Consider the following 60,948-nt stretch of genomic DNA (forward strand, 5'->3'; position numbering starts at 1 on the left):
CAAAATATTGTACTCTAGTTGACACTTTTATTAAAATCGTTGTAATTTATTAGCTTCTTGAATATTTGGGATTTACTGAGTCTTTTTCTACTAATTTTTATTATAATAACAAAAATGTTATTCTGATTGTTAATAATGATATTTTTATAAGCATCTCAAATACATTAAGAATGACTGTCATTTTTTATTATAATAATTTTTTATTAATATTATTCGTCTAATCATTATTGGAATTATGGATCAGACATATAATTGATATTTTTACCAAGGCTCATTTTATTTGTTTTCGAAATTTAATTTTTAAATTTAAGATAATATTTTTTGTTCTCATTTAAATTTGAGGTGGATATTAGACTATAATATTGGTGAATTAATTTAATTAGAATTAGGTTAAATATAGTTGGTATAATAAAAGGTTGACACAATAGAGATATATTTAGTGAAGTTGTTAGTGATTATTATAGTAATAATTATCAATATATATGTATCAATTATTATATTAGAACAAGAATAATTTATAACACATTTTTCCTTAAATATCTATGTTTATAACATTTAGCATATCATAGGTCCACATCCGTCCTTTTTATACAAGAAGAATGTTAGAAGGATAATGATTTTGTTAAACAATATGAATAATTACTAATCAAATTAAAATATATTATATTTTTAAATTAATTTTCTAAATTTTAATATTAAAATAATTATTCGTACACTAGTAAAATAAACATCTAATATATCTATTATTTATATTATTTAATATTTTTATTGTTACCTATACTTTTTTTTTACACAATTAGACACTTTAACTAACAGCTGTAAATTTTTATTATTATTATTTTTTTTTGGCTAATAATGATTGGTTAATTGTAACTTCTGAATTTTTATCGTTAAACTAGCATTGAATTAACTTATCATCTATACTTTAACTATGAATAATGTTAAGAAGACAAAAAAATTAGTCAAAATTTATTTTATTTAATATTTATTAATTATTATAATAATTAATTAATATTAAATAAAATAAATTTTAATTATTTTTGACTAATATTTTTTAATTATCAAACATTTTCATTAATTACAAACTTTTCAATAGATTCGATCGACTGTACAACTATTTTAGAAGTTATATAAATATTCTTTAATCATATATATAACTATTAATTAACCAGCAATCATTGCAATTAAAAGTAAATGCAGAGGTGAAAAAACATCGGCATTAATCAACGATAATACCAAGAAGACAATAACTAAATTTATCTTATTTAATTTAATATTTATAATTTTATTTATATAATATTTATAATTATATATTGATATTATATTTAAAATTATATAATTATTTAAATTAATCTTTTATTATCTCCGAATTATTATTGTTAGTCGAAAATCGAAACCATGCTTATACGGTTATACCTTTTCTACTTAATAACTTACGATCATCTTTCAAACTCAATTGTCATGTTCTAAGTTTCAATAATTTCAGTAATGATATTTTCATCCAAAAATGTTGGACTTAAAATTATAACATATATACACCACATTTTTAATATTAATCTTGTGTGAATTTACTCAAATTTTCTCCGACAAAATTTCTTGTAGTGTGACTAAAATTATGGTATTTACACGAAAACCAAACTCTAGGGTTATATACATAATATACCAAAAAAAATTACATAACTTTTTAGTACACTTTTCAATATATTCTTTTAATTGTACACTCTAGTCATGTACTTCTCTTTATACATACTTTTAATTACTAAAAATATAAAATATACACAAAATTAATTGATACAACGTTACTCTTTTACCAAACCCAACTCCTTTCAACTTTAGTACACACAATTATACAATGATCATTGAAACATGGCCCAATTTATAAGACCACTGTATTTCTACACATAAGGTTTCCCATGGAATATGTCTAATTAAAAATATACCCAAAATAAAAAATATAGATGATATATATAGAGTTAATTAAAAACGGTAATACTGAAGAAAAAAATAACTAAAACTTATCTTATTTAATATTTATCGATTATTGTAATAATTAATAAATATTAAATAAGATAAATTTTAACTTTTACTTTTTGTTAATTTTTTTTGTTACCAAGCATTTCTAAATTAAAAATATACCAAATATTAAAGTGACAAATGATGAAGAATTGGTGACATATTATAAAGAATAATAGTAGAGAGATAAATGTTATCTTGAAATTCAGCGGCAAGTCTTGTGAACGATGAAGGTGTTCCTACAAGAGGAAGATCTTCTGTCAATAGAAGGGGTAGTAGTACAAACCTTCTCAGGGAAGGCCTCTTCACATATCTGATTGAAGGCCTTAACGATGATATGATGGTAATGAGGTGCATTCAGCTGAAGAAAACACTGAAGAAGATCCTGAAGATCATCCTTAGATTCAATCTCTTTCTCGAAGATCATTTGGAGCATGGAATGCCGGAAATCATGATATGGGTCCGAAGAGTCCTTCTCAACTGCAAGTGTATCCATGAGTGGGCTTCGTTTGGGGATAATAAGGTTATTGCTGATATGCTCATGGGTGGTTTCGGATTCAGAGATTGTGGTGGAGGAATCTTCGTCCTCAGCGCCGGAGAAGGCACCGTTGTGCGAAGTAGTGGTGAATGAAGAAGCCATGCTGCTAGGGTTGTTAATTGTTGTATTTGTGTTGTTCTGGTGAATGGAGATTTTGGGTTTTGGGGTTGGTTCGTGTACCTCTAAGGCCTTTGTTTTGCCGCAGCCACAGCTACCGTTTATTGTGAATACAGTTTTGAAAAGAGCTTGTTTGTTGTTGGAAGACATTAAGATCTCAGTCGCTTGCTATATCTCTCTCTCACACTATGTATATACAGAGAGAAAAGTAACCCTTAACGGCAATCATTTAAACGTTGGACTCTTTGCTATCTTGTTCATCTCTTTCTCATAAAAAAGCAAATGCTGCAAGTGATAGTAATAAGGATGATGAGAAAATAATATTATGGTTTTATACTGAATTGGAAGGGATGGGCATTAATTAAAGAGATTAATTAGAAGTAATGTATAGAAGAGATTGATGCCTATATGGGTTTACTTTTCCTTCTTTTATTTTCTTTACTTTACTTCACATAAATTACACCAATGGATATGTAGAGGTAGATGGTGTTGTTGGTGAGATTCCTTTTCAAATTTATTACTTTGTGTGTGAGATTTGAGAAAGATAAGTGAAGATTTAATGTAACATATGTAAAGTCTCTTTCGGATGTTTGGTAGGAGAAAATGGTTGAAGTTTAAGGTATATATATATATATATATATATATATATATATATATATATATATATATATAAAGAAGGTAAATTCAACTTGTTCTAGGAGTACATTTACGGGATTAATCATTTGATCAAATCTTAGGGAAGAATGGTGTGTTCTTCTTTTGAATTTTTTTTTGTTCTTCGTAATTACTGTTGTTTGATCTTCAAATGACTATGATATTTTTTTAAAGTGGTAATGTTAGGGATATAAAAGAAAAACAGTTAGAACTTGCCTGATTTAGTATTCGTTAATTATCGCAATAATTAATGAATACTAAATAAGATAAATTATAGTTACTTTTATCTAAATTTTTTTAGTTATCAAATATTTTTATTGTTAGAGCAACAGTTAAAAGATAACCCACCATTTTCTAATAATATCTATGATTTTTTAGTTTACAAGTAAAAAGATATGTCTTTGATCATGATTGCACATGGATCGGATAATATCCGCATATACGCAGTAATTATCCGCATCCGATTTAAATTTTGCGGATATTATCCGATCTGCATAACCATCGGATCGGATCGGATTGCGGATTTGACAGTGATATTCGCGGATTCGATCCGCAAATCCGCATATCCGCATATCACATATAAATAGCATAGTTTAAGAAAATAAATCCTAATGTGATATGAATTTTAGTGTATTATTTTATAAATTTTATGATATCTTATTTTTTATTTTTTATGTTGTACTTCGACTTAAAATAATTAAACTTAAATCTTGTGTTATTATTTTTTTTTTTTGTTATTCAATAGAACTTTTATTGATAATATTTTAAAATTAAATATACTTAAACAGGTGAAAAATGAATTTTTTTTATAAAAATAGCCAAATGGAATTTAAAAACTTTTTTTTTAATTATGCGGATATACTCGATATCCGATCCGACCTGAAAAATTGCGGATATCGTATCCGATTCGATCCGATCCGTGTGCAGTCCTATCCTTAATAATAATTTATGAGCATATAATTTTTTTTGTCATTATGTAATTAATAATTTGATTTTTTTAAAAAGGTTGTTTAGTTATAATTTTTTATTTTCCTAACGATGGTAAAATTAACTGAAACTATTAAGAAGAACAAAGTTAAAGAAAATTTCTTTTAGCTAATGGAATTGAGTTACAGGAAAATATATAGACTTCTTTTAAGAGTTAAGGCTAACATCAATAGAATTTTGGGTTAATAATCAAATTCATCTATGAAAAATTTACACATATTTACTCATTATATCACTATCATCCCTATTTAATTTGGCTATTTATAATAAATTCTACTACTAACAAAAAATATATAATTAGACTATTAGATCCATTTTTACTTATTATATTCATATAGTCAATTTTGACAATATTAAAGATTTTGATCCGCATAGAAAAAAAAAAGTTGAATCTAGGACTTCTTTATATTGACATATCGAAATCTGTTTAAAAGAAAGTTGCTGTATGTTTTGGCTAAAAAATGAAAAATTATGAAACTTTTTTGTTTTGTCTCGTGGTGACATAATGCAGAACTAATAAAAGAAGAAAAGTTTGTATCACTATGTATTTTGGTTCAATCACTTAGACTGTGTTTGATTCTGGGATGAAGACACAAAAAATATAAACACAAAAAATAATATTTTTATATTTTGTTTGGTGATAAATTAAATATAAGAAAGAACAAATTATGAAAGTTCAATTTACTCTTTTTTTTTCACACAAAAAATTAGAAAATAATAATAATAATAAATATATTTATAAAAAATTAATAGGAATAATAAAAGAAAAAAATAACTTGTGTTTTTTAATAGTGTCTCTAACACAAAAGAGGCTAATTTAGTGTCTTTGGACACAATATTTATGACTCTATGTTCATGTCTCATTTGCCAAACATGGTTTTGCGCTTTTGTGTCCTTGTTTTAGTGTACCATACCTGTAAACAAACACAACTTCAATATAATGTGACTAACATTCAATCTCCACCACAATAATAGTAAAATTTTTCACTATAATTTTAAAAAAATTACAATCACTAATTCCAAAGATTACAACCTAATTCCATCGAAGAATCACCTAAACTTTTGACTAAACTCACCTAACCTAGTTTTACACTAAGTGTTATCATAACTTAATAAGGAGAACTAAGGGTGACAAACGGACCGAAATTTGCAGGCCTAACCTGTGCAATCTGTCAAAAAGGCAGATCAAACTAAAAATTTAAAACTGCTATAATTAAAAAGTCTGTCTAACCTGCACGGCTGCATCACCTAATTCATGGGTTTTGGCGGGGTGGGGCGGGCTTCCCCGATAGGCCATCGTTTTTTTTTTTAATAATAATTGAAAATGTTCTAAGTTATAATTTGGATTATGTTCTATGTTTGATTGATTAGAGACTTGAAGATATTTAATTATATGTTTTGAACAATGTTTATTTTACTTTGGATAACGTTGATTTTATTATTGTTTCAAAAATTTGGTTGATGATTATGTATTTATGTTTATACATATTTAGAATTATAAAGACTTTTATGTTTGTGAATTTAGAAATTATAATTTTTTTATATCTTTAAAAATTATAAATTTATTGAAATTGTTGTGAAATTATGTATATTGTTTAATATTTAATGATTTATTATAAAAAAAAAGAAAGAAACTTGATAGCCTAAGCCTGCCAACCCGCTAACTTGCCGTTAGAGGAGCGGAAGAAGAATTTAAGACTGTCACACTAGGCGACGCAGAACGGACTAACCTATTTGTCACCCGTATGAAAAACCAACTAAATTCATCAACTTAAAAAACAAATTACATCAAAATGATATAAATAGTTTTTTTTTTTAAGAAATGCCTCAAATATTTGTCTTTTCAATATTACAAAAAGATAGAATCAGATAAACATGGTAAATAATGAATAAAAGTAAAGGAAAATTAAAGATAAATGAGAGAATGTCAAAAGATGGCTCAGAGCGTATTTTCTTTCCTTAATCAAAATCTGGTTGATATGCCATTATATACGAAAGACAATACCCTCAAAGATTGAATCTTTGCAATATGAAAAAATCAAAATGTTGAGCAAAACTTTGAAGAAAATGGCTTTGATTGTCCTTGATAATTTTTTTTTTCTTTTTCCTCCTTGCTTATATACTGATGTATTCTCTTTTTCATTTGTGTTGAACTATACCTGAATGCAATGCTAATTCGATATAGGAGTAGTTATATTTCAATGTTTGTCCAAAAATTGATTTGCTTACTTGGTATTGACTACACAAATAATAAAACACACATTAAATAAAAAATGAAATTTTAAATTCAAACAAATATTTGTCATCATAATTAAAAATTAAATTATTTGCTAAGCTCACCAAATATTTTAGAGAAAATTCAGCTTCTTTAATTCAAAATAACCAAATAATCTACTGTATTGTTAGGATTTGGTTGAATTAGTCCCATATTGCTTAGGATAGCAAATGGAGTGGGTGGCCTAGGCTATAAATATGAGGCTAAATTCTCCATTTGTTTTTGCACCAGTCGGAAACACTTTAAGCTTGTATCTGATTTTTCTTTTCCTCTGTACTCTTTTATTAGAGAGTCTTGTGAGGTGTAGTTAGATATTTGCTTTGAGAGAGTGTGGGTGTACTGGGGTGCCGGTGAGAGAAAGAAGTCTATGTGTTGTAACAATTTTCACATAGTGATATTCTCTGGTTGTTATTTGACAACGGCCGTGGTTTTTTCTCCGGTAATTAGAGTTTCCACGTTAAATTCTTGTGTTGTGATTGTGTCTATTTTATTTCTCTGTCAAAGGTGTTTTCTCAAGGGGGAATGGTGTCTTATTCCAAACAAGTGGTATCAGAGCTTCGGTTCGGTGGGATTTATTCTTAGTATGCTTTGTGGTTGCAGCCTAGTCTGACCTTCCACATCAGAAAAGAATTTTGTCCTGTGGCTTGAGGTTGACCTTTAGTTGCTATTGTTGTTGCTGGAAGGTAGTGTGACACTGTGAGAGTGCAGTTTGGAAAAGGTTCTGGCTAAGGAAAGACTTGGTATTTAAGTGTGTCCATTGTGACCCACCTCTCTTTCCTGGGGACCCTTCCTAGTACACGGTCTACAGTTGAGTTATACTATTCCAGTATACGGTTGCAACAATGTCAGGATATTCAAGTGCTGTGAAGCTTGAAATAGAGAAATTTGATGGAAGAATCAATTTTGGCTTGTGGCAAATACAAGTCAAGGATGTGTTGATACAATCAGGTTTGCACAAGGCGTTGAAGGAGAAGATCTCTGGTATGAAAGATGATGTTCTCTAGAAGACAAGAAGAATCCTCATGGTATTACCGCACTGCCATGGATAAGGATAAGTTGTGGCAATCGGGTCCACAATTGCACACGGGCATTGGTTGGCGTTGAGATGCAAGGTGTGTGGCGGAGTTAGGTCGATGGCTGAAGAACTTTCAGGAAAAGCCAATTTGGAAGTTGCACCATGAATTTTCAACAAGGTTTCGATCTGTACCAAGGCGAAATGCTTGGAGTAGTCTAATTCCAAGTGAGTATACTTTCATGGTGGAGTATGATAGTTCTCTGAACTATGATTGTCGGTATAAACAATGGCAGCAAAGAATTGTTAGTGTTGACAATGGAAGCTGAAGATGTGTGACTATTTCAATCAAGGTGGAGATTGTTAGGATTTAGTTGAATTAGTCCCACATTGCTTAGGATAGCAAATGGAGTGGGTGGCCTAGGCTATAAATATGAGGCTAAGTTCTCCATTTGTTTTTGCACCAGTCGGAAACACTTTAAGCTTGTATCTGATTTTTCTTTTCCTCTGTACTCTTTTATTAGAGAGTCTTGTGAGGTGTAGTTAGATATTTGCTTTGAGAGAGTGTGGGTGTACTGGGGTGCCGGTGAGAGAAAGAAGTCTATGTGTTGTAACAATTTTCACATAGTAATATTCTCTGGTTGTCATTTGACAACGGCCGTGGTTTTTTCTCCGGTAATTGGAGTTTCCACGTTAAATTCTTGTGTTGTGATTGTGTCTATTTTATTTCTCTGTCAAAGGTGTTTTCTCAAGAGAAAATGGTGTCTTATTCCCAACATGTATAAACCAGCTTACCTAATTAATTCAGCCAACTACGTGACAACTACCAGAAGTTTCATTGAACTATATACATCTAAACAAATAAATAATGTAGTTAGACCATCCTCTACGACGTATGCACGCACGTTTTGGTATATTTTAATTCGTTGTATAAAGTTTTGAGGGTAATATTACTGCATGATTTTTAGTCTTGGCACCGATCTTTAAAGTTATGGTGAGTTTGATAGTAGTTATTATTAATTACAGTGGATATATTAGTTATGAAATTTTGATAATATTTAAAAAAGTATAGTTGTGAAATTAAGATTGTATATTTTTTATTATTTGATAAAACCTTTTAATTTAAAAAGAAAAAAGTGATTAAATTGAAAATATTATCAAATAATAAAAAATTTTATATTAACTTTAATTATTATATTTTTAAATATTGTAAAAATTTCGTATTTATCGTAATAATTAATAAGGTGAAAACTCAGGTGAAGTCAACTTTACATGAAGTTGATATTCGTTAGATGAAAATTTAGTCAAATAAGTTAAATCATCTAACGGCTCTCAAGTATCAACTTCACGTGAAGTCGACTGCACGTGAGTTTTCACCGATTAATAACGGTCACCGTATATGCGTATATCTCCTAAAACATTTTCCTTCTTTTTTTTTTAATTTTTTATTTAGTATTATAACATAGGATATATAATCTATATTCTATAGTATCAGACAATAGATTGAGTCACCAAGAAAAAAGACAATAGATTTTATTATATTTTAGAAAAAAAAGTATCTTATTATTTTTTATATGACTTTACATAATTAGATATAAGTATAAAACTCTTTTATGCTAATAAAATATCAAAATCAAATTCTATATACATTTGGTTATTTTGTCATATTTTTAATTTTTTTGCATTCTTTTAAAACAAATTCTGTCACTCAAAAAATAATTTACTTGAATGAAATTACCAAGTTTTAAAAATAAAAAAGTATCATTTATTCTAATTATATTTTAAAAAATGCATTTAAATTTGATAATTTTATTTTTAAAATATATATTTAATATTTAGGATAAAGTATATTTTTTTGAAATTTGACAAAAAATTTAAAAATATCTATAAATTTTATTTTGTTTTAATGTTGTTCTATAAATTTTCGATTTGCATCAAATATATTCTTAATGGCTAATTTTTTAAAAAAATTAGAAAAAATTCAACAACAATTTCATAACAACCTTCAATACAAACAAATTAAACATAATTGTTATGCATTGTTGTTGGATTGTTTTTGAATTTTTTGAGAATTTATTAGCTGTCGGGAATATATTTGATGCAAATTGAAATTTTTAGAACAAAATTAAAACAAAATAAAATTTATAAGTATTTTTTAAATTTTTGCCAAACTTTATAGACAAATTAAAAAAATATACTTTACTCTAATATTTAACTTTTTCAAGTATTTAATTTTTTAAATTCTATTTGTTAAATAAATAATTATTTCTGACAACAAAAAATTATTTAACTATTGATAAAACTGATCATAAAAAATTTAAATATATTTGATAACCATCAAAATCTATTTTAGTCTAACAAAAGTAACAAAATATTAACTCCATTAATATTATTTCACAAATACCTTCTATTTTCTTCTTTCTTCTTCGTATTTATTTTATAACATTTTCTATTTTTATCACCGTTATTATATCCCACAATGCTATTCAAGTAATTTTAAAATTGAATCAAAACAAAAAATCAAGAAGTAAACGAATAAGCTTCAACTTCATCATCTTAATGTAGGCTTATAAAATAATGGGGTAAGAAAAATCTCACAATTCTTAATGCCACCAACATCAATCTTATTTCGAATGGCACTTCACCTTCTTGTAACCCAATTTTTCAAATAATGGCACATAAACTTTTTTATGATCCACCCTTTGCTAGAGAATTTGTCAAGCAACAAGTATTCTTCACCTCACATAACCCTATCCATATCAAACAATAAGAATTCCATTATCGTCACTAGAATCTACCAGTTCGCAGCACAGTTGCACCACACAAGGTCCACACAAGCAATCACAGTTGTTATGGCACGTGAAGCGGCACAATCGCCTTGTAGTACGGTGCATCTATTACTACAAGAAAAATGTTAAACACCGTCAGATTTAGCGTCGGACGTTAGCATTAAGTTTACCAATGAAATTATTAAAAAATTTGACAATAAATTCGTTGGATAAAAAAATTACCGTCAAATTTGTCTTTTCGACGATAAATTCATCGGTAATAAATGAAGGAAAAAAAAAAGAAAAATTGGTGCGATTATTACCGTTGAATTTATTGGTGGATAAATCTAACGGTAATCCGAATTCGTGGAACACTGTATTTTGGTCATTCGCAAAGCGTTATTGTCAGATTTAGATTTATCCATTGGTAAATTCGACGGTAATACATGTTGTCCTAAATTTGGATCGTGAACTCTCTCCTCCTCAATTTTGAACTACATTTCTTTCTCTCTAACCTTCTCCTTTCTCTTTGTCCCTCCCTCTCACTCCCACACAAACAACCTCCGGCAATTCCTCCACCATTGTCGGCCACCACCAACAACATTCAAAGGCTGCATGAACTCCTTACGTTGTGTTGGTTGCTCTATCATTGCCGTTTTTGTCACTTCGCCACTGCTGCCATTGTTGTTGCTGCTACTCCGATTCTTGTGTTGCCGGAGCTATCTCCTTCCTTCCTCCAGATATGTTATCCTTCTCTTTATTCCTACTATTTTTTAATTTATTTAAAAAAATTCTAAATCCTAATTTATCTAATTTTAATTTGTTATGTATTAGAAAATTTACAATTAGAGTGTTTGTATTAGAGATTTAACTGTTTTTTAGATTTAGTTCATGTATTAGTTTAGATTTAGAGTTTTTAATTATGTTTTTATTTAAGATTTTTTAAAATTCTATTTTGATTATGTGTGTTTTGAGTTTGAATGTGAATGGTGTTGAGAATTATGATGGCGAATGCTTGCTAGGTTGTGCAAGGGATTATCAGTGAGCTTGAGTCACAGGGCGCTCTTCCTCGGAGCAATTCTAGAGTTTCTTCACTTGCTACTTGTTGTGGACCTAGGTTGGTACCCAAATAGTTGCACATTGTTCGTTGTTGATTCCATATGTGTGTTGATTTGTGTTGTGTGTTGTTACTTGTTTTTTATCCCAACATTAGATGAAACCTTGTGGTGGTAGCTTGTTTTATAGTTTAAATTTGATCCCGGATTAGTGTAAGTGTCAAGTGTGAAATGTAAACTGTTATTTAACGATACATCGACATTTTACACATTCCTTTAATGGTTGGAAATACATGATTGGATGAGCCATGCATGAAAACTAAATCTCTTAATGACAAGAAGAGGAAGTTCTTTTGTAGTTAGTGAACCTTAAACATACATCGACTATATATAAACTATAAGTGAAATCCTTTGGTAAAACTTTAACCTTAAAAAATATTGTTAAGTGACTGGATTCCTTCCTCCCTCACCCGAGCCAAAAAGATGCCATTACAAAAAGAGAATACCTTGTGATGCATTTCAAATTATAGTTCTGCTTATACTTTCTGTTTCGTTGAATTGTACACTTCGTTTTGACATTGTTCTATGTTATATAATCCATATCTTGGCTTTTTTTATTTTCTTTTATGTTCTTATAACATCACATGGTATTGAGTAACTCAATTGAATCTTTTATCTTACTCAGGCAAGAATACCCCTTGAAAGAAGGAAGTTTTTAAAGAATACTGAAATGGCTGCTGTACAACATTAGGCTATGTGGTCAAGTTTGGCTCATGAAATGACTACTGAATTTCGTGGCTTATGTGCTGAAGAGGTATATCAATAACTGAACACTACCTGAAACAATGTACAGTTGTTTTTATTTATATTATAACTTTAATTATTGATTTAGGTTATGTTTTTGGTTTAAATTATATTTCTGGATTAAGATATATAGTTGAATGTCAATTAGTGCTTGATATAGTTGATTGATTGATTTTGTATATGATTGTATTTGGCTGATGTTGTAGATTTTAGATTTGGTGAATAGATCTGCAAAGATTTTATGGTGTTTGCTTAATTTTGGTTCATGTATAGTTTGTGAACTTATAACGGAATGTTAATGGTGACTCTTAGATGATTAATATTAATAATAATTGATAATAAATTTTTTATTGGTTATAAATTGGTGTTTGATTTATCTATTGTATTAGCTTAATTTATGACAATGTATGGTTGATCTTGTAGACGATAAATTAGTTAATTGTTAAAATCATAAATAGTTTGGTATGATTGATTTTTTATCTAACATAGTATTAATATAGCTTAATGCCCTAATATCTAATGCTTAATACTTATCAGCATTGCTCTTTCAATTTCTAATTTAATATTGTTCTATTTTTATAATCGATTTTGCTACGTTACCAATAGCATATCTGCCAACTTCTGCCAACTCTTATTTATAATTGTGTTTCATGGAAGTGTGTTCGTGGATGTGTCTAATAAAAATGTCTTTTTTATAACTGTGTTTAATAGAAGTATCTTTATAGATATATTTTCTGGATGTGTCTCTTTATATATGTATTTAAAATATATTAATTATTAGACACATCTACGAATACACTTCCATGAAACACAAATATAAATAAGAGTTGGCAGAAATTGACACATAACATGTTGGTACCCTATACTTTTCCTTTTATAATTGAGAATTTCTTATCTTTTAAATCTGATTTTCCTACTTAATTGAATTTTTTTAATAATAAATTTTGATATTTAAACTTGTTTGTGTTTCAACTAAAAATGATTAAATTGTTAGTTTAGAAATTATTAGATTTAAATCTCTGAAATTATATATTAAATTTTTAAATAAATTTTAAAAAAATTAAGTTTACCGTAAGATTATCGTTGGTTAAATCTGCCAGTAACTCTTAATTTAATTATTAATAATAAACAATATATTACTGTCAGATTTATCGAGAAAAAATGCAACCATAACGAACTCTAGAATTTCGCAATTAAAAGTTTATATTTGTCCGTAATTAACAATAGACGAAAAATTCCAACAATAAATAGTTATCAGTGAAGTTTATACCGTCAAATTTATTTTGCCACTAAATTTATAGGCGAATTTTTTTAAAAAATTTAAGTGTACTCAACATTTTCTTGTAATGTACGCTCATCGTCGTAGTCACAATCGTCATGTTGTGAAGCTTCATCGTCGCAGCGAATCATCCCATGCTACCACCGACAAGCCAAATCATTGACTTGGCGGACTTCACAATCTAAAAGAGCTGTGAAATCGGGAGATCGAGGTTAGTCTTGTAGAGTGTGAACTTGTATAATGCAGATGAAGGGTTGAACAGTAGGCTAGAATTTTAACAATGGAGCAAATAAAGGATTTGCAAATAAAAAAAGGAAAAGGGGATTAAACGAGAGGGGATGAGAGTTTGTGCAGCGAGTTCTAGAAAAGCAACAATGGCGGGAAAGAATGACAGTCGCAGAAAGATCAGGAATTCGAGTAAAATGGTAGACATTGCAATGGAGGTAAGATTGATTGTGTGGACGGAATATTAGAGATAATATTAATGAAAATAATGATAAAAAATGTAGAACAAATTAATGGAAAAAAGATAAAAAATATTTTTAAAATAATTTTAATAGAGTTAATATTTTATTAATTTTGTCAAATAAAGACAAATTTGATAATTATCAAATGTATTTAGATCAGTTATGATCAACTTTGTCAATATCTAAATTTTTTAAAATTAAAAATAATTATTTACTCTTTATTTATTATTCATCAACAATAAGTTAAGCTATTTGGGAACCATAAGTTTCTAAACCGATTTGTGGATTCATCAACAATCTGATTAAGCGATTAACTCTATATGCACCATGCACGGACCACAATGAGCTGGATGGCAGATCAATTAATTAATAAACCATGCATCTGAAGCTAAGGTACAGGCCTACAGGGAACTTTAAAAAAAAACCTAGTAACGCCCTACCCAACTAGTAACTTAGTAAGCCACCAACAAGCTGTCACACTTTAAGCCTTGCATTAATATTAAAAGAGCCACTAGATAAAGATGTTAATAATTAAAATTTAATATATATAATTAATTAAATTATGTTATTTTTATTAAAATTAGGCTAGATAAATAAATTTGATAAAAAAATTGTTAATCAAATCTTGAACTAGTCTAAATTAATATTATTTTTTATATAAAATAACTACAATATCATATTATAAAAAATGACTAAAATATTTTTATTATATATATATATATTTATTGAGAATCCTAAATTTTAGTCCTTTATTTTTCTATGGTAGGGTTAGAATTTATAATTTTTAAAATTAATATATATATATATATATATATATATATATAAAATAAGAGTATTTTAATCATTCTCTATAATAAAAATATTGTAATTTATAAAAAAATAATATTAATTTAGACCAGTTCAAAATTTGATTAACCATTTTTTCGGTTAAATCAATTTGTCTACCCTAATTTTGATAAAAATAACATGATTTAATCGATTATATATATTAAATTTTAATAATTAAACAATATTTAAAAAAAACGTTTTAGACGTCTTTATCTAAATGACTCCCTAATATTAATAAATTGATTAACAGTTATTTCGTGGCAAACGCAACAAACATATTTTGAGGAACCAACGTTTTTCGCTTTTCAGATTTTTCCGCAATAGACTTGCGCAATCTTCTTTTTTTTTTTGTCCTTTTTTTAAAAATAAAAGTGCGACGCAATAAGGTAGAGCAATACTTAGAAAAAAATAAAAAAAATAAAAAAATTATTTTTTATTAGTTTAATGTTGATGATAATTAATTATATTATAAATATATAAAGAGTACTGAAAATTTTCACTTTTTTATTTTTTATTTATTAAAATTTATCAAAATAAAAAAAATCAATTTTTTCTTTTTCTCAACTTTAACTCTTTTTCTTTCTGTTTTCTCAAACTATTAACATTACACTTTAAATCTTTATATTTGATCATTTCTAACAAATAAAAAATTGTATGTATTTCTATTATAATTAAGAGTAAAGTATTGTTTTTGTCCCCAACGTTTGGGGTAAATCTCAAAATTATCCCTAACGTTTCAATCGTCCTATTTATGTCCCTAACGTTTTAAAATTGACTCAATGTTGTCCTGCCGTTAGGGATCCGTTAATAAAATTAACGGCGGGACAAAATTGAGACGATTTTGAAACGTTAGGTACGTAAATAAGACTAAAATGTTGGGGATAAAAACGATACATAGAAATAAATTTTAATTTTATTCTTCAATAATATCAATTTTTTATTGTACATAGTATTCAATTATTTTTAATCATATTTACACTTAAGCACCTTATTTTCATTTTAAATAAATTAATTTTTTTAATAATTTTACGCTTAAAGTAATATAATTTTTTTATAAATAAATAAATTTTATACTTTCATTCTAAATAAATAATGTAATTTTACTTTCATTACTTAATCACATTACTTATATTTTTTTATAGTTTTACACTTTCATTATAATCACATTACGTTATTTATTTAGAATAAAAGTGTAAAATTTATTTATTTATAAAAAAATACATTACTTTAAGTGTAAAATTAAAAAAATAAATTTATTTAGAATGAAAATAAAGTGATTAAGTGTAAATATGATTAAAAATAATTGAATACTATGTACAGTAAAAAATTGATATTATTGAAGAATAAAATTAAAATTTATTTCTATATATCATTTTTGTTCCCAACGTTTTAGTCCTATTTACGTCCCTGACGTTTCAAAATCGTCTCAATTTTGTCCCGCCGTTAATTTTATTAACGGATCCCTAACGGCAGGACAACATTGAGTCAATTTTAAAACGTTAGGGACGTAAATAGGACGATTGAAACGTTAGGAACAATTTTGAGATTTACCCCAAACGTTTGGGACAAAAATAATACTTTACTCTATAATTAATTATTATCAATATTAAACTAATAAAAAAATAATTTAGATAACAAAGTATTTTTTTATTTTGTCATTAATAATAAAAGAGATTAACACCTAAAAATTCTTTATTTCACTTGTAATTTTCTAAAGCAATACAGCTTGCTTTATTTTAAAAATATCCTTTTATTTTTTCTATCAAATATTTTAAATTAAAGAAAAAAAACTAATTAACCACTTCTTAATTCTTACACTCTTCTTTTTAGTTTTTACTAAATATTAATATATCTAACTCTTAAAATGTTGATTTATTGTACATAAAATATTCCAAAATCTACTAAAATCAACTATTCAAATACATTATATCTGTCAAATCAACTCATAATTAAAAAACAACTGTTAAACATTTTCAATGTCCTTCTTCTTACATAATAAATAATATTATATATTATTCTATTCAATAACATTTAAATATTTAATCTACTCAATTTGTTCTTTGTGTTAACCCCCTGCTAAAACAAATAATATAAATAGTTTAAATCGTGGTAATACTAAACTTCTCTATACAACTTTAGTGAAATTGTAACTTAATATATTTGCCAATAATATTGTTTCTTGCATATTTGTACAAAAGCGTTAGTCAAAAAATATATAATTTTTAAATTAAACTTTTATGCAATTTTTTTTCTTGTTGGTTATTTTTTTATCAGTTAAATATTTTATATACAGTAGTAATTGCGCATGAATAAATCATCTTTCTTTTGGAAATTCAAGTTAATTTATTTTTAAAGGGTTAAGTTACGAATTTAGTTTTTGTTCTAAAATGACTTTAGTATTAACAAAGAAGAAAATGAAAATAGACCGTTAAATTGGATGGATAGAGTGTTTGATTTGTTCGTGGATTGTGACTTGGAGTGATATATTTTTTTTTCGGATTTAAGTTGCAATTAAATGTGGGTAGAGTAGCATATACATACATAATACATCCCTATATATTTATTATTCATGATTATTATGGTAGGTTGAAACGTTACTTACCTATTGTCATCATTACTATGAATATTGATATTGAGTAATGGTCGTATTGGTCTTTAATATTTATTTTAATCAAATCAATTATTTTAATCTCCCTGTCAATCCTGTAAGAATTATAATACTCTTCGAACAACTTTATCTTCATTCTTCATATTAAACCACTCCAACTTCAATCCAAAGAAAGGTAATTTATATGCATCATATTAGGATTAGGGTTTATCATTTAGCGATTAATTTAATCAAATTTTATAAAGTCATTATGTTTGTTGTCATTATAAAACGTGTTACATTAACTTTTATTAATTTTATCAACAAAAAAAAAAGTGAGAGAATGACATGATTAACTTAAATTTTTTTAAGAATTAATTTGATTAAAAAAAAAATTTGAAGATCGATTTATCGCGTGATTTTTTAAGTAGGGTTTGTTTTGAAGTATTGAGACAGAGATTGAGAGACTGAGACTCAATATCATGTTTGTTGGTTTAGAGACATGTGCTAAAATTTCTGTCTCTATCTCCAAAATTTTAGTATTGCAGTACCTTCAAAAAGCGAAAATATAGGAGACTAAAATTTTTAGAGATCGAGACTGAAACTTTAATAACATTTTATACCTAAAATACCTTCATTTCAATTAATTAATTCTAATTTCACCATTTGTACAAATTAAATTAGAATTTCATTCTTGTTTCAATTTCTATCTCCCACTTTATACCAAATAGAATACTGAGATTTATTCTAATTTCTATCTCTTAGTTTTTGTCTTTTAGTCTCAGTCTTTCCATCTCTGTCTCTTCACCAAACATTATTTTAAAGACTAATTTGACTTCAATATATGTAATTTCTATATATGAAAAACATTGCTTGCAAATAATACATAAATTTAATGCAAGTGTTTTTCAATATATATATATATGTGTGTGTTTTTCAGGATATTATGTCAAATTTCATAAATTTTTATTTTATATTTATTTATTAAATACTACAAACAAGAGTCTACACAAGTCACCAAAAAAAAAAAAAAGAGGGTGTACTCTACTCATTTCTATTTCTAATCTGACATCAAGAATAACTCCAACAAAATCTTTTTTATCATTTCATATATTTGCAATTCCAAAATTAAACAAATAGTTTTACTTGCACCTCGGGAAATTATGGTAGTGATCAGGGCTTATTTACTATATTATAATATTACATTTTTTTAAGCAAATAAGGTATAAATCAATAGGGGGTTAATTTTCATACCTTCATATTGATAATTGTCCTTCTTAAATTCATCAATATTAATATACAAAAATATTTGAAAGATAATAAAAAATTAATTTAAAATCTGTCTAAAATTATTTTATTTTATATTTTTTAATTATCACTTACATTATTTTATATTTTTAATTTCTAATAAAATAATTGAGTAATATTAGATATAAAAACAGTATAATTATTTAAATATTACATATATAAAATTATAGATATTAAAATAAATTAAATAATTTTAGATTATCAACTTCCTAACATAACCGATTGATATATTACTATTTGTTAGATTTAGACCAGTGCATTGCGGGAAATTTAGATAGATATATAAATTAAAAAAATTTGAAATTGATATAATTAAAATATTTATAAAGCTCGGAGAAAAATTATGAAAATATTCAATTGAACTTTTTTATTTAATTTTATATAATCATTTTTATTTTTGCTTTTTCTTAAGTAGTTTTTTTTTTGTCTTTTTAGGTTAAAATTAAACACTCTAAAGCAAGAATAACACTATTAGATGCAATGCAAATGCATATATAATATTTCAATAACTAAAAATAAAATTTAATTTTCTAATTTTATTTTTTATCAATCACAACCCCATGCATTTTTAACATTATTATTATAATAAAATAATATTAGAAATATAAATTATTCTTGAAATGGTAAAAAAAGTAATATGTAGGTGACAAATACAATATATAATTAATGAACACAATTAGACAAAAGCAAAAAGAAATATTGTAAGAACGTATATTTTAGTGTTCTAAAAAATTCATCATCTAATACATGATGAGCCAATTGTTTAGCAAAACAAGAAAAAGAACTTTTAATATTAAAAATAATTTCACAAAATATTAGCAAAAATGAAAAGAGTAAAAGACCTCAGATTATGTAGAAAGAGATAAAAAAAAAAGTGTGGTGTAGATGTTGAAAAGATTTTTTAGGTATTTTCAATAACAACTATAAAAGTAGTCATCTTGATTTATTTAGATTTATATAGTAAATATGAACAGAAGTGATTATAAAAATGAAAGAATGGATTTGGTAATTATGATTTGAGAATTAGCTGCCGAAGGAGAATATATTGTGCGTAGATAACGAAGGTAATTAGTAAGAGTTAGTGAGTATAATTACTTAATTAGTGAAAAAAATGAATGCAATCATAACAGTTTCTAGAAACATTATAGATAAAAAAAATAAACTTAAATGGTAATATGAGAAAAAAATTAGACATTTATACTATACTACAATCAAATTATCAACATCGCATTGTCTCATAATATTGGTATTTTCTTTCATATTATATAAATATAAGATGCAAAACACATTATTTTTCATAAAATTTGAGCTGATTATTATTAATTTATTATACAATGCTCTACCCGTTTTCCCCCAAAAGGAAAGCTAACCACAAACTAAATTCAAGCTCGAAATTATCACTCAATTACTATTCTTTCGTTAGTATAATAACTATTACATTTTCATTTTATGCATGTTCTGCCATATTTAATATTTAAATTAAATTATATCATATTCAAATTTCTCGTTAATGATAATATAACTTTAACAACATTAGAAAAAGGGTTTGGTTAAAGAAACCATTCCTGTAGACACAAAAGTCATAAACCTTTTTTTTTTTTCCACGATATCAAGGGTTAATTTGTCGTAAATCTAAATTCCATTTAAAATTTTACTATTGGTCAATAAGTTGCTGCATGTATAAAATAATATTCAAACTCCTAATACTTATTTAAGCGGACTATTAAACTAAGCACTAAGCTAATTCAAGTTAGTTAAATTCATAAACCTTTTAAAAATATTAAAAAGTTGTCAAATTTCATTCGAAAGTAGCACAAACGCATTTCAACGCCTCTATTTTTTATATGGAAGTAAAAGTAGTGATATATCTTAATATTGTAATTTTTGGTATTTTAGAAAAGTGTGAAAGATATACAAATCGGAGGATCCGATTTCCATACTTCAAATGTTTTAATTTTTTAAAAAGAAATCTCTCGATCCGATTTCTGTACTCTCACAAATCCTTCGGTCCGATTTCACAAATCTCTCGGTCCGATTTCTATATCCTCACAAATCGGACGGTCCGATTTTTGTTTATCTAATTAAACGGTTCCACATTTGAGAATAGCACCCAATTAACCCATATTTTGATTTGTTTATCTAATTAAACGATTCCACATTTGAGAATAACACCCCATTAACCCACATTTTGAAAAAACACAGTTGCTACTCCAATATCAAAAACAAAATCTGCCATTTTGGCCCTCGTTTTGAGACTTTGATGATTGCTTTTCTTAATATTGCCTGACTATAGCATTTCAGTATAATTCACCATGACACCATCATTTCACTATGCTCATCACATCATTATTTTCAAACAGAATAAAAACTACATTTTTATTTTCCAACGCTTGTTGTAAAGGAGCCCAATCATGCTAAGCCGATCCCAGCCTCGGCTCCTCCCAACAGCAGCTGGCTAAGGGCAAAGTTTACAGCATAGGACAGCACCGAAATGTTGTCTCTCCTTTGGTGGATGAAGTTCACCATGCTTTGCAGACTAATAATCCTACCTACAAAATTTTCCTCTTAATCTCATCTTTCCATATATTTTATCATAAATCTCCATGTTTAGAAAATGAAACACCAACATTCCATTCAAGTACACTAGAACATTTTAACACCTTCCAAAAACATACATCATTATGTATATCTTTTAGAGACATAGGAGTGATAGACATTAATCAAGCACTAACCAATTAATCAAACTGCAAATAAAAAGGCCATAGCGTATACAAACTAAAATATAAAGTTAAAAGAATTTAAACCTGGATAAAAGATTACAATAATCCACATTTACAAATGGGTAGCTCACAATAATGGCATAGGACTTCATCAGGCTCCAGCTTGTATTTTTAATTTTTATAATACAGCAACGAGAAAAAACATATGCCAACAAATACGTAACTGTTTCTAGACTCTCAATTTTCCTGCTCAAGCTCAAATTCGAATTTGGAATACTCCGATTCATACATTGATAGGATTCATTTTGAGAACTGTGGAACTGTCAACTAGGATCTGCATGATGGTAGAGTGATGCCTCCACAACAAGCAGCGATAATAAGGTAGAGTAAGAGAACAATCAAGCAAGTCAATAGCGCCCTGTTGAAGACCAAAGACACATACAATCAAGACAAGAATCCCAGGAAAAGGAAAAGGTGCCCTCTACCTTAAGATTTACTGATTTTGGAATCCATATACTTTATAAATTACTATAATAGGAAGCATATGAAAGAAATTAAACTCACAGGAGTTTGAAATTTTTCATCCAAAGAGCTCTTCGAAGGCGCTTTGATTGTTTCCTAAAGTGAAATGCACTGTCTTGCATTGTAGCGGTCTTATCAACAAGAAGCTCAATCCGATCGCCTCTCTCCAATATTTTCTCAATATTGTCCACCATGATAGTGCGTATCTGTACCACAGATTGATAAGTTTAACGTCACCAACTAAATGAAGAGATTCAAAAACATAGATGCATGATAATCAAATATCAATGAAGTGAACCATATTACAGCATCTATACAACTCAGAAACAAAACCCAACGTGCCACACAGAAGCATGTTGGTATAGTGATTTTCAGTAAAAACCATATATAACTTGGCTAGTAATCTAGTATAGCCTCTTGGTCATCCTCCTAAAAGCACGTGAAGATTCCAAGGGGTATCTGCTTCTGCTTAGCATAACAACTTTCTATAAAAAAAAAAACACTAATAACTGATATCTCTGCCATCATTCTCCACGTCAAAGTACAAATTACTAAGTGAAAATAACCTACTTTGGTAGCTAAAATTCAGAACAATAAGGAGGAAGGGAAACTTAACAATGAAAGATAGGGTTACAAATTACATAAACCACAGCACAAGTGCACAACTTCACTTAGCATATCAAAACTTTATTAGCTTGTGTAGTCTTCCATTCTCATATTATACTAGATAAATAAAATGGTAAGGATAAAGACAAAACGGGGAGGGACAGAGTTTTCTTTAAAGTGCACTTGCCTCACCAACTTCACCCCTGACACGATTGAGGGTATCAGCACTAGGATTGCTAGAAAAGAATTCCATTTGCTGGTGAAGAACTCTTGAAAACTCATCATTCATAGCATAGGCTGGTGCAAATTGGGCCACTCTACCGTAGTTCTTCATAAACCTCATTTGGATATCTTCTAAGTATGAAAAAGGGATTCTCCCTGCACAAAGAGAAAATGGAACATAGTATTATAGTAAGCTGATTAAAACAACGTATAATTGCTCGGGCTATGGTTTTATATATAACTTCTACTTGTTATTTATTGCCCAGACAAATATGCTTATCTTTATCAACAGATTTTAGAATTCAAAGGTTTCGACAAAGAAAGTTGGAAAACAGCACAGCACGTAGCACTATAAAAGATTAAACTGAGGGTCCTGCATATCAAATGATTATTGGAAAACCACTAGTCTACACCACACTTTCTTTTAATGGTGCAAGTAGTTTTGTCTCTAACAAGTTATAAAGAGCAAAGCATTCTATATTATCTCAAAGATATTTAAACGAGTAAACTACCATTACTACCTACAAATGATTAAAATGCTGATAAATCTATCCACGAAAAAATGAAACAAACATTGTTATCCATGAAAGATGGGTTTCGTGTACAATAATACCTAAATACTAAGAAACTGGCCAAAACTCTCAAGCTACCCGTCCTAGCCCAACCTAACTTCAAATTTCCAATCACAACTCTAACCCACCCTAGCCCTGATCCCCAACCCTTCACCCCCACTCGGGATCTCATTCAGGATGAATTGTCCAACCATCAATCTGGTTGCCAAGGCTTGCCTCTTCATTTCCAGAGTTTCCATTTCTTACTCTTTTCTATGCTTCCACGGCCTCCCTCTAGATCTAGCAACAGGTGGGTCCACCACTTTTTCAAACGAAAACTAAAATTTTAGAAAAATCAAAACCCTAACCCTTTGATTTCCTTCAGAAACTTCTAATTCTCATCCATCATAGCTCTTAAAGGTACGATTTGTTCGGATCCAAAAGCAATGTGTCCAAACCGAAGGAGGAACTTGAAAATATTTCGAAGAGTCGATGGAAAATTCGAGAAAATGGAAGGGGGGATGGTTAGAAAAGAAAAAGTGTGTGTGCACGCGCGCATGTCTCTGTGTGTGTGTGTGTGTGTGTGTGTGTGTGTGAGAGAGAGAGAGAGAGAGAGAGAGAGAGAGAGAGGTGTAGGTGAGTTTGAAGACAAACACTTTTTGTTTGAGAAAGAGTCAGTGATTTTTTTTGTGAGACTGAGTAGTATTGTCCACTGAAACCTATCTTTCATGGGTACAATGTTTCTTTAGATTTATTAGCATTCTGAACAAAAGGTAATTTACTCTATTTAAAGCCTCACAAAGTTAAAAGGTCTCTCAAATATGGACATGTATCTTTCATCAATATGGTTTGTCAGCCTCACTACTTGCTAATACAATTTTTGCTTTCCCAATACATACTTGTTAATAAATTAAAACAGGCTGCTGATTACATAGTTGGAAAATATCTGGCCCCATTGAATGCAAGCAGAATTACAGAACTGAATAGGTTCTACAGCACAGAGTCAATAAAATTTAAGAAACACAATCTTGAAAACCTCAGTCGGAATGGTGGATCAGATGGGAATAACCTAGAGGCTAGGGATAGAGGGAGACCTAAAAAACCCTGGATGAGCTGATCAAAAGAGATTTAAGTAAAAACGGACTTAGTTTAAACATGATTTACAACAAGGTATAATAACATTGTCCGTGCAGCTGATTCCACTTAGGTTTGGTTTGGAAAAGTTTTTGAAGAGGTAAACCAAAAGCACAATCACCTCGTTTTGTATTTGGTAAATCAAAAGAATCATGTACTTGTGTTTTCAGCTTTTAGAAGTTAGCGGTGTTTTGAAAGCATCTAAAGAAGAACTTTTCAAAGTTGACTTGTACTTATCAAAATTAAAAAAGTCTAATATCATATCATATATTAAGAAATATTCAAATTTACTCTTATGTCAATTATGGTCTTTAAAAATTTGTAAAACTATTTTACCAAACACAATTTTTATTGCGTGTGCTTATTGAAAGACATTTTTAGTTTGATTTACCAAACATAGTTTCTATAACTTTTAGAAAGCCAAAAGATAGCTTTGATAAGCTACTTTTGAAAAATAAAAACTTTACCAAACCAAACTAGGATTTTGTTGTTGCTTTTTATGTAAACTATATAGGACTACAATAGGTAAGGAAAGACTACAAAATTTATCAGGTGGCAGTTATAAAACAAGCAAAGCATGTTGAGGTTCACACAAAGGATGTCCTTTTGTGCTTCAACACCACATACAACTTTTCAAGGAAAACTTGACATATTACAAGACTTGTATGTGGGAGATGGCACTAGGCCTCTGGCTGACTCTGGAAGCCTTATAAGAAATTGTGTGTGTTTGGCTATCTGGCTAGAGAACATCCTCTAATTTAAGAATCAGAAGTCAGCAGACACATACTATGAGGAGCTGTGTGGTCTAGCGATTCTAGTAAAAAAATTCTGGGACAGTCTAACAGTTTAAAGCAAGACTAGGTTTGGTAGAATTCATGCATCATGGCATTTTTTCGCGTCAAGTGTGGTATTTTAGTCCGTATCCGCAACCTCCTACAACATAGTGTTTAGAGCATATTCTAAAACTTCACACATCCCCTAAAGCTACAGACTTCACTCCTGAGTCCACACAGTTCCCTGATGGAAAAAGCCTTTCAAAAAGCACAGTTAGTTTAAGATATCATGCCAGTGCACACCACATTCGACCAATTTGAGCACAGTGGGAGATAAGGCTCAAATCAATCAAGCACAGCAAACCATGAACAATTGATAAACTCATACTGGCTATCAAAAAACATATCATCAGTGTTGTAAAAAATCTCGAGAATATCTCTCTCGATAACGATGAACAGATACAGAACAACATTTCAGAACTTGATTGACAGCCTTTACACAAATTTCAAGCCTCTCAGATAGATCCTAAGCTTATGCAGGAGAAGCAACACCATTAATCTCCCAAAACGAGTTCAAACTAGTGTAAATACTAATGAATTGGATAACACAACAAGAAGTATAAGAAGAAAAGAAAGAGTTCAGGGCTCACTTCCGAAGGTGTCGTTGGCCATACAGAGGTATGAGAGGCCATCGGAACGGAGTATGTGGAAGATGTATCGGTCCTGAGAAAAGCAGAGCCTGGACTCGGCCTCCGCCGGGAGCTTCTCCAGGATGCGGCGTGCCACGGCGCCAGTATTCCCGGTGACAGCGCTGAACTCCGCCAGCACCACTGTGCCCCTGGCCACCAAGGCATAGAGGATCGCCATCGCGCAAAACCGCCGGCTGTAGAACTTTGTAGAAGGTTCTTGGGTCCCTCTGCTATTCCTTCTTCTTCCTCTGATTCCCCTTTCTAGCTAGATCTTCGAGTTCTAGGTCCCAATCCCATGGATGGAACCACCAGGGTGCTATCAAAAAGAAAACGTTGAAATCGCTCCTATTATTTCCTGTTTTTCTCTTGTTTTGTTTTGCTTTTTTTTTTTTTTTTGGGGGGGGGGGGGGGGGGGGGGGGGGGGTGGGTTTGAAGGGTTTGGTTAATTTTTTATTTTCTACCGGGGTTGTGATAACTAGGGCCTAAACCACCACGGGTGATTCCAGGGTGGGGAAATATTAACTGATTAAGAGACAGATTACAGAGACAGCGAAGCCACCCGAGTGACCCGTTGTTGGCTCCGGCTCATTGATCGATCATCACTCTGTCTTGATTGAAAAGTTGTTGAGGTAATCTAATTTGTTTTAATTGAAAATTTTATTTAGTTTTTAATGTTGTGACATATTTGGCCAGTAGATTTTGGAGTAAATGATTAATTTTTTGGTGTCTAAATAATAAAAAAAATATAAAGTAAAACACCTATCTTAGATCAGATATAATAATTTGTTGAAGAGTTTTACAAGACTTATATCAAATAACATGATTGAGATTATTTCTAATTTCATATCTAAGGATGGCAACAACATAGGACATAAGCGGGGGTATCTTTCCACTCCTCATTCTCGCCCTTAGATTTTCTTCCCGTCCCTATCTTAATCCTACCATGAGAAAATATTGCTCCCATCTCTATTTTTCGTGGATCCTCATTTTTTGCGGGCCACATTCTCCATCTTTCTATATTGGTTATTTTTATAAAAGTTCTAATAAAAAATTTAAAATAATAAATAAAAAAATCAGAAAACATTACTACAACATACAAGGACATAGTCATGTAGTAGTAAAAAGGGAAAAGGATGCCGCGATCAGAGACAATGAGGCGGCGAGGGGGTGACGACACGATAAGCACTGAGCAGGAGTGGCTAGGGATATGGTTGTGACGCTATGGGAGATTGGAATTTGTCATCCCTATCCATATCTAGCCATCCAATCCGTAGTTTTATTTGCTTCTCTACATATCCAATCAAATTGTTCGTACCAGGGTCTTAATAACAGCTCCTGAATTTTCCTAACTAAATCAACAACTTCAAATTTAGACCCACCAGGAGAGTCATGCAAAAGATGAAGAATGTCTAGACAATCTGTTTTACACACTATGTCTCTCAATCCGCAATCCCAAGTTAAAACAAGGCCCCTCCAAACTGCAAAAAGCTCACATCAAATGATGGACCAGGGAGGAGAGCTACCAGAACAACCCGCAATCCAACCCCATTTGAATTTTTAATAAGAATGCCAAATCCAGCCAAGCTCAAATCAGTAAACAAACTAGCATTACAATTAACTTTAAAACTATTACCTATAGGAGGTTTTCAGGACAAACGGTTCTTGAAAGTACTAAAAGAAATACACATGTTCATATATAACCTTAGATCCATTACCGTGCTTATGATGAGAACAACCACCTTGTGATCTGTCCAATGATTTTCAGCATTGAAAATGTCATTGTACCTATGCCTCCAACCAAACAATAACCCGAGAATCTAGCATATGCCAAATAACTCTGGAATATACACAATCTCTAAGGCAATATTCTACTGTCTCCAGAGCCGCATTGCATCTTTGGCACATAACCAAACTAGCAAGATACCACCTGAAATGGAAGACATCCGTCGGGAGAGCATTATAAACCCCAAACCACATAGTCAATCTTTTCCAGAAGATAATGAAGATTCAAGTACCAAAGCCAGTTCCAGTTGCTATTTTCATTCCAATTCAAGTTATTCTTTAACAACCAATGATAACCCTCACTTGCATTATACCATTTTGTCTCTGCAGGTCACCAACTCCACCCCAGTTCCATGCTAGCCAAAGTCGAATAATGTAGGCAATGAATGAAATGCTTGACCTCAAGAGGAATTGTCGATGCAAGTCTCTCCACCTCCCAAGATCCATCATGCCACAAATCCACCAGACCACCATTACAAAATCAGACTCAGATATGTGAACATAGGGAACAATATCACAAAGCCTTCCAAAAAGAGTCCACTCATCTTACCACACAGATTGTTGCATATCCCCAACATTCCATCTGAACCCATTCTTGAGAGGATCAGATGCTTTGTGAATGTTCTTCCAAATGGATGAAGAATTCTGATTGTTATTGTTGTCAAGAAAAGTTGAATTCCGAAAATATTTTATGCATCATAACCTGAACCCACAACTTGTCTCTATTATTGAAGCAATCCCAAACTAATTTGTCAATAAATGCCATGTTAGCTTAGTAGGTATCCCTAACACCCAAACCACCCATCCTTTTAGGAGTTATAGCAACATCCCACTTAACCAACGACAACCGTCTCCCATTAGTTTGGCCTTTCCATAAAAATTGCCTTATCAAAGAATCTATCTTTTCATAAGCATACTTCGAAAGAAGAGCAAGCTGTGTTGTAAACCAGAATAAAAGCCATTACTGATTTAACCAAACAAAGTCTTCCTGCCTTATTTAGCAAACGCCCTTTCCAACTAGCAAGCTTCTTCTGAATCTTTTCAATAATATCCTGAGCCGTCCTCCTGGAAGACCTTTCATGCCCAATATTCACCCCTAAATATCTTTTGAAGTCTTGACAAAAACAAATAGTAGAAACTCTCAAGATACCTCTTTCCTTCTCTAAGAAATATTCTTTGACCACTGAACCTTAGATTTACTAAGATTCACCTTCAATCCTAATGCTTTGGAAAATAACTCCATAGTCCCCAAAACTTTCCCTACCTGATGAGCTTTCGTAGCTTTACAAAAAAATAGGAGATTGTCAGCAAACATCAAATGGAAGATTTTAGGGCCATGTCTAGAGACCGACACAAGTATCCACAACCCTTGAGAAACCCAATGAGTAATAAAATAAGCAAGAGCCTCCATACAAAGCACCAAAAGATATGAGAACATGAGATTAATAGCAGCTCCCAGGAAACCAAATCTGAACAACGAAGCTTCAAGGAATCTTCAATCCACCCTGTCATAAGCTTTCTCTAAATCAATCTTGAAAGCTATAGTCCCCTTTCTAGACTTAGTGTTCCTCATGAAATGCATAATTTCCTGTGCAAAAATGATGTTCTTCATAGTTCTTCTTCCCGGGATAAAATCACGTTGGAACGGGCCGATGATCTCCAAAAAAAATAATGACCCTGTTCACCAGCACTTTTGTAATAATTTTGTAAAGAACGTTACATAAACTAATGGGACGAAAATCTCTTAACAAAGAAGGAGCTTCCACTTTAGAAATCAGAACAATGAAGGTATCAAAAATAGCGGGATTTAAAATCTCGCCCTCAAAGGCTCTCTTGACTAACCCCCACATATCATAACTAAGAGAGTCCCAAAATTCTTTATAAAATAGAGCTTGAAAACCATTCGGCCTCGGAGCTTTGAAAGAATTCATGGTCATTATAGCTCTTTTCACCTCTTCTAACGCCACCGGTTTAACAAATCTTTGACAGACCTCATTGCTAAGAGATGGGCAGAGAAAATTGCCCATAATATTAAGGTAAATATTCTCCCTCATAGAAAATAGTTTTTGAAAGAGAATTTGTTTCCTGCTCAATCACCTACATCTCAGTGGCCCAAGTTCCATCATCTAACAATAACCCATAGATCTTATTCCTTTTTCGCCTAATAACCATCTGCAGGTAAAAAAAAAAGTATTTCTGTCACCACATCGAACCCACTGCTCTCTAGATTTTGCTTTTTGGTACCACAAAAGCTCTTCCTGAAGAAGGATAGAATTTAGCTCCTCCTGAATACCTTGCTCTTTCACCCTCAACTCCGGATCTTTTTCACTCTCGAGAGAAATCTGAACATCATTCTGCTGCCTCTCCAACTCCCTCTTTTTAACAAAAATATTTCCAAAAGTTTTTTTATTAAAAGTAAGCGCATCCCTCTGAACCTCTAGCAAACTCCTGACAACATCGAGGGCTCCTTTATTCCAAGCTGTATGAAAAACATGTCGAAAAAGCAAATGAGTCATCCAGGCAGTTTGAAATCTAAAGGGACGGGGACCCTTCTTAATTATCCTAGCTTTTGTACATCTGATGAGCAAGGGATAGTGATCAGAGTGAAAACACGCCAAAACCTCATTATAAGCCTCAAAAAACAGCAAACACCACTCCTGATTAATGACAGCTCTATCCAATATTTTCGCAACCTGTAACCCCCTCCGACCTTCCTATTCCAAGTGAAACTCCTTCTAATAGCTCCCATATCAAATAGTCGACAGTTTGTCAGAGTATCTCCAAAAAGCTCAGCTCTAACATTACTAAACGTTCCTCCTTTAACCTTATTCTGCAACAGAATATCGTTAAAATCCCCTAACATAATCCACGGACCTTGTATTGTATTAGATACCCTTATTAAATCATTCCACGGACCCATTCACCGATGGACATGGGGATTAGAATACACTACACTACAAAAAATAGAAACATTGCATATAGAGATTTCAAAACCGATACATTGATCAGCCATATCAACCATTCTCACAGTCATCAGAGAATTAGAACAAAGAAACCAAATACTCTTACTGTGACCTCTAGCCTCAACAATTCCAACATCCTGATAACCAAACTTACTCCAAAAGGATCTCATTCTATCGAAAGGAACATGAGTTTCAATAAGAATGAAAATCATTAGATGAAATTTACTAACTAATTCTTTATAATGCACCCGAGTCATTTTGTTAGAAACCCCTCTAATATTCCAAGATAAAAAAAATTATATCTACAAAATCCATAAAAATAAAATGGACATAAACAAAAACCAACCTCAGCAAAGGTCCCTTGATGAAGCAACGATAGACCTCCAACATTCCAACCACTTCCTTGCCTCTCCTCAACTCGTGGTTGCTCAGATACGCTCCCCATTGCAACGGTAGCCACCACTGACGGGTTCTAGTTCAGCTGGTTCGACGCACCATCATTGGCTTAGAATACCGGTGAGTTTTGCAATGAGGCAGGGCACAACCTCTTATGGCCATTTTAAGAGTAGGGGTAATCGATGGCGCAACCACAGCTGCACCCTTTATCTTCTCCTCATCCTTCGTTGATGCTTGACATGCTTGAGAGGAGTAAAATCCGCTACCCGACTCATCTGCTGCCCAAAAATGAGAGGTTTCTTATCTTTAGTAGCAGATTGGGCCTTTCCTATTTGGCCCACTTTCTCTCTTCCCTTGCCACAAACCTTAGTCCAACCCTCTTCTTCTCCCAACATAAGAATCCCTTCTTTCGTCCCATGCAGCGTGCTTGCCTTCATCTTCTCCGTAGAATTCACAACTAGCGCAGAATGAGTATAAATCCAAATTCAAAAACTTGTTGAACCTAATCCGACGGACGTTACTCATGATCCACCGCTGTGTCAACTGCGCCTACCTGGTCATCAACAGATGTCGAGGTAACCATGGTCACGCTACATTCACCTGCAAAAAGCAATTACACCTATCACATATCAATTGTAAATATTCCTATTCCATGTTACATTCATAGTCGTCCACAACCATTCTCCGAACAACCGGCAGTTCTGAATTCCCTTGAACACAAGCTCGATCAAATTTGCCTCTCTCTGCCGACTTTGTTGCAAGGTCTACCTTGACTGGTTTACCTATAGCGGAGGCAATATACATCATGGCCTTCTCATGGTAATACCATATACTTAATCCTGAAATTCTTATCCAAACCATGGTGTCTCCAAAGGAGGCCTCACATGGTTTAAAATCCAGAGACCATGGGTTAACCGCGATGTAATGACCTAACATCATTTATGGACCCCCTAATAAAACCTTCTCCCTGTCTTTCCTAAGATCACATTTGACAAGGAAGTAATCGAACCCATCATCCAAAACTTTATAGCCACCTTTAAACCTCCATGCCCCTTTCAGTTTATGCATCAAGGCCATATAACTGAAGTGTTTCCAAGAATCTTAATCGCTATGGCCTCCTTGTAAGGTTCTGATAGAGAGTGCCTAGCTTCTTTAGTAAAGCTATCCTTCGGGGGTGTTGGATCACCTTGTTTTCCCATGACTATTGCCATTGTATCACCATCCAAGACATCAACACTGCCAATCCCCAAGGTTTCAGAAGACCCGATCACCTTATCACAGAATGAAACCTTATGAGTCACCCTAGCACTACCCTTATGTAAGCCCTCCTTGTCACTTGGAGCAACCCTCCCCATACTCTCTCCCGTAATCTCCTTGATTGGTAAAGCCTCACCGTGTTCTTCCTTCAGGCACTCCACCCGTCTCTCACCAGTCACTCCTCCATCGCCTATGTTGTGTAAATGGTTAATTTGGTCCTTGAAAGATGACGCGATCTCTATTTTGGTCTTTGAAAGATTTTTTTAATCAAAATCATCCCTAAAATATTTTAAGTTAGTCACATTAGTCCTTCCGCCAATTCTATTGCTAACACCGTTCACGAAAACTGACATGGAACGTTAAGGGTATACCTCAGCTTATTAAACAACGCCATTTTATGTCTTTGAGAGTTGAAATCGAAATGATGTCGTATTCCTAGCAACAAAGGCAAAACAGAAAACGTCAATCCCTCCCTCTTCAACCACACTTCTCTTCACTCTTAGTAAAAAAAAAACCTATTCTTTGTGGTTCTCTAAACCCAACAACAACACTCCAGAGAAGACGACCAAAGTTCGAATCAGACGCACGATTATACAGCAGGTATGGCGTGCTTCTTCTCCAGCAAGAGTTGGTTCACAATTCACAAAGAAGACAAGAAAAAAGGTAGCATTTTCGGTGCTAGTTGAAGGTAAAAAATCATTTTTTTTGTAACCTATATCCTGTCTTTAATTGCAAAAGAAAGAATGAGATTCTGATGATTGTTTTAACTTAAATGAAATGTTATTCAATTTCGCCCTAAAGTTATTTGTGCCCTAATGATTCGGTTAGCAAAGGAGCATGTATCTCTATTTTTTTTTCTATTTTGAGAGTAATGTATTTATTGTGGTGAATGAACTCTTTTAATGTGTTTAGGATCAATGTTGAAGGTGAATTATAGTCTAGCTTGTTATTTTTGGAAATTGATTAAGATTTACGTAATGTGATCGGTGAAATTAAGCATGTATTAGGCTTAGTTTTAAAAATATAGTTGTTTGTTTTTGCATTTTTTTCAAAGAATTTTGATGAAATGTATTGTTTCCAAGTATCTCTTCATCCAATGACTATTTTTTTTTCCATTGTTCATATGCTTATTAGCTTTTCAAAATAGCATGGTATGTTTTTGCATGACCCCATATTATCTTTTATATGCATAATAATAGTTTACAATTTGATTTCTATAATCAGTAATTGATATTTATTATTAATAACACATAAATAATAAACCAGCCTTATTGACTAAGTGGTTTACCTATTTCTTGGTTCTATTATATTGAACTAGCCCGTGACTAATTACAATAACATACTTTGATGTCAAATATCAAAATATCACCTCTGCATGTCATTTGATTGACACATTACATAATGTTAGCAATTTTATTTTTACTTGCCTTGAGGGTTTGATTGGCAAATCGCACCATATGTTTATGCATGATTCTATATTATCTTTTAAATGCATAATAATAGTTTGTAATTTATTTTCTATAACCAATAATTGACATTTATTATTAATAACATATAAATGCTAATTTTTTATTCTTTTATTTTTATAGATGAAAAGACCTCTAATGATATTTGTGTTCTACAATGTACCATGGTAGAAAGTTTAAAACGGATGGAAGAAGAAGAATGACTTATGAATCAGATCACACAGAGACGTTAATGAGTGTCGACACAGATACAACAAATTTTTATTTTTGTGAAGGGATATTATAAGGAGTTAGGGTATGCTAAGGTAAACAATTGCGTTTGGAAGGTTCTATGGTTATCTCTGGAGTTTGAGTTGAAGAAGTTAGATATTGATGCTGATTTGATTGCAATGATGAAGTCTTATAGGAGAATCACAATGTTATTAACATATACTTTGAGCATGGAATTTCAGTACCACAACTAATAGAGGGTGGCAGTAAAGATGTAGTTGTAGTTCCAAATACGGCTAAAATTTTTATATATGAATAATTTTAATGTGAAATACAAAAATATTTGATCATTTTGGTGTTCTACATAGTTGTGGTAGTAGCACAAAACGTCACTGACGTTTTGTAATAAAAAAAAAATTTTAATTATAAAAGAACAAAACGTTACTGACGTTTTGTAATAAAAAATATTATTTTAATTATTAAAACACAAAACGTTACTGATGTTTTGTTAAAAAATTATTATTTTAATTGAAGAAACACAAAACGTCATTGACGTTTTGTAAATAACCATAGTTGTGTTTAACACACAGTTTGGTTCATGATGAAGAATTTCCCCTCTAGTAATACAATATTAAAAAGAAAAAGTTCTCCAAATACTGAAGGAAAGAATGTCCCAAACACAAAAAAAAATTTACTCTCAGTCTACAGAATCCATAAGTCAGTTAGCACTTTTACTTTTACAAATTACAATCCAATCTAAGCTCTTCTTAGGCCACAACAAAATTATAGCCCAAACCTAACTTGGAGCCCGAAAAATTCATTTTACAGCCCATTTCCAAGCCAACTTCCAATCCAAAAAACAATTCCTTGCAATCAAATCAAAGCCTACTTTTCAACCTATACCAAAGTCTTCCAAAGTTGTCCCAAATTCCTCCAACATCCCAGCTTGTATTAAAAAAACAAAGAAAAGGTCAAAAAAGGTACTACAACAAGATTTGAAAGATATGTTAATGCTACCACACTTGATACTAATACTGACTCTCATAACTCATATGAGAGTATCAAGACAGTCTATAACAACCTAAAAAAATTATGAGAGACCAAGACAGTAACAGTGACAGTGGTGTAAAAATTGGCAAGCCTTCAAATTTCAAGAAGGATAATATCAAAAGAAAACAAAAATCTACTTAAGTAAAAGATCGGAATAAAATAATTGACACCGATGACTCTAGCTATGAGGATTTTGAATTTGATGGAAACACTGATTTAGATAAGGATTCCTGTTAACATTTGAGGATTTGTTATTTTTTTAATATTATGAATTTGTTTAATACTAGCACATTTGAGTTAATTATAATGGTAGTTAATTATAATTAGTTCACTTTACTGAATCTAAGTTTATGTTGTCATTAGATTTTGTTAATTTGTTATACCTTGTTTAATGATTAGATTCGGATGATGAAGGTGAATATGAAGAGAACCATGAAGGTGGATCTAATGTTATCTCGTGGCACTTAGACGAATCGGACAAGATGTTATTCTCTGACGACGAGGAGTCACGTGTGTTTCCAAGATACAATAACAAGACAAGATTTTGGGATTTGAAGTTGGAGGTTAGTATGATTTTTAAGAGCAAACATGACTTTATGACTGCCACTAGACTATACAATACAATGGGGTAGGACTATAAGATTCATTAAGAATGACAAAATTAGATATAAGATCGTTTATAATAATGAGGACTGTTCTTGATTAGTATATTGTGCACTTAACAAAAAGGATGGATCATGACAGATTAAGAGTCTTGTTGACAACCATATATATAAAAGAAAGTAGAAAAATAGGGCTGCCACTCAAGAGTGGACTGTGAATAAGTTATACTCTAAGCTTAGAAAGTATCCTACAATAAAACATAGGGATGTGTATGCCTGATTTATTAGGAAGTGCACCATTAGACTGAACAGTACATGCATCACAAAGACTTTAAAAATAGCTAGAAACATTGTGCAAGGTGATGAGATATCACAATATGGAAGAATTTGAGATTATGCACATGAGTTGCTCACAGCTACTCCCGACTCTAGTGTTAAGGTTGGTGTTATTCCTATGCCTGAGGGGTCCCACAGTTTGATGCTTCGATACTTGTAAAAAAGAGTTTAGGGCGGGATGTAGACCACTAATAAGTTTAGATGCAGCCTTTCTAAAAATTTTACATGGAGGATAGATTCTCACCGCATGTGGCCAAGATGCCAACAATCACATATTCATGATTGCATATGTTATAGTAGATGTTCCCAAGTTAGATAATATTTGCAACAATGCGTATGAATCGTTCAATGGCAAAATCAAGCACGAAAGACACAAACTTATCTTGACATTGGATGAAGAAGTAAGAAGGAGTATCATGAAGAGCATGATTGATAATCGACAGAAGCTAATGGACTATCAAAGCATTCTTTTTCCGGTGCAACAAAGTAGACTTGAGTCCATGATTAAGCTATCTAGGAATTGGGTTTCTCATTGGTCTGGCGATAAAAAAAATGTCTTTATGAGGTACAAGGATGGCCAACAAATATGATTGTAGACTTGGGTAATCACAGATGCAACTATAGGTTCTGACAACTCATAGGTATATACTCCAACTCAATTTTTGTTATACTTGAACTATGTCAACAATGTCAACCAAGGAATTCTATTTGTTGTACAGGAATGTCATGCATGCATGCGATTACAGCCATACAAGATAAGCATGATAATAGGTATTATATCATTTTATGACATATTATTTCAGTGGGGGTGTGTATTTAAAAGCCCAAATGATTTAGACAAATTTATAAATATAGATACTTGTACAAATATAAAATATTTAATTTTGTTTTCACTTTAACTCATGATCTCATAAAGTTTATTAAAGTTGGACCAATTAAAAATAGGCATGCATAAGATCACTTTCGCATGTAATTTTTGAATTTTATCACCCAAATTTGATCTATGTCGTTGAATATATTAGTATGGTGATCATCGTAATTTTGTCACGACACTAATGTGATAAAAACTGTGGTAATTTCATAGCTGATATATAAGACATACCATAATATTAAAGTAATCAGAAAAATAACATTCAGATATGCGCATAAAGTTTATAAAATGTGATTATCTCAGGGAAATATATATGTATAGCCCAAGTGAAATATTGTTAAGAAATTATTATTTTCTAATCTATTTATGAGCAATACATATATTAGTTATAATCATAAATTAAGTTATTTTACGGTTATCTTATTTATTGTCATAAATACTGAATTAAATAAATCATAATTATTTTTGATTTAAAATTAAATGAAAAAAAAATACTCAATTTGGTCCTTGAAGTTATACTTGAGTCTCAATTTAGTCCTTACAGTTTCAATTGCCTCAATTTAGTTCCTAAAATTTTCAATTGACTCTGTGACGGAAACCACCGCAGGAACTAACAGTGATTAAAATTTGAAAAGTTTAGGGACTAAATTGAGGCAATTAAAATTTTAAAGACTAAATTGAGGCTCGAGTATGACTTCAAAGACCCAATTGAATATTTTTTCAATTAAATGATAATAAAATCAGAGATATTATTTTATTTAAATTTTAAAATTTAATGAAGTTCATACTTAAATATAAACAATGACTTTAAAATTTTAGTTTTCAACACATCAAACTCTTTCTATAGCTCTTTTTAATTGGAAGAGCTGCAATTTAATTTTATTGATAATACAGAACTTTTAGTTAAAAAAATCAAAATCTTTTGATTATATTCACAAATTTATATATATTTTTATTTTTTTTAATTTTTTTTATTAATAATCTAATATAGATAGTCTTGGATTAAAGAATTCAAAAATTTTCAACATGCATGAAAACAGTGGAATAGTTTTGCTTATATAAAACCAGCTCTATCCTTCTTCGATCTTGTCGAAGAATCCTATGCTGGTATGCTACCTCAAAGGCTTGCTTCTCCAATTTCCGCATTATGTCTTTTGCATTTGGCACAACTCAGAGCAGAGCAGGGATTGGTCTTGATATTTTCCGGTGGCCCCACTTCGCTCTTTATTTTTCGGTACATTTATTTAATGCTCATGCCGTACTCGTTGATGCATAATCAATGACCATGTGCCACTCCCATTGACTCTGCTGCTTCTTTACATTCTTATTAGAAATTCTTTTTCAATTGCTTTCTATTTGCTCTTCGTTTGGCTGGGACAGGGATATGTGTGTTTTATATATTAAGTTGATCATTCATACTGTTTTTAAAACTTGATTTTCCCCATGCAACAGTGTAATATGCTTACCATTTAAATGCCCTTTTAGATATATAGTTTGATTTTTTTAGAATGGATTTTTTCATTTAATTTTCCAAAAGACAAGATCAAGTGTGAATATTTACAAAACAATATCTTTAAGTGAAATTCAAATAAGAAAAGTAATATAAATTAAGTTTTATGATAAGAAATCAGATTTAATTGGATTTAGCTTTTCCAAAATAAAAGTTTGCTTTAAATGTTAAATGAGATTTTTATTTCAACTATATTAGATATATACACAAATATATAATAAATAATTTGATGAATGATTTTTAACAGAATGCACCTAGTATTTGTTTTTATTATATTATTAGATCTACAGAATAAAAACTCAACAGTAAAAATCTTAGACTTTAGTCTTCAATTAAAATAATATTCTCACTTTACAAACCTTTTTTTATATATATCATTTGTTATCAATCAAAAACATTAAGTAAATTTGCTTGAAATAAATTTGTCCAGACTGAAGTGAATTTGGGGGCATACAAATCCAGCCTCCTAGCTAGCGTTCCATTGTCGTTTCTGGAAGCTAGAGTTAGCTTGTTTCTGGTTTCCTCTTTTCTTGTTTTCTTTAACCCAAAAATAAAATAAAGTAAAAAAAAAAAAAGTTATATTTACGCTAGCGGCTAGTCATTCATGGGGAAAGAGATTCACACACACACACACAGCATTTCTGTAAGAGAAGGGGTAGATAAGGATGAGATAAAAACTCCAGAAAAGATATATATGAATTACAGAATTAGCAAAGTTCATACTCTAACAATAGATAAGTTACAAGCCAGTACAATTAATTACTTTCCTTATTTGAAGCTGGAAATTATATCTTTTACTCACATAATAAACTATATATACGACCACAAAGGCACACACATACACACACACACTATATATATATATATATAAAACAACTACAATACTACTACTACACAAACAAGACGACCACATACATGAATTAAAATTACTCTATTCTTCGTTATGATGAATTATTATTCCATCAAGTAACTATAAATATACTCGGGAGCTTTTAGTTTGTCTATGTTTAACATGTTTAAGATATATGCATGCTAGAAGTATCTTAAATTTTATCACAACAATAACTAACAAAACCACCCTATAAAAGTATCTTAAGCATGTTAAAGTATATGCATGCTAGAAGTGCCCGATATATTATGTTACTTGAATTGCTGGATAGATGAAGACATGCATGCATGATATGACGATCTATCAAGGTATTCCGATGATGGGAATGAAAGGTACATAGTAGCTAGATGGTGCCAAACCCCACTCTGGAGGCAGAGGAAGATCAACGGTTTTGGAAGAACCCACTTGGTTCTTGTTAGCCTTCTTGGGGCGTGATGTCATGAAGCTAAGAGGAGAAGAAATGGTGTAGCTATTATGGTCTTTTCCTTTTACAATTTTTGAGACTTGGTTCTTCCTCGAAGCATAAAGCTGAACTGGCCCACCGAGAATTTTTGCTATGCAATTCACAGAAGAAGATGGAAGGGCAACCTTGAAGGATCCATCATCTTCTGTACTTGCCATAGCAAGCTTATTCACACCTTCGCACTTCACTGAAACCTTAATATCTGAAAACAAAGGGTGGAGTGTACAATGAAGATGATGCATGATACCAGCTAGCTAGACACTTATCTTGTTTATTTCTATAAGTAAATTTTTATACAGGTATTCAACAGTTACCATTTCATCATCAAGGTTTTAAGTATAATGGACAAGTGACTCACAAAAAACCAGTCGCAGTAACAGTTAACAAAATGAGCATTCATCCCTTAGATTCAAAGGGTACTTTTAGATAGTAATAGTAAATGATGGATTAAGCAAGCTAGTTAAGGGTTACGTTGAGACAAACCAGATAAATGGTAGCGGTGAGTGCAGTCAAGGCAAGAGAGTTTTCCCTTCACAATTTGCTGGCATGCTGAGGGGTCAATTCTGGCTAGAGCTAGTGCAAAAAGAAGCACTGTGATCACCTGAGCATAGGCCATTGAGTGAACTATGCAAGAAGCAAAATAAGAACGCCAGATCGATTAAATGTTAGTTTTGTATAGAAGAAGATTTAAAGCCTAGCAGCTTATAAATACTACTGATGAGTACTGACCATATTAAATATTGGGGGACCTACGGCTGACGTTAGTAGTTGGTGTCAACAGCTTGCAGTTAAGGCACACGTTACTGTAGAATTTCCTACAATGCGAGCACATGGCTACTCCTAGTCTTAAAAAAAATGCACACTTAGAGATATTGGTAACTCATGATGCTTTCGAACTAGTCCTTTAATTTTGGAAACGATAATGACGCGGGAAGCAAGTAGAGATATGGTATATTAAGTATATTAGTTTATTGTAATAAGAGCATATAAATTTTATATTATTTAAGATCATGAATTTTAATTTGTGTTATTTATTAGTCTTATATTATTTAAGTTATATATAAAAGCTTTTTTTTTTCTTCTATAAGTATAAATAATTTATGTACTTTTTGTTTATAAAATAAGAGAAATACTTTATTGGACTAGGGTTAATAATTAGTATAGTAGAATATTTGTTTTACCCTAATCCTATTTGCAAGTTAAGAATTCTTAACCTTAACATTTTTCGTATCTTAAGATTCTAAATTTTATCAGCCTACTTTATTTATAGAAAATTAAATTTTTTTCAAACTAATATAAAATATAATTATTTTAAATTTTATACATATTAATAAAAAAAACCGAACGAACCTAATTTAGAAAATGGCATTTGGATTTTTGAATCTACTTGGTGTAATATGTGATATCTCAATCTGAATTTTATTTTTATTTTAGATTAATTTTATAAAAAAATAAATATACTAAATTGGTAAATTAAATAGCTAACTTAATGATTATTACAAATTTTTATAAAAAAATTCAGAAGTTGTGAGTTCAACATCACTCTCTTCATTACATACATAATATATATATATATATATATATATATATATATATATATATATATATATATAGTACATATATAGTAACAAATAAATTAGGGTCTTTATTCTTTAATAAGTCTAACGTATGGACGTATGTATACACTATATAGTACATACATGGTACAACTACTCTTTTATATAGATGGAAAAAATTTCTTCTCCTTAGTATGTATGGCATCCGTAGTATAAAATTATCTATTGTGAACAAGCTAAGTAGCAGAAAAAATTTCACATTAAAGTCAAGAATGTATTTGAATTTAATTTCTTGGTGTTGCTTTGGACAACAGCTGACATTAGATATGAAAATTAATTACCGTAAATGGTACGTAGGGCCGACTCACTACGGCCCCTGCAAATGGAGTAATTATCGTAGGAAATACATATGGCTCCTCTAAAATGCATAAAATGAAAAAATTGAAAAAGTGATCAGAAATTAAATATTATTAAAGGATGCGTGGTATTTCCAATTAAAGTAATGTTGTTTGTAAAATACTTTTAATAAGAATAATGTTTTAAGTTTTAACTCTTAATTTTACACATTTTAGAAGCATTAAATCCAATTGTGGAGGTCTCAACTGAAATTTCTTTCTTGTAAAATAAAATAAAATCGCAAAGATGGTTCTAATTATTTTATGCCACATTCGAAAAATTTCTTCTTTTAATAAACATATATTTAAAAAAATTTCTTAATAAAATCCAATTAATAAGTAATAACTATATGTATATTCCCCTAATTTCAAAGAAAAAGAAAAAACATACAATCATTCTGTTGATTCCCGCAAATGTGGTGGATGAATTATCCAATGCAAGTGGATGCTAGCTAGCCAGTTTGCGCCATTAGAAACATTCGAACCACTACAATTTAATGCTGTGGATGTGTCTGAGTCATGAACTCGCTGATTGAAAACGTAGTGAATTAATGTACTGTGCAATAAATCGTACGGAAAGTAAGAAACAGTATTTCTAGTAAAAAAGAAATTGATTAGTGTTAAACTCAAATATAATACAAAAAAAAATATTTATTATGTATTTGTGCGCATAAGTGTACGCAAATAGTCAAAATAGGCTGTCAACAATCTATAGAATACGGTATGCCCAAAAATCAGCCTCTAGCTAGACTTTTATATATTATATTAAGTATAGGTAACAGTGAAAGAGAAAATTTAAAAAATTAGTATTTTTATTAAAATTTCATCGGTATCTAAGTAGTAAAAAAAATAAATAATTTTATATTATTGAATGAAATTTTACACTATTAAAATCACTAACGGTGATTAATTGATAGCTATAAATCATAAAATTTGCAGGCCTCTAACGCTCCTCATATATAGTGAATGTTCTAAATCACTTGTCGGACGTGGTTAGAAAGGATTTGGATTTTTTAAATTTTAAATTTTATTTTAGAGAATAAAATATTATTTATCATCATTTATTTTATAGGTAGACTAAGAGGAAGTACGAAAGAAAAAATATTTAATGATAAAAAATTTTACTTTATCCTCTAAAATAAAATCTAAAATTTAGAGGATCCAAATTTGGTTAAAAGCGTATAAATTGAACGATTTTCGGGCATACTTTTTAGGTCAGAAAGCACACAAGTATTGTGCTGGGTAATTTGTTGCTTTAATTTCCCCTTGGCACGGGTCAATGTGCATTTACTTTTATCAACCAAAACCACGTTACAGTATTCATCTTGGGTTCCAGATAAACCTTTCCAAAGTTTTCATACGAATGAAATGATATATTGATGCACCGATGAGAAGGTAAACTCGCTAGCTAGCTTTACCTGGTGGCTGGTTGTAAAGAACAACACTATGAATGGTTAGACATTCCACATTCTTTTATGATACTCGTCATCTCAACACAATCATATCACTACAATATTCTGTAACTGTAGCATCTTGATATTGCAATGTACATTTATTTATTTATTTTTATTTTAATAAAACACAACAAAACGGTAGTAGTCTTAAGTCTTAACAGGCCTATCTATGAGTCACAACATAATAATTGTAATAATATATACAATACTCAGCTAACGGACGATCTTCACTTTAAGAAAGTGAAACCTCCACGTGCCACATATATATAGAAATTAAAGATCTATGGATATGGTACAGTATTATTATACGAAACTATCAACCACCAGAAGAGATCATAAGTCCACCACCGCAACGGTATTTAATTGGAGCTGATAGTTTAGAAATTGCATAATTAAGGAAGGCATCCTTTTCTTGTTGCAACCGAATAATCATTCAAGTGAAGCCTTCAAGGGACCAATATTGATCGTAAAAAGAGGCTGTGTTTCTTCAAGTGAAGTTTTGCATGTGAAGATTTTGTGGACAAAAATAATCACAAAACACAAGATTAACTATGAAGAAATTGTCACTTACAAGTAAATAAAAAATTACAAGAATATATAACAACATAATGTTTAGAATTCTAAAATTATATTACTAGCTATCAATTATTTGTGCGTTATCATTTTACCAGAACAATTAAGATATGTTATATAATCTTTTGGGATAAGTACTTTTTTATTCTTTAAAATTCGGAATCGAAATTAAAATTATTCCTATTTTATTAAAATAATTTTCGACGTTATATTTAGTGTTCAAAATTGAAAGTCTCAAAGCTTATTAGTGTTCTGTTAGACGAGACGCTCAAGACTTTTTTTTATATTTTTTAAATTTCCATCAACGTGGTTTTATCCTTTTCCTCATCCTCCTATAGCCTATTTCCATGATAATTAATATGTTGCACATGGATTCTTGCAATGATGATGTAAGTTCAAAAAGAAAGAAGGATATATGTGTTAGAACTTGAGATTATGCTTTTGCAATTATTTGTAAACACATATATCAAGTAAAAAAAAAAAAATTAAAGACAAATCAAGTAGACCTTCGTTCTAATAAGTGCGTATCTGTGTTCAATGTGAAGCCTTCAATTGAAGGCAGAAGAAATATTGAAAGAATTCATTGATAAGCGCACGCAGAGCAGAAAAAATAAAATAAAAGAAAGGGAGAACTGCCGGTTAGTTGCTGATGGAGTGCTAACGTGGCCTGCATGACTAGAGCAATCAGTTATCAGTATAACACTAGTGAGTAGTGAGTAGTGAGTATTTTTATTGGTGTGGGCAAAAACGACGCAGTGTATTCGTGTTCCTGGAGGTCCAGGGGAAAGCCAATAAGGAAGCGCTCTGCGCCGGAGACTGTGCATGGAAGGTCAACATCTATATCTATCCATGCTCATCCCTCCAAAATTAAGACTTGTTTAAGTGAATTAAAAAATAAAAATAATTTAATATTAAATATATTATTTATTTATTAATTATATTTTAGTACAATAATATCAAAATGTTTATTTATTTATTTATTATATTAAAATATATATTTTTTAAAAAATATAAATTATATTTTTTTATTTTTTTATTAAATATATTAAAAATAACATTTTTTTTAACAATTTGTTGGCACCTAAACAAATTCTTAAACAATCATCGTTAATGGCTATTTTTTTTTCCTAAATAATTTCTACAAAGATATCCTTATTACTACCCCCTTCTTATTGGTACTTTTTATAATTAAAAAAGTTATAGTAAATATTTACATTATTAGTCTTTTAAACTTTATCGGTGAATTAGTCCTTTAAATTTCTATTGAATTAAATTATTAATTCCTAAATCTGTCTGAAAGATGTAAATTTTGGGGACATATCTAAAGATATATCGTGTATGATATTGAGTTTTTTTTTTTTTTTTTTGGTGAGCGCATGATATTGATTTTATATTCAAAAGAAGAAGCGTACGCAACTTTTATTTATTTTGATGAATTGTAAAAATTACGTTGCTCGAAATCAAAGAAAAGTATCAGTAATCCAAAATATATAAAGAGAAGCTAGTTTGAGATATAGGTTCCCTATAGGATTAGGACTAGCAGATATCGCATGTAATTAATTACAATGGGACACTTCTTCTTCAAGCTCGACAAGCACGCTCTCTTATTGATCTTCTATCTTGTTCTCTTTTTTCTTGATCTTCCTCTTCCGGTCAACTCACAGCACCAAAGAAATTCTTCACATGCAGGTACTCATCATCATCATTCATCTTCAATTTCTCTTTAAAAATAACTACTTTATTTCTCTCGATTTTGCTTTCACTGCTTTATAGGGAACAAGTGTAAGTTATTTTTAAGATTAACTACTAATTTAACATTTGAAAGATTCAGCCATCCACAACAACAAGGCTCCTAAAAAATGTTATCGATTAAACAATTTTTCAATGATTTGAAAATGCATAAAAATAATCAATAAATATTATATTTTTTATAGGTAACAAAAAATTTTCGTATGTAATAAATACCTCATCCTTTTTATCTGAATTTTTTGACAATATTTGAATAAATATTTAAAAAATACATAAAAAATTCAGAACAAAATTTAATCTCTAAATTTTTTATTTAAAAAAAATGGTTATTCATAATAATTTGTTTAAAAAAAATCACTTAATATAAAATTACTAAATTTTAAAGATGAAAAGATATTATTTTTTCAATAATGATTACAAAAATTTGCATCAAAATTTAATTTTTAATTTTTTTTAAGAATACATATTTATTACTAGTTCTTTTTGTTGAGTTTTTTAATATTTCGAAAATTTATTTATCGTTAACATCTTTTAAAGTTTTTTTTTGTTAGCGTAATAAACTTTCGAGTGTCATTTTAAGACTTGTTTGGGTGAGTTTTTAAAAAAAATCTCTTTTCGAGTTATTTTTTTAAAAGATCTTATAAAAAAAGTAAAAATAATTTTATGTTTAGGTATCTCATACAAAAAGATCTTTTTATTTATCAATTATGTTTGACTATAACAATATAAAAATACTTTTTTGTTTATTTATTATATAAAAAAATCATTTTTTAAGAAAAATTTTATTTAAAAAAAAAGATATAAATTATAATTTTTTTAAAAAAATATTTTTTTTAATATTTTTATTTTTACTATTAAAAATTTATCAAATATATTAAAAAATAAAAAAATTATTAAATTTTTTTTATTAAGATAATAACGTTCAAACAAATATTTAATAGATTATTCTATTTTTAATTTGTAGGTAACCTAAACTTCATTCCCGACCAAACGGAAACCAGTTCAAAATTTTTTAGTACTATTATTTACAAATTTGTTAAAAATGTGTTAAGTATATATTAAAATTAATTATTAAAAAGATAAAATATTTATTAAAAATAAATTTAATAACATATATAATAACTAATTCTAGTATATACGTAGAATTTTTAAATTTTCTATTCCCATTATTTTTTTTATAATTGTATATCTTTGTATGGGTCTTTAAATAAAAGTCCTTATTATTTTTTTTTATTTAAAACAAAAAACAGATGTGAAAGGAGAGTTCTGCTTCATTACCCTACCTACATTATTCCCCTTTTATTAATTTCCTATGCCAGCAATATATATTCTTAACATAAAGCATAGCAAAGATTTCTATTTTTCATATAAACAATTAAAAAAAAGTAGATATTAAATACCAAAAAAAAAATGTAGATATTTATTGTTGTTGTTGTTGTTGTAGTAGTTTTCCTATTAAAACTTAACAATATAAGCCACAATAAATAAAAATTAAAGTCATGCTTGGTATGATAACATGTTACAGCTGATTCAGCAACAATAATAAAAGCAAGTGCAATAGTATCAGTGGATAGGAGGGGTGGCGGTGGCGGTCACGGAGGTGGCGGTCATGGAGTTGGCGGTCATTCCGGCAGTGATGGGCACGGGAGTAGCAAGGGAATGAATGGTGATCATAGTAATTTGCCCATTCCTTTATATGGCGCAGCTGCAGGTAGTGCTGGTTACCGCAACAACGACCATCATCATGGTACAAGTAATGGTATTTTGAATTCTGTTTATTTTTACCATTATTTTCTTTTGTTTATTCCAATTGTTACATTGTTCCAAATCTCAAAATTGCATATAAATTCTAATTAATTAAGTATGGCACACATCATCATTGAATGGTAGCGTAAGTGATGTAATTTTTAATAAGACGACCAGTTTTTGGTTGAGAAAGCTCTCACATTCATTGGGAGTAATTATTTTCTTGTTAGGGTTGTACACCAACTACGACGTCAAAGAAAAAATTACTAACATTTATTTATATTAAAGTTTTAAAATATTTATCTTATTTTTTTATTAGATACTAATATTATAGAAAAATTTTAAATTTAAGTTAAAACCATTGATCTTAATATATATATTATATATATTTTCTATAATTAAAATCATCGATTAAAAATCACTAAAATTTCCAATATTATGATGTAATGATGTATTGTACCTCTCCTAGCGTTAGGTAGCCGCTACCACCTGCTGCTTGGACAAGCAATCTAAATAAAAGTCCCTTGTGTATGTTTTGTCAAATTTTTTTAATAAAATTCTTCTAAAATGAATAGACTGGTAAGGTGAGTGATGTTTTTATCATATTAAATTAAGATAATAAAATTTATACATAAAATGCTTTAAATGCAACAAAACCTTCACAAATGAGGTAATGTACATTGACTAAATGACTGGCATCTTTTTGAAGGATGTTGAAAAGAGTTAACCGAAGATATAGAGGGGAGCTACAAGTACAACAAAGGCAATCACAACCAGCTTGATTCCATGGCCGATTCTTAACTGTTTAACCCATCCTTACAACTGTAGGCACCCTTAAATGTACACGTTCCCTAATTATCCATAAACAGAGACCGTACCCCAGAAGGAACTCTATTTCATGAACTCTAGAACTTTCTGAGTAATATCTTCAAGGAAGGAAACAAAGCCCATTACACTTGTAAGCCCACTTCCATCAACATCCTGCTCCTCAATTAGAAAGTTTTCGAAAACTGAGGCGTCATCCAGCCCTCCTCGAATAAAAATGAGCTTGGGAGTGATGCATCTCTCTTGCTTCAATTTGTTGATTGTAATCCTTAACAAACCTGACAATGTATTTTGCATAAGATTTAGGCAGAACAGGTATGACATACTTCTACCAACTAAACCCAAGATAGCAGAAGAAAATGTAGAGAAGGCTTACAATCATGGGGTGGAGGAAAAGGAAGTGAGGGGTCTGCAGTGGAAGAATAAAACACCACCAGAATTGTGAATGCATCAAGGAAAAATATTGGACTGCCACTGGTAATCAGCGCAGCACGACTCAATGAATGGCGAGGATATGCTTGTTTATCTGGAGTAGCGAATGATGTCAACACTGGATAGACAGCACGATGAAGGGAACTTGGTTCAAGCACACTACAACACAAATGAAATTGAATCGTATAATCAAATTCTTGAGTAGAAGTTCAACCTAGAATACAACACTACCAATATGCTGCGAAAGCAGTGCAACATTATTAGATACTCATTTTAGAGCAGCTAACACTGGTAAAGAACATAGTCATTTTACTGGTAAAAATCAAGACAAGGAAAATAAATTTATTACTGTATAACGATTTGACCTATTACAGTACAAAAAGGAAAAATAACGTCCTAAATGACCTATTTTCTATGCTCATAATGCACTGGCTGTCATTTTATTTAATAAAGAAGAGTCAACTACCAAAAATGTCCTCCAAAAATTGATTCACCAATAAAAAAACTCCCAAAAAATGAAAAAAGCAAAATACCCACAAAAAATCTTGAAAACGTGATAGAAGTACCTTGACATAAAGTATATACTAAGGGAAGCTTACTTTATGTCAGGATACTTTTATCACATTTAAATATTTTAAAAGTTTTTTTGTCGTTTAAATCTTTCAGGATATTTTTGTTAGGTACTAAATGTTTAGTGGGTGTTTTTTGGTGGTTTACTCTAAAAAAAAAAACAAGTGCTACGATTTAGATTCTTAGGTATACAATTCTATTTTCAATTCTTATAAAAGAAAGACGCCTTTCTTGTTATAGCTTTTTTTTTTTTGTTGTTTGGGGGGGGGGGGGGGGGGGGGCACAGATCTTTAGGTCAAAAAACCTCTGATACCATATCATGAAACCACTTCTCCTAAAAGTTTAAGCTGATAGGAGAAAGCACATGAATGGTTATATTTTTAATAAATATTAATAAAAGCTTATTTAGCTCTATGCTGGTCAGCTAATATGTCTAACCTCACCCAGCAAAAAATTGGCACAATTATGCAAAGTCCATTGTTCAAATAAATCTGAAGACCAATCACCTGAACAGGCATTGAAGATAGATGCGATAGTCGGGGTGAACACCTTCTTCGTGAAAACGGAGAAGAGGATTTCGAAGGAGCGCAAAAATTAGGCGAGGTAGAGGCTGAAGTTGAGGACACTGGGAGAATGCAACATCTATCTGGGATCTTAGGGAAAGTCCACTATTGTACTGAACCAGTTTAAGAGCATCATTGTATTGAGCTATGAGGATCACTAGCCATTCTTGAAGCAGAACCCTGCCCTCCCGAACACCTTCATCCAAAGAGGCTAATATAACCTGCAGAATACCATATAATAAGTTGCCCAAGAAAACTATATTTTTAGAAAGAAAATAGAAAACTTAAAAAATCAATCAAGAAAACAGAGAAAAGACTGGAGAAAAATATTACTATAATTCTATATATGTAGCAGGAGTTCATATATTTATAAAACACTAGAAAAAGCATAACATCCACAGAAGTAGCTCTGAAGTGTGAAGCACAAAAATAAACATCACACCAAAGGAAATAGATTAGATGATTTTGCAATTCACCTTATGAACAAGCAAAGATAGCACAACTTCAGGATCACAGCTGTCATAAAGTTCATTAATGTTCTCAGCAACACCAAACTGCAACGTGCGGATCCTAAGCCGGCGTTTGAGAGAATGTATGGTTCTGTGTCATTAATCAACACAACAAATTAAGCACAAAAAGGCCTTGAATCATTCTGTAAATAATTTTGAGATGTTGGCAGAAAATGAGAATTTCGAACACAATTATCAAGAAATTGAGGGACTCAGGGTATGCCCAAACAATATCAATAAAGCAAATGGAACTAACATTTTAAATAAATTAGAAAAAAAAATGCCCCATCCGAAATAGAAATCACAGGAAAAGAGAACAAGGAATATTCCCTAGGAAATATGTTGAAATGTTAACAAAAATAGACTTTTCAAGAATATTCCCTAAGAAGACGACGACGACGATGATGATGATGATGATGATGAAAAAGGTAAAGTCCTATGTTCAACTTATAATTTGTAGTTTGTGAAGATTAAATAAACGAGAGATAAAGAAAGATGCCTTGGTAAGAAATCCCATGATCCATCTTCAACCAACAAATACTTAAGTTGAACAAAAGAAGAAAAGCTAGAAACTTGGAAGAACATTATTTGTGGCCATTGATGGCAAAAAGAAAGTACTTGATACTTAATGACAACAAAGCTTTGCTCCATTAGATAGGCTTAGTTATAATGCATCAAACAGTGCCACAAGCCCACAATATTTGTTGTGACATCTAATAGGACTCACTGCATCTAACATGGATAATATAGAAAAACACCCATACCATATATACCATAGGATAATGGGCGAAGACCCATATACAATTCATAAACATCTAATATCTCCTCTCTGTACCTATTTGTAGAAACTCCTGCTAAATTGGAAAGTTCCTTGGGAGGAACTACAACTGAGTACTGAAATGCAATTTGAATTGTAGGAACATCTGACTTGTTTCTGCAAAAAAGATAACATCGAATTGGATCAGAACAGGAAAAGTATCAAAGAAGAACTAAAGCTTAATTGCTAAAATATGACACAAAATTATAAGTTATTGAAATCACAGAAGATAATAATGTTACTAAAGATTAAAATTTTCCTGCTACTTTTAGGTTCAAAATTTTCATCTTGCAGTCATAATATACCAACAAGAGTACTTTATACATCATCTAAACCCCTCCAATAAAAAAGAAAGCATCATTTTTCGCAAACAATCTTCATGTGCATGGCTAATCCATTTTTCCCCTTGAGTTACTCCTCTTCTTGGTCTAGTATCCCAGACAAGCTCTAGGGTTTCCTTATTCAGTAGCAATCTGATTTCAAGTATGAAATGTCCAACCTATTGTCATACTTAAACACGTGAAGGAAAAAAGGTGAAAATCACATGCACACTCACAAAGTCACAGATAGCATGTGTTGGTATGATGATGGTTTCGATTAATCAGATTGTCTTGGTTTACAAAGTTATTTTACTTCTTCAATATTCAACAACACCACCACCTTCTCCCACTAAGAGGAGTTGACTACTTCTACATGATAAAATTGAAGAAAAACAAAGTCATTGTTAAAGCTCTTCAAAGAACAAACTATGAAAAGGTACAGTCTTTCCATTAAGAGAAACTGCTACTTAAACAATCAGTAGTTTATGGACAAACTAATGAATTAGGAGACTAGACGTAGAATGGCCTCAAAAAATTCTGAGTAAAAATAACACAGAAAAGTACAAGGCTTACATAACATTTTCACTTTTGAATGCACCTTACTTAAGTAACTATACATTAGAAAAGGAAAAAGTATATTTTATACCCTTAGCATTTGTATTTAAATTTCAACTTTATGCTTAAGTTTTATTTCATTTCAATTTTACACCAAATGTTTCATAACATTTCAATTTTAGGTTTCTGAAACAAGGCAGGCACAAAATTTTGACCAGCCTTTTTGAAACGTTCTGAAACATTTGGTGTAAAATTGAAACGAAATAAAAATTAACGGGTAAAATTTAAAAGGTTTGAAACATTTGGTGTAAAATTGAACAAAATAAAACTCAAAGGGTAAAATTGAAATTTAATACAAACGCTAGGGGTATAAAGTATACTTTTCATGTACAAGCTTTCAAGCTAGTAAAAGTCAGACAATACTGTAACCAGTAATAGTTTATACCTTGAAAATCCAACATTGTTTTCAAACACAAAGTCATAAGCATATGTAGCATAAGAATCACAACATATGATGTGTTGAACATTTTCATACTGTGGATCCGGGAAGAAGTGACCATACTGCAATACAATATCACATTATTCTATAAATATATGCAAAAGATATGAAATATAAATCCATCCATTAGATCACACTTACAGAATTGCCAGGTTTAAATTCAGTTGAAGTTCTCAATCGAAGGACACAGCCAAATGCATATGGCCGACTCAGCATTCGGTACCTGCAAGGAGAACAGACCACAATACAGTCACCACTTGATATATATATGTGAAAGCATGTTAAGAAATATCATTAATAGTTGGGGGGATACTTGCAACAGTTCTTCAACTGTGTTTAATTTTTTATATTTGAGTTCAAAATTTATCACTTAAGTGAATTTCCGGGTTGCCAAATTAATTGGACTTAACCATTTTGAAAAAGAAACAACTAAAGCAATAAACATATATTTCAATGTTATTAACATACAATTAGCTCTATAGTCAATTTAAATCTAATTTGACTAAGAAGAAAGTTGTCGCAATATCACCAAGTTTAGACTGTATTGTGGACACAGGAAAATAGTCAACAGCCAATACTGAATACCTATCTCCTACAGATATAAATCAGGCAACTGCAATGGTTTTACCCATAAAGCATGTCTTGGAAAGTTATGAAATGAGACTTACATGTCCTGAGGCAAAGTTGAATCCTCAGTACTTGTATATAAAAATAAGGAACCACCACTTTCAATACTCAGAAACTTCAGGGAAGCCAAATCTGTGTACTCATTTGTTACCGCAAATATGTCCACACAGACACCTGCTTGAACAGCAACAGCAGCCTGTAATATGTCAACTTTTTCACTTCTAAAAACATGAAAGGTAAAAGTAAAAAAATAACATAAGTTAAATACCAGATCTTTATAAAATGGTGTCTGCTCTGGGAGTAAAGCACGATCTGCATCCTCTCCTTTGCTTGCATACTGCTCACCATACCGTCTTGTATCCAACTGTCCAGCTCCATAATCAGGGGGACCAGACAAGAAAGCAAAGATTCTAGCTGCAGTACTCAATGGAAATAACATCTGCTTGAAGCTTAAGCATGCAAAATTGACATTAAAGAAATCGAACATCAACCTTGTAAACAGCATCTGAGTTTTGTAGTTAAAATCATTCAAACCTAAAGCAAACGTGTTTCCATATTCGGATCCAAGGTAATTGCAAAGGGCTTCCATTGCCACCCCAAAACCGCGCCCACCTATCAGAACACCATCCAGTGATTGACCAGCTGCCGTGGTTCTCTCCCATGAAGTCGTAGGTCTTAGTGTTTCAAGCGCAGATGCAATATGGTCCTTACAGGTGTCCACCTGAAAAAAAAAAGGCTTTTAGGTCGAACAGAATTTCCCATATAAAGTGATCTTTTGTGCTTCAACGTGAAAAAACAGTAATCCTAAAAAATTGCTTATGGTTAACATACAGGAGCCAGAAACTGTAACAAAGGCATGACATCATCAAGCCCAATTGGTAAAGTTCCCTCTGCATCAGGAGGGATGAACACATTTTTTACAACAGGAATAGGACCTTGAATATCATACAATCCTAGTTTGTGGCTGAAGGTAGCAAGCCCAAAAAGTGAACCAGGAGCAAGAGCTGCAGTAGAACACATGGAAAAGAAAATTAAAAGAAACCATAAAAAAATTACCATATACAAAGAACTGTTTAGTTGGATTAACATATTACCTTCCAAAGCTGCCAGCAGTGCACTTTTAGTCAGCTCCAAAAACTCCTCTGAAGCTGCAGTAAAACCCAGAATATTTTCCAAGTTATAAATAACAATATCAAGATGATTCATCTGCATATTAGTAAATAATCAAAAAACAAGTGTAACAATACAACAAGGCTTTGTTCCACAAGGTTAAATCCATTATATGGATCCAACATTATATTGTAAACCATGTCTATTCAAACCATTAAAATTAAAATATTTGTAGTGGTATCGTCTCTAGTGCTTCTTAGTCTCCTTCTAATTCTATCAATAGGGTTAACTCCGTATAATTGACTCTCCTTAGTATATGGATCTTCAAAGAAAAAAATATATAATCGAGAGTATCAAAGGGAAGCTTTCTGGACTTGATAGCATGATCACAGCATCCTTCTACATAGAATCAAATGTCAGGGCAAAAGTAACTAAGTGAGAGAAAGCAAAAGGAGGAAATGATCAAATAATAGCTATTACTGCTGTGATGGAATTTTCATTCACATTCGACAGAAGTAAGGCCACAAATCACTGGTTGATCACAGTTCACAGTTTGAAATGCTATATCAGTATAACTAGTAGCAAATTTGTCTTGAACAACCAGTGAAGCATTGTACACAACCGTTACCAATTTGCCATAATTCACATCTAGACTCATAAATGTCATGTGATTCCAAACCATGGTCTCCCTTCAGCCTCAACCCTTAAGGAAGCAAAGGCGGAAATTGGAACCAAGTTCACAAATGCGCCAAATAATCATTGGGGAAATTCATTTCTCGCACCCAAAAGCAGCTGCAGGATGAATGAACTTCACACAGACCTCTCTCGCATACATCAAAAACAATGAACCAGCTAAAAGGAAACGCAAAAGTTGCATTCCAAAAAACAAAATGATCTCTCTCTCTCACACACACACTGCGAAACCCCTAACCGACTAACCTCACCGAACTAAGGAAATTATGTGGGTGAGAGAGAGAGAGAGAGAGAGAGAGAGAGAGAGAGAACGAGGGAGAGAAGAAAGGAGGAAGAATTGTTCAGTTCAAACAGATAAATCTTACAGGACAAGTCAACGGCAGCAACATAGACAGGACGGGCTTGCATTGCCGCTTCCTCCGACGATCCATCTAAGCCAATTCAAATTAAAAAAGAATCCATAAGAACAAAAGACAGAAAATGGATAGAAAACCTGTACAACTTCAGTTGAAGAAGCAAAGCATCGATTCAAAGGAATTACCTAGTGGCAACTCAAGATCTACGAAGGAGGAGCACATCTCGGCGCAGGACTTGGGGAGTGAGTAGCGCTCGACAGCGGCGGAGGAGAGGCCGTTGAGGGTGCCGCAGAGAGAACATGACCACGCCCACTGCTCCAGCTCGCAGTACGTGTTGAAGTACGCCCAACAGTTCTCGCACCGAGGTAGGATGTCGCCGCCCGATCCGAAAGCCGGAGAATGGCCGTTCTCGTCGACGGCGGCGAATGGCGTCACGGTGACTCCCCAGAGGAGGCCAGATCCTTCGCGTGCGTCTGTGTCGACGGGGAAGCGCGAGACTGTGGCCCTCACCGCCATGGTCGTCGAGGATGGAGCGAGTTCGGGCTGTGTTGACTCGGATTCGAGTGACCGAGTTCGAAACAGTAGTAGGGTGAGTATCTGAGTGAGAGTGATGTGTGCGTTACTACCCGCGTCTAGTGTTTGGGATTTTCGCTTTGGGTTGCTTGTGCCTGCGGTTGCGGCCGATGTAACTAGTCGTGTGAATGTTTTGATGAATTGTAATAAAAATACATTTCTTTTTAGAGTGAATACCTACATTTATTTTTAAGGAGTGCCAAGTTCCTAATAAAAAAAATATTTATTTATTTTGGTCTGTAAAAAATTTTGGTTAACACTTTAATTTTTAATTAAAATTAATTATTTAATTAGTTTTTAACAATTAACTCTGTTAATCACTTAAGTTTTTTATTTCGTCAACTTTAATCGGAAATAAAATAATTTCTGACAACTCTAACAGGATATAAAATGATCCTTCATCCATTTTGTTTAGAAACGACACCATTTTTTTCGATTTTCATTGTATCTCGCATAACCCTAACATTCATACTCTCCTTTTTCACCTTCATAGTATTCTTTTCCATCTTTTCCTTCTTTCTCTTTAACTCCAAGATCAAATCATGGTGTAACCGTCACGTGTGTCGCACCTACCTCAACATGTCATAAACCACACACTTCTTAAATATTTGTGATTGGTACACTCACCTCCTTTGTACTTCACCCATCAGAAACATCCACCTCCACGTCCTCGATAAAAATATCACCTCCAACCTCCCGATAACGTCCACCACATCCTTAAGACCAAATTCCACAACTACCCCAAGAGCACGTCTTTCTCTATTTTTCAGTAAGCAATATAGATTGTTGGACATTAGAATATCATGAGAAAATTTTCCTTCGATATCATATGCAAATTCTCATTTGGAATGGACCTTGAGTACTTCATTCCTTCTCTTTCGGAGTCTAAACTGGCAAACGATGTCAGCCTCACATCCAAGCTATCAGTACAACGAGCAATGTCGTCGTCGCCGCTCATATGGAAATTGAAGCGATTACTGAATATTTGTTCTGAGAAGAAGGTGAAGGAAGCGATCGGAGTGGTGGACAATGTGACCATGGAAATGATAAGGCAGAGGAGGAGGGAGATGGTGACGACAATGGGTCTTAACAAATCAGATTTGCTGTCTAGATTCATGGGATCTATCGAAGACGACAAGTACTTAAGAGACATAGTTATTAGTTTCCTGAGTATGAATTGGTTGAAAACAAGTTGAGAATTTTTCTTCTTGTAAACAATGAAGTTGCAGAGTGTGCGTTGTGTAACTTGAAGATGCAGTATTAGACAGTTAGGGTTATGCAAAATATGATAGAAATTGGGAGAGAGCAGTGTTGTTTCCAAACAGAGAGGGTCAAGGACCATTTTGTTTCCTGTTAGAGTTGTCAGGGACTATTTTGTCATCCGTCAGAGTTGACGGAGTAAAGGACCTAAGTGACTACGAAGTTAATTGTTATAAACCAATTGAGTAATTAATTTTAGTTAGGACTAAAGTGTTTAATTCGAAAGTCGTTGAGAACCAAAAGGAGTAAATACTCTGAAAAAATATTTATTTCAATTTTTAATATTTAATTTTGTAAAATTGGTTAGTTTTTTATTAATGATTTATTTTCAGAACATACTTATATGATATGTTAATCAATAATATATTTTTTATTTAATTTTTATAAGTAAAAAAATTTAAAATTCACTAATATTTTTTAACTATACATAATAAATTTAGTCAATGTATTTTAAAAAATAGCTATACGGTCCTAACAATTATTCTTAAAAGACAACGAAACTCTATACAAAAAAAAAATAAATTTGTCGGTTTTAGTTAATTCTTAACAGATAAATCAACAGTTTAACATGCGTGTAGATTAATTCTGTCAATACAAAAAAATATTAATAAAATAGTCTCACAAAAGTAAGATCAAAGACCGTAAAAAATATTTCTTATTGAGAATCTTATTATCTTTTGAGTTAACTGTCAAGTGTATTTTGATTTTTTTTTTTTGTTGAGTATGGAGACTTTTTTTTAAAAATAAAAAAAAATATTGTGTTTTTTTAATATGAATATTAATTTTTTTTAACTTTTATTAATAAATTTAAAGGTGAGATTTGAAGGATAATAAAATTGTTAAAAAATGTATCTTTAGATTTTATGAAGACAACAATATTAAAATTTAATGGAATGCAAATTATATGGTTCGATTTGAATTAAAGTTTAATCAAACACAAATTTAAGGATCAAATTTACATATTTAAAAATTCAAAACTATAAATTTAAGGGTTAAATTTGTATATCCCAAATTTAACTATCTAATTTATCGATATCCGATTTTATATTACGGTAAAACATATCAATTCCCAATAAAACTCAAAAATATTATTATTGGCCCAATATTAACATTAAAAAGCAGGATATAGGTACACGTAGATGAATTTTATTTATTCTTTGAATAAATAAAATAAAATAGAGATAAAAATATGTTTATTAATTTAAAATAATTTGTTACACTTAAAAAATATTTTAGAAAAATAAGAATTTTAAATAATCTTTGACAATAAACTATTTTAAAATTTGTAAATATATTTTTATTTTCACTGTTACTATAGCCAATAAATAACTTGTGAACAAGATCTTTATTTGAACATTTTTCCTATTTTCACAACTTACACTAATAATTCTTAAAGAATATCTTTTGATTACTACTTCGACTGATCAAATATTGCACTCTATAAATATTAACTGACTAAGCATATAGACTAAAATTTAGATTTCGAAGTTGGTGTTAATTTCTTCTAATATTCTTAATAAATATTGATATGACCAGTACACATTAGTTATACGATTATAGTTCGGTAATATAATCGAAGATTTAAATACAGAATCATAACTGATTCCTTATTTTGTATTGTCGGATAAGCCATTAACTCTTCTTACAGATGTTATTATTTGGCTAAAACGGTTATCCTCATCTTTCAGACTATGAAGGACAGACTGGAAAGGTCTTCGAGGTATGTGTAATCTTCTTAAAACATAACTTCACTAAAATATCTACTTACTTGGATGTCGGAGTACCTTTTGCAGGTCTCCACCCTCCGTTTTGCTTATCGCCGACGTATATCGCACCCCTGCTAAGAAGTTCGCCGACTTCTACTAGGAGACGAGTTATACATCAGAACATCCAGGTAAGAACATTTGGCGCCCACCATGGAGCTAAAGGTTTTTGAACACCCCTTTTTAACGGCCTTAAACACCCCGGCGTCTCTCCATGACGGATGTGCCTCCCCTTACTCCATCTTAACTTCTTTGGATAGTAACTGAGTTGCAGCAAGCAAATCAGCGCATGGTAGAGGCAAACCAGCGAATGGCTGAAGAAAATCAAAGGATGCAAAACCAAATTGCAAAACTAGCTAATGCCCGGCTAGAACACAATAATGATCATCAGGAGCACCAGGAGAATGAAGAGCATCAGTCAGAACTAACGCACGTCTCCAAAACTCCTCGCAATGACGACAATAGAGGCCTAAGGAATGAGGAAGCCCGACCAGAAAATGAGGAGGCTGAACCCGATAATTCTGTTGGACCCTTCATGGCCGATATCATGAACTATCAAATGCCTACGCAGTTCACCCTACCGACGACCCTTACCCCTTATGATGGGTTAGGAGATCCGAAGCAACACCTCAAAAAATTCTGATCTATTATGATAGTAAATGGTGCATCTGACCCTATCTTATGTCGTTGTTTTTCTTCTTTTTTAGACGGTCCTGCACTTGATTAGTTTTGCTCTTTGCCTGCAGATTCTATCTCACGATTTCAAGAGTTGGCCAAGCAATTCGAGGACCACTTCGCAGCATCGGCTATATACTTGCGTGATTCCGACTACCTGAATACCATCAACTAGGGCCAACAGGAGAGCTAGAAGGATTATATCACCCATTTTACCAAGATCGCTATGCGCATTTCCGACCTCCATCCCGAGGTACATTTGCATGCTATTAAAAGTGGGCTACGCCCAGGCAAGTTTCAAGAAGCCATCGCCGTGGCCAAGCCAAAAACCTTAGCCAAGTTTCGAAAAAAAGCCAAAGGTCAGATAGATATCGAAGAACTTCGCCAGGCGCGGAAATCAGAAAAAAGTCGAATGCCAAAGACGATGATAAACCTCGGGATAACAAAAAAACTTTCAAGCTGGCCCCTCAGTACGAGTCATACACCCAGTTTAATACAAAGCGGGACGACATTATCAAAGAAATTCTCAGTGCAAAACTGATAAAGCCGCCTCAGAAGGCAGGCAATTATCCAGAACCAAAGAACGTCGACAAGTCCAGGTACTGCACCTTCCACCAAAAACATGGACATACAACCGATGAATATGTCATCGCCAAGAATCTTCTAGAACGGTTAGCAAGACAAGGGTACATAGACAAGTACATTGCTGGGCATATGCAGAAGAGAGCCGTACCAAGCACTGATACATCCCCAATAGGCACATCATCCCGTGAGAAGGATAAAGCTCTTGTACCACCATGTGGTGTGATTAATTGCATCTTCGGTGGATACGCCGGGGGCGGGCATACAAGCTCGGCCCGAAAACGCACGTATCGGACCATGTTAACAGCGGGACACATCACTGACGAGCAACCAAGGACTGAAAATATACCAGAGATGACTTTTCATCCCTCGGACTTCAATAGCAATGACATCAACCTGGATGACCCGGTTCTCATCTCAATCCAGTTAGGAGATTTGATCGTTCGAAAGGTCCTCCTGGACCTTGGAAGTAGCACTGATGTCCTATTCTTTTCTACGTTCGAGAAAATAAAATTAAGCAGCAACATCCTCCAGCCATCCGTAGGAGATTTGGTCAATTTCTCAGGAGAACGGGTGCCAGTTTTGGGCTCAGTGTGGTTACAAACCACACTCGGTGAGCACCCATTATCTAAAACACAAGATATTCAATATCTCGTGGTGAATTGTTTTAGCCCATACAACCTTATACTTGGCAGACTTTTTTAAATAAATTTGGGGCAATAGTGTCCACAGTGCATCTCTGTGTAAATTTTCATGTGCAGGATAACTTGGTAGCCACAATCCATGGAGATCATCGGGAAGTTCGGCAGTGCTACAACACAAGCCTTAAGCCACCAAGACACAAAAGAGAAGAAACACAATGCAAGTTAATGTTATTCAGAGCAAACAACCAATGATGGCCGAGCTAGATCCCAAGGCTAACTTTGAAGATCGGCCAACACCAAACGAAGAGCTAATCAAAGTGATTTTATCTGATCACCTTCTTACGCCAAAATGCTAATCTCTTCGCCTGGACTCCAGGTGACATGCCGGAAATTGATCC

At 31.6% G+C, this 60,948-nt stretch overlaps 5 protein-coding genes across 5 annotated transcripts; 1 reads left to right on the forward strand and 4 right to left on the reverse strand.

Moving 5' to 3' along the window:
- Nucleotides 1–1,785: 1,785 nt before the first annotated feature.
- LOC130970583 (transcription repressor OFP8-like) lies at nt 1,786–2,946 on the reverse strand. Its single transcript, XM_057896710.1, has one exon. It carries the CDS (start codon nt 2,816–2,818, stop codon nt 2,219–2,221), a length of 600 nt encoding a protein of 199 aa, XP_057752693.1. The 5' UTR covers nt 2,819–2,946; the 3' UTR covers nt 1,786–2,218.
- An 18,453-nt stretch (nt 2,947–21,399) lies between these two features.
- LOC130970841 (vesicle-associated membrane protein 714) lies at nt 21,400–26,272 on the reverse strand. Its single transcript, XM_057897039.1, has 4 exons — nt 25,871–26,272; nt 22,728–22,918; nt 21,977–22,140; nt 21,400–21,830 (listed from the first exon to the last, which is right to left on the reverse strand). The coding sequence occupies exons 1-4, from the start codon at nt 26,085–26,087 to the stop codon at nt 21,740–21,742; spliced, it is 663 nt and encodes a 220-aa protein (XP_057753022.1). The 5' UTR covers nt 26,088–26,272; the 3' UTR covers nt 21,400–21,739.
- A 13,214-nt stretch (nt 26,273–39,486) lies between these two features.
- On the reverse strand, nt 39,487–40,380 carry LOC130965274 (uncharacterized). Its single transcript, XM_057890013.1, has 2 exons — nt 40,188–40,380; nt 39,487–39,906 (listed from the first exon to the last, which is right to left on the reverse strand). The coding sequence occupies exons 1-2, from the start codon at nt 40,318–40,320 to the stop codon at nt 39,545–39,547; spliced, it is 495 nt and encodes a 164-aa protein (XP_057745996.1). The 5' UTR covers nt 40,321–40,380; the 3' UTR covers nt 39,487–39,544.
- Nucleotides 40,381–47,741: 7,361 nt separating this feature from the next.
- Nucleotides 47,742–55,755, reverse strand: LOC130969759 (protein transport protein SEC23 D). The gene is made up of 14 exons (XM_057895641.1): nt 55,239–55,755; nt 55,063–55,128; nt 53,989–54,042; nt 53,726–53,898; nt 53,429–53,615; nt 53,163–53,308; nt 52,936–53,090; nt 52,409–52,490; nt 52,214–52,329; nt 50,912–51,010; nt 50,044–50,167; nt 49,511–49,788; nt 48,379–48,593; nt 47,742–48,280 (listed from the first exon to the last, which is right to left on the reverse strand). The coding sequence occupies exons 1-14, from the start codon at nt 55,567–55,569 to the stop codon at nt 48,069–48,071; spliced, it is 2,238 nt and encodes a 745-aa protein (XP_057751624.1). The 5' UTR covers nt 55,570–55,755; the 3' UTR covers nt 47,742–48,068.
- Nucleotides 55,756–56,429: 674 nt separating this feature from the next.
- LOC130968897 (cytochrome P450 94A1-like) lies at nt 56,430–58,752 on the forward strand. The gene is made up of 3 exons (XM_057894382.1): nt 56,430–56,764; nt 58,535–58,606; nt 58,680–58,752. Exons 1-3 carry the CDS (start codon nt 56,430–56,432, stop codon nt 58,750–58,752), a joined length of 480 nt encoding a protein of 159 aa, XP_057750365.1.
- Nucleotides 58,753–60,948: the final 2,196 nt, after the last annotated feature.

Source organism: Arachis stenosperma, chromosome 3 (genome assembly GCF_014773155.1).
Source record: "Arachis stenosperma cultivar V10309 chromosome 3, arast.V10309.gnm1.PFL2, whole genome shotgun sequence".
In the NCBI taxonomy this organism is placed as follows: domain Eukaryota; kingdom Viridiplantae; phylum Streptophyta; class Magnoliopsida; order Fabales; family Fabaceae; genus Arachis; species Arachis stenosperma.

What these genes read in the sequence shown, in the direction of transcription:
- LOC130970583 (XM_057896710.1), bottom strand. Translation starts at nt 2,818, where the DNA reads ATGTCTTCCAACAACAAACAAGCTCTTTTCAAAACTGTATTCACAATA.
- LOC130970841 (XM_057897039.1), bottom strand. Translation starts at nt 26,087, where the DNA reads ATGGCGATCCTCTATGCCTTGGTGGCCAGGGGCACAGTGGTGCTGGCG. An exon ending in GGCCAACGACACCTTCGGAA is followed by an intron (nt 22,919 to 25,870) that starts GTGAGCCCTGAA and finishes CTCTTTGTGCAG; the next exon opens with GGAGAATCCCTTTTTCATAC. An exon ending in TCAGGGGTGAAGTTGGTGAG is followed by an intron (nt 22,141 to 22,727) that starts GCAAGTGCACTT and finishes TCTGTGGTACAG; the next exon opens with ATACGCACTATCATGGTGGA.
- LOC130965274 (XM_057890013.1), bottom strand. Translation starts at nt 40,320, where the DNA reads ATGGCCTATGCTCAGGTGATCACAGTGCTTCTTTTTGCACTAGCTCTA. An exon ending in TCACCGCTACCATTTATCTG is followed by an intron (nt 39,907 to 40,187) that starts GTTTGTCTCAAC and finishes CTTTGTTTTCAG; the next exon opens with ATATTAAGGTTTCAGTGAAG.
- LOC130969759 (XM_057895641.1), bottom strand. Translation starts at nt 55,569, where the DNA reads ATGGCGGTGAGGGCCACAGTCTCGCGCTTCCCCGTCGACACAGACGCA. An exon ending in TATCTTTGCTTGTTCATAAG is followed by an intron (nt 49,789 to 50,043) that starts GTGAATTGCAAA and finishes GGTATTCTGCAG; the next exon opens with GTTATATTAGCCTCTTTGGA. An exon ending in TTTTCCTCCACCCCATGATT is followed by an intron (nt 48,281 to 48,378) that starts GTAAGCCTTCTC and finishes ATACATTGTCAG; the next exon opens with GTTTGTTAAGGATTACAATC.
- LOC130968897 (XM_057894382.1), top strand. Translation starts at nt 56,430, where the DNA reads ATGAGAAAATTTTCCTTCGATATCATATGCAAATTCTCATTTGGAATG. An exon ending in GGATCTATCGAAGACGACAA is followed by an intron (nt 56,765 to 58,534) that starts GTACTTAAGAGA and finishes CTCTTCTTACAG; the next exon opens with ATGTTATTATTTGGCTAAAA. An exon ending in AGACTGGAAAGGTCTTCGAG is followed by an intron (nt 58,607 to 58,679) that starts GTATGTGTAATC and finishes TACCTTTTGCAG; the next exon opens with GTCTCCACCCTCCGTTTTGC.